The sequence below is a fragment of the Gracilinanus agilis genome, chromosome 2, assembly GCF_016433145.1.
Source record: "Gracilinanus agilis isolate LMUSP501 chromosome 2, AgileGrace, whole genome shotgun sequence".
Lineage (NCBI taxonomy): Eukaryota > Metazoa > Chordata > Mammalia > Didelphimorphia > Didelphidae > Gracilinanus > Gracilinanus agilis.
In genome coordinates, this window is record NC_058131.1 from 89,416,919 (window position 1) to 89,489,007 (window position 72,089).

General features: G+C 37.5%; 1 protein-coding gene across 2 annotated transcripts; it reads right to left on the reverse strand.

Moving 5' to 3' along the window:
* Positions 1–8,353: 8,353 nt before the first annotated feature.
* Positions 8,354–49,230, reverse strand: KCNG3 (potassium voltage-gated channel modifier subfamily G member 3). Of its 2 annotated transcripts, none has more exons than XM_044660641.1 (2): positions 48,593–49,230; positions 8,354–8,999 (listed from the first exon to the last, which is right to left on the reverse strand). In XM_044660641.1, exons 1-2 carry the CDS (start codon positions 49,228–49,230, stop codon positions 8,354–8,356), a joined length of 1,284 nt encoding a protein of 427 aa, XP_044516576.1. The 2 variants fall into 2 exon arrangements, with proteins under 2 accessions (XP_044516576.1, XP_044516575.1); XM_044660640.1 differs by having other exon boundaries at positions 48,560–49,230.
* Positions 49,231–72,089: the final 22,859 nt, after the last annotated feature.

Consider the following 72,089-nt stretch of genomic DNA (forward strand, 5'->3'; position numbering starts at 1 on the left):
AAAGAGATTTTTTAAAAAGGAAAAAGGACCTTTTTATACAAAAATATTTATAGCAGTCCTTTTTGTAGTGGTAAAGAATTGGAAATTAAGAGTGTGTCTATCAACTGGGGAATGGCTGAACAAATTGTGGTATATGATTGTAATGGAATACAGGTATGTTTTAAGAAAGAATGAGCAGGATGGTTTCAGAGAAACCTGGAAAGACCTACAGGAACTGATTCGGAGTGAAGTAAGCAGAATCAGGAAAACACTGTCAACAGTAACAGCAAGATTGTTTGATTATTAATTATTTAATAGCTATTCTCAGCAATATAGTGTTAAAATTGTTATTACATGTAACTGAGAAAATAAAATATCAAGGTTTTTAAAAAGACTTTAAAAGCAATTACTGGTGCAACTGGGTGGCTCAGTAGATAGAGAGCTAGGCTTGGAGATAGGAGATCCTGGGTTCAAATCTCCTGGGCAAACCACTTAACCTTAATTGCCTAACCCTTACCATTCTTCTGTCTTGAAACTGATACTTTTAGTATTGATTGTGACAGGGGAAAAAAGCACATTACAGTATCTATTTTGTTTTTGAAAAAAAAGGAAAATTAAGGGATGATTATTCACATTAAAGAATTATTCATTTAAAAAAAGAATAAAGCATGTGACTCTTTTAAATTATGAGACCCTGGTATATTTGATACATTATTCAATATGGAATCTAAATTTATACAAAACTTTTTATAACTATATCTATTGAATAAAATGAGGAACACCTTAAAAATTATAGCTCATTTGCCCATAAAATTCCTTTCTCTGAAAGACAAGTTAGTTACATACTGTGGCATATACAGGCAAAGAATGATAAATATATAGTAGTATATCATTTACTCTATCTAAATATTCACTGTTAAAGGGAATCATTTTTAAAGTGGGGGAAATGCACACTGTTCTTTAAATTTTAATAACAGAAACTGTAAAATATGGGGAAATGTGTTTTTATTATTTTGAAAATATTCTGTATAAAAGCTTGTAAATTTTAGGAATTATTGTATAAATTACAAAAAGTAATATAGTATCTTTCATAATTCTGTGGGGAAAGCCCATGTTCTCCACTTTTTTCTGTAATATTAGGATAAACGACATATTTTATTCGACTGAACCTCTTTTATGACCACATGAGATGGAAAAAATGTCTTCATCAGTGGAGAAACACCTTGGCAGGATGTTTGGCTACTCCTTCCCAGAGAAACTCCTGTTTTAGGAGGTACCCAGTCTGGCCAGCCAAGAGGGACAATTCAAGCCCTATTTCAGAAGCCCTCAGGGTGTTCCAGCTGCAAGCAACCTACAGCAGGTAAGCAAGAAAGGTGGTTTTTTGAAGGGGAGGAAGGATGTTGAGTGGAAAATATTAGGTGGGGATTTGTTAGCTATTCTTGCAGGAATATCTCTGGCTCCTCCCTTAACAGGGAAGGAAAAACTGTCAACTATGTTTGCCAAGACTGGCTTGCCTGTCCTGATACAGTCCAAGAGGAAGTCCTTGGTACCTAAAAGACTTAGAGACAACAATAATTCAGACAAAATATTACAAAGAACTTAGTGGCTGGCAGAATAGTAAAGTAGCAAAGCAATCAGCCAAAGGAGGGAATGCCAATTTGAACAGTGCCAGCAACTAAAATGTCTAAGCTACCCCACTCTAAGATAGTGAGAGAAATCATAGCCATTGACATAGACCAATGACCTCCAACTACTTTAGGATCTCTAAGCCTTAAAAACTTAGCCATAGAATCATATCCAGAACCCAAACAAAGACAAATAAATAGCCTCTGAAGGAGGATAGGAGACACCAGCCACCTACAAGACAATCATGGGAAAACTCAAAATTTAGGTCTCGATAGGCTCTTCAAAAGGAATGCTACAACACTCTGAGAGTCCTCTAATGTGAAGTGATTGAAAATATCTCTAGGGAGACCCCTCAGAAAGCAGTGCACCTAGTACCTCAACATACCTAGGCTTTGGAACTCCTGCTCTGGGCCAAGCTGCCTTAATTGGTCACTCCCTTTGTAAGTACAAGGGTGGTGAGAAAAGTGGTTATACCATTCAGAGGAGCCACTTCTGCGTTTCAAGGTTCAGGTTCACTCTGAACACTGTGTTGAATAGACACACATCTCACGCTGAAATCTATTACTGTTGTAATACTTCGGAGACTACCAAGTAAATGATGAGTCAAATTTAACTTTTTTTTAAAAACAGAAATCAATTCGAAAATCTTCATATTTTTAGAAAAAGGAAGAACAGGCATGTTGAAGTCTCTTCCTCACAGGCAGCTAGATGGCACAGTAGATAAAGTTGCTAGGAAGATTTGACTTCAATCCAACCTCAGACACTTACTGGCTATGTGGCTAATTTAGCCTATCTGCTTCAGTTTCCTCAATCAAAAAATGTAAATCATACTTGTATTTACCTCCTAAGGTTGTTGTAAGAACCAAATAATATTTGTAAAGCACTTAGTACAGTGCCTGGCACATCTTGCCATTGTTATTTAGTCATTTCAGCTACTTTGGACTCGGGTTTTCTAAGCAAAGACACTGGAGTGATTTGCCATTTCTTTCCCCAGCTCATTTTACTGATCAGGAACTGAGGCAAAAAGGGTGAAGTGACTTGCCTTAGGTCACATTATAAAGTGTCTGAAGCTGGATTTGAACTCAGAAAGATGAGTCTTCCAGATTCAAGGACCAGAACTCTATCCACTGTGCTACCTACTTGTCTGCTTGGCACACAATAGTTGCTTAATGAATGTTTATTTTCTTCCTTCCAACTCTGAGTCTCTGTGATCTTATACTTTGAGTTTCCAAATCTAGTTAAATAAGTCAGGCTTTTTAAAGAGTAACTGAACAAAACATTTACTATTCATACAACAGAAGCATCTTTCTCTCCTTCCTGCTCTGCTTTGCTCCCTAGGGTCACTTTTCCTCATATATTCCTTACATAATCACACCTATTTGTTTACCAAAGCTGAAAAACACAGATAAACCTGAGAAATCTGGGGTAGCCTCACCTTGGCACAGTAACTTAAGCCCAGCAGTTCAATCAAGACCATCCATCAAATACAGTCCAATGCCTTTGGAGTACCAAATGATGTACAAAAATCTATCTAATTAGATAGGTGTTTGACCTTGCTTTGAAGGGCTAATTCACTTCTCTGAATCAACTAATATTGAATTAATGTGGTTTTTTTTGCCTCAGATCTGTCTGTTTCAAATATGGTCCAATGTAAACTGGGGAAAGGGGGCAAGGCCAAAATTAAGATGGGAGGGATCCTGGAAATGATGTCTCATACCCTACGCCAATAAAGCAGTGGAGATATTTGGGAAAAAATAAAAGAGTATGGGGGGGAGGGGAGAGATAAGCAAGTTGAAAAAGAAAAAATGAGAGATCCAGAGACACAAGATAAAAAAAGAAAAAAATAGTGAAAGATAGAAGGAGAAATGAATCTGTTCTATTTGGCTCTACAAATATTTTGTAAATTTGGCTTCTGTTTAATTGCAATTTGATTGCTGGCAAAGGATTAGAACTGACTGACAGATGTGGCTGAATATCCCACAAATGCTCCCTAGAACTTCCAATTGTTGCACAGTATTTATTACATGGAGCTAGAAACCCACATAAACTTCTTAATTGGGAAATTTCTTAATAGGGAGTAAAAGGAAAGAAGAAAGTATTAACTTCCTGTGTTAAAATTAGATGTTCTTAAAATGAATGACTGTATAAAGTTAAATTGTAGGACCTTAAATCCTAAAGAAAATACTTCACAAAAGGTCTCATATTCTGTTGTTACAAAATTTAAAAATGGGCTACTTCAGTGATTCTTGGCTAAAATCCATAGTCTATGTAACTGCAATATTTATGGAGACTAAAAGATCTCTGATAACTTAAGCATGGTTAGGACTAATTGACCATATGTGCTTATGAGACTTTGCCAAAAGATTTGGACATCTAAATTTGCCTCAAAATGAACCTCTGCTTACCTCGGAACATAAATAGTGATATCACCCCTATACTATGTCAATTAGAGATATGAATCCTGAAGCTGAATGAGAATCTTCCCCAACCCCACTTAATTCTAGTACCCTCCCTCTGTTAATTATTTCCTATTTATTCTGCATATAAACCAGCTCTGTATATATTTCTTTGTATGTTGTCTCTTTCACTTGATTCTAAGTTCCTTGAGAGCAAGAATTGTCTTTTACTCCTTTTTGTATCACTAGCACTTAGCATAATGCCAGGAAACAGTAAACACTTAATAAATATTTATTGATCGAGTCATAGGAAAGCCTCTCTTCCTATGTGTTCAATAAAAGCAAATTGACTTCCTTGATTCTCTTCCTGCTTAATCAATCAAAGCATACCTATTCAGTATTCCATGAGGTCCTTACACTCCTTCCTTTTATTGTTTCCTTCATCACCTTGGGAGATAGAAATGTAACAAGATGTTCCTGATGTTTCCATCTATTTGACCCTTTTCAGAACCTTGGAAATAGTGCCCTGGTTTTATTTGCTTGGAGTTTTGTTGCTATTGTTGTTGTTTTCCGTTTGGGGCTTCTGTGCTCCAGCAGACCAATGGTATCTTGAAAGGATACCTGGGTAACAGGCTTGGAATGTTGTTCCCTGGCTGAAACCTGCTACTATGAAATGGAAAGTATTTCTATTTTTGTTGATGCAAAGGAGTTTGTGGATGTAGATTTAAGACTATTAAAGATTCTAGCAAAGTATAGTGTAGTTATAGTAGCATCAGTAAGAATCCTTTTAATGGAGGTTTTACAGAATTTTCACATGTACTTTTAAAACGTTTCTTTAAAATTGGCAGCTAGGTAGCACACTGGACAGAGCACCAGACTTGGAGTCTCAAGGATCTTGGTTCAAATCTGGCCTCAGACAATCCCTAGCTGTGTGATTCTGGGCAAGTCACTTAACCCCAATTGCCTAGCCCTTGCCATTCTTCTGTCTTAGCACTGAAATATTTCTTTGAAAATTATTCCTCTTTCGCAGATGGGTAAATAGTGACCCAAGCTGGTGAGTGGTAGAGAGAGAATTAGGGCCCAGGATTCCTGATACAGAGACACAGGCCAAAAATCTTTCCACTGGGCCATAATGTCTTAATTTAGGATAACATCTTGCTCATCAGTACCTCTAAAGATGCTATAAAGAAGTTTCCATAATGGAAGAAAAATCATGAATAAATCTTTTAAGATCAACTATGAAAGAAGCCTTAATTATTGGATGGAGAAAACCTCATTTAGCAAAAGTATTTCCCCATGAGAGACAACTACCAGTATCTTTACTGGTAGAGTATTTGTGTGGATAGACATTTGGGTGCACATTCTGAAAATATGTGAATAAATTCTCCTTTTAGTCATCATGAACTGCCACATGAATTTTCTAGTGCACTTTGATCTAAACTGGTATTGGGCCAGATGTAAAGTTTTTCTTTACTGAAGGGATGAACAAGAGATTTATTTGGCATTTACTGTCCTGACTGTGCACTCATATATTAGTGTTTTAATCTGTTTATATAGCTTTTTGGGTCAATCAATCTGTATAAGACAATATAAGAAAAGCAGCAAGAACAGTGGGGAAACCCCTGCCCTGGAATCAGGGGGTAGAGGCTCAAATCCTATGTCTGATGCTATCTGGATGACCTTGTGAGAGTAACTTAACCTTCCTAGGGTTCAGTTTTGTCACCTATGAGGGGAGGGAGGGAGGACTAGATGACTTTTGAGGTCATTTCTCTCTTTAGATCTTTTGTCCTATAAGCCACGATATTGTGTCCTTGCCTCTAAGAAGTATGTAACCAAATTGAAGAGATGGCATGCATACACAAAAAGTTTCTAGTGCCAATTAAATTTAGGGTGATCAGATTTCTTTCCCCCTAGTCAATGTGGGACAACTCTAATTAACTTAGTTTCCATGAATCTACATGCAAATTACTAAAGCCTTCATTCTAAGTAAAGACAAAATGAATTCTTTAAAAAAAAAAAAGAACCCTTACATTCTGTCTTAGAATCAATACTCAGTATCAGTTTCAAGGCAGAAAAGCAGTAAAGTCTAGGCAATTGGGGTTAAGTGACTTGTCCAAGGTCACATAGCTAGGAAGTATCAGAAGCCAAATTTGAACACAAGACTTCCCATCTCCAAGCCTGGCTCTTTATCCACTGAATCACCTAGCTGCCCTAATAAAATTATTCTTGCACCTTATTCCATGCAGATTCAAATCAAAAGTAGCAGAAACAAATCAGAATATTTAACTTGGAAGCAGGACAAGTGTGACATACCAGTGAAAATTCTAAAAAGACAAGACTGATGAAATAAAGAGTTTAAAATATATATCATATGATTCATGTAGGGCTAGTCATTCTTTTCTTTTTTTAAGAATGGCTGATACTGCCAAGGACTAGTTTGTCAGGACTTTCCCCTAAATTCAAAGACAGCTTTAGGGACAACCTACAATTAGGGACAGAGAGATAAAATTAGATACTATCCCTTGACTCTGGACCCTACTGGTAACCTTTAATCACCACACCCTTCTATGAAACCTTTATGTCCAAATCATTACTTCAAGTGAGTTATTTTGTCTGCTTTTAAATTTTTAATATTATGTATCACACATTTAAATCAATGATGTCTCCATTACTTTAATTCTTAGTCATTTATAGTCCAAGTTTCTTGATGGGAGTGATGATCATGAAAACAAACCAGTAATTTAGAGCTGTATTGTTATATTTAGGAGCTAAAACTTATTACTAACTTAAGAATATACAGTTTTATTTTCTTGGGGTCTAAAAACTAGTGAACCTAATGAGTATATTTATCAGTATCTTCTAACAGACAGAAGTCAATATGTTTATGTCTATCTGTACAATTAAAAATATCAGATAAAAAAACAGAATCATGCTTTTCAATTGTCTTAGCTGAATCAGTCTTATTACACTGCTAGTTCAATTGATTACACAGAAATCAATCACTAAGACTACTGAAAAAAAGTTCTGATTAGAAATCTGTAAAATTTCAGCAGCACTAAAACATCACCTTCGATAAATCTGGCCTGCAGGTCTACCTTCTAATGCCACTTCATCTGGAATTACACTCAGCCTAGAATTTGAAAAGTTATTTTCTAAAATAGCCCAATAGGGGTGTGTGTCTATGTGTGTATGTGTCTTGATGGAGCTGAAAACACACTAAAAATGTATCATTCCACTTCTACTACCGATCAGACTGTTTCTATTAAATTCAAAATGTTGGAATCAAAGCTTTACCCAGACATCAAAAAACTCAGTATAGTGCTTGAAGATTTCCAAAGTGCTTTCCTCACAACTACCCTATGAAAGAGATGTATCTGTGTCATTCTCCTCATTTTCATAATATAGAAACTAAAGCTTTGAAAAGCCAAGTAATTTAGCAAAGGTCACACAACTAATAAGTACTTAAGGGCAGAAGTAGAACCCAGGTCTTCTAAATCCAACTTTAGCACTTTTTTCACAGGACCAAATGATCTATGAGGACAAAACTTTTGATGCCATCAACATGTTAGGATAAGATCTGATGAGAGGGTTATCCAGGAATCTCTTCCTGCTCTTAAATAACTTATATGGATGAATCTATCAGGAAACAATGAAAAGGAAAAACCCATCTAGACAATAAATGAATATAATATTCAAAGTTCAATAAAGCTATAATATACGAGTATTATAATAAGAACAAAATGTAACTAATAAATTGAGACAGATGATGAAGAGTCAAAAATTATCCCTGTTTGCTTAGAGCCTCATTCAACAGCTTAAAATTTTTAGCCAAATCTCTTTAGTATGCATTAAGCCATTCTTGCATGCAGTATATATTTCTGGGATACTCCTGACAATGATGCAAAAAAACTGTACACCATCAGGAAATAGAAATGCTTCCCCCCTCCCCACTAACCAGAATACTATAAATTCCAAACTTTTCTTCTGTGTACAGGCATTGAAACACATTTGGAAAATAGGACCTTAAGTTTTCAAATATTTAAATAATATGTGCTTTTAAAAATCTGTAGTTATTCAAGGCAAAGAGGATAAAGTCTAAATAACGTCCTGAAATCTTCCTCTCGTCATTCCCAGAGCCACTGTGTCTTTTCTTCCTTAAGTTCCATCCTATATATATTTTTCAATAAACAAAATCTTCTTTTCCTCAGCTGGGCAACATTACATTTACCCGACAAAGGTGATGACGGTCTTCTAGAAATCCTCCAGCAAGAGATTCTTGTGGAAGACTTGATAGTCCCTTTGACCAGCAGAAATGGTACAGCAAGTAGTGGCAGAAGGAAAGCAGCAACAAGTCAATTGAGGAATTCAGTGGAGAGGCTCCTACTATATCGAGCAGATCTAAACTTGAGCTCATGGTAACATTGCACAAAGCTATGATAGATAAAAGTTATGGGCAATGCCAGTAGAACAATTCCACTCACTACACAAACTCCTCCAAGGATTCTTCCAGGCACTGTGATAGGATACATATCACCATAGCCAACTGTAGTCATAGAGATAATCACCCACCAGCAGGCAGCAGGGATGCTGGCATAATCTTTGTTAGATGTTTCCAGGTCCAGCCCATGTTCAAGAAGCTGAGAAAGTGCACTAAAGATTGCCATGGCAACACAAATAAAGACAAGTAACATAACCATTTCTCTATAACAACGTTTGAGAGTCAAACCAAGTGTCTGAAGGCCGATGAAATGACGGGCAAGCTTAATTACCCAAAAAATCCTCATCATTCTAAGGACTCTCAAGGTGACTCCAGCTCTCTGAAGTTGAGAGTTCTCTCCTGTAAAGACTGTCATTAACACAGAGATGTAATAGGGTGTGATTGCCAGTAAATCAATGATGTTCAGGGGTCTCTTGACAAACTCACACTTGTTTTTGGAGATGATGAACCTCACAATGCACTCTGCAGTGAACCAACCTATACAGATGGCTTCAATTATCCTGTCAAGAGAACAAAAAAAGAATTGATCATTTTATTTTTAAGCATTTTAATAGCACTCAGATTTTTTTTAGATAGTACGACATTGACATTAATTCATTTATTTTTCCAGAGAACATGAAGAACAGAGACAGTCTTATCAGATCCACCACAATTTAATAACCGACAAAACAGAGACTACAGATGCAAATTTGTCAAGCTTAAGTCCTTATTTATTTAGAAAATTTAAAGTTTCCACTAAAGTTAATTAGATGCCAATATTTCTGAAAAGCAAGATCTTATTTAATAATAGGTTAACTTAGAGCTGTCAACAATATATAAACAATATAATCCATTAGGTTTTTCTCAAAGACTTTATCTATTTTTGCAAGTAGCTAGAGTGTAAGTTTTTTATAAAGTTATATTTTATATTTATTTTACATATCGAAAAGTAAAAAATTAAAATTTTCTCAAGGTGAAATCACAGATTTTCCTATTATTTATTCCTCATCCAATGCCATCTTGGGCTGCATTTAAAGAGGCACAACTCCCAATAATAGGAAAGTGGTAGACTCCCTATACTCTATTCTGGTCAGACCACATGTGAAGTGTTGAGTGCCTCAAGGTAAGAATGATATAAAAAAGCTGGAGAGCATCTGAGGGCAGCAAACAGGAGAGTGAAGGCCTGTTGTGAAAGGATTCATGTCAAATAACAATTAGTTGAAAGAACTAGGAACATTTAGCCTAGAGAAGACTTAGAGAGGGCATGTCTGAAATGTGGTCATGCAGAAGAGGGATTAGACTTATTCTTTTATGGCACCAGAGGGCATAAACAGCCACAATGGGTGGAAGTTGCAAAGGGATAAATTTAGGCTTAATAGTAAGAAGAACTTCTGAAAATTGGGCCTATCCAAATGTGTTATGAGCTGCCTTTAGGAGGTAGAGGCCTCTGCTTCATTAAGTACAAGGTGGCCACTGAGATCCCTCCTACCTCTAAAAATTCTAGGATTCTATAATCCAGTGATCACTTTAACTCAGATCCTTCACTCAGAAGTCCAATGAGGAAGAGATTTCGAACCAAAGGAAAGTAAAATAATAAAAATCACCAGAAATCTAAGCCAAGTGATCACTTTAAAAATCATTATCAGGGGCAGCTGGGTAGCTCAGTGGATTGAGAGCCAGGCCTACAGATGGGAGGTCCTAGGTTCAAATCTGACCTCAGATACTTCCCAGCTGTGTGACTCTGGGCAAGTCACTTGACCCCCACTGCCCACCCTTACCACTCTTCTGCCTTGGAGCCAATACACAGTATTGATTCTAAGATGGAAGGTAAGGATGTAAAAAAATTTTTTTAATAAAAATAATTATCCAATGGGTTTTTTTGTTTGTTTTTAGGTCTGGGCTGGTAAATGCAGCTAGTTAAAGATGAATTTAAATATGCATAAGGTCCTTATTACCGTCAGACAGAATTCTGTCTCATTCCTTTAGACGGTATACTCCTAGAGCTAGCCAAACATCCTACAAATACATGCCATTTTGTCACAGGCATAACCCATCCTTCCTACTTGGAAAAGACCCTCAAATTTCAGATCTAAATAATAGTAGTTTGGTGGCAAAGACTCTATGGAAGCAATATTAAAGAGCACTATTTTAGGATGACCCTGAAAGAAATGCTGGGTACTACATATCACCTAGTTTCAATTTGCAAACCATGAACCCAAATTCCAGGTTGGGCTCCTCCAATAAGCCCTTTGCCTATGCCATAACGTTGTCTCTGGCCCCAAAAGGAGTATAGAAATCCAGTCAGAATGAAGCTGTTCAGGATGATTCGATCCCCATATTTCCAACTCCAGAGACCTGCCCACAGAGAAGCCTGTGACACTGGAAAGCTCATATAAAAATATTCAAGGCCATGAGAAAGCAAAATAGCAACTCCTTCAGTTCCTGACCAATGAGGGACCAGGGAGTCAGACTCAGCATCTGAGATTGCAGGAGCCACTGTCTGTGGAAAAGACCCTCTCATCACCAAAGAATCTCAGAGTGTCGAGAGCCCCTAGCTATCCTGCACCTTAGTGAAATCCTTAGACAGAAGAACATTTCTCCACTGAATGGTCTGCTTCTTCATGTCATGTACCCCATCACCTTGCAAGTTAGCAGCAGAGAAAAATGTAAAGAGGGCAGCAGCAGCGAAGAAACTGGGGATGGTACGAGCTATGCTTGTTCACCTGCCAAATTCCACCCTCACCAGACTAGGGAGACTATGAATAAAAATGTGACCATTTGGGGCTCTGTGCCCCGTAAGGCTCCTATAATGAGAAATTCATGAAACCTGAAGAATAGCAAGCTGTCTTTTCCCTAACATAAGGTTCTAACAAAAATAACACTGAGTCATTGTTTCTCCATGGTGAATGTAATGGGGGGGGTGGGGTGGGAAGGAGGTGCCACTAAGTCAGGAATCATAGAATCCCATAGCAAGTGTTTCTAAATACGAAGCTTTAGGGCAGTTCTTCGTCCTTGTTCCTGTGTACCTAGTACCGGGCTAAGCTTGTGTACAGGTGCTTAGTGACATGGTTTCATTGGATCTGCAAATTCAATAACATAAAATGTCATACCGCTTCAACAGCTAGAAAATAGAATAGTGGGTAGAGTACTGAACTGAGAGACAGAAGCTTGAGTCTTGGCTGTGTAACCTTATATATATTACTTCCCCTCTCAGAAGGTAAAAGGAGGAGCTTTGAAAAGATGACCACTAATGTCTCTTCCAATTTAAAGATTCTATGAAATGAATTGAATTCAATAGAGATGTTTGTGAAAGAGCAAATGCCAGAACATTATTTTTCTTAATCATTTCTAACAGCAGCCAAAATTGTAATTAGTGTAGAAAGGCCGTGAAAGAAGAAATGCAGATGATGCAAAATTGTTAAATGAAGAGATTTCACAGGGGTGAGATAATGTTAGAAAGAACTCCTTTATTAGGTGCTTCCAATAATAAACCACAAAGTCCAAGGCAGTGATATACCTGCTTTAGAACTGCATGTTACAGGATATCCTATTTGAGTAAAATGGCAGAGTATCACTTTTATGTAGAAATCTGCTAATTCAAAAATGATTAGCTGTATAAATGAGCATTTTATAAACCTCAGACCACTATACAGGCATCCCAAAAGTTTTACTGCAGTTTTCAACTATATTTAAAGCTTAAAACTGTAGTAAGACTTTTAAGATACTCTGCATCCATGTCGATATTTTCTCAATAAGTTCAAACATCATCAAACATGCAAAAATTACATCTGGCTAAAATATCTGATACTGGAACCACTCACAGAATTCAACAACACTCAACCTCTCTTGATAACCCACGATTTCTTGTATGCTTATCTCTACCTAAAAGATTCAAGTATGATATCTACCTATGGAAAATAAACCCCTGATTGATCCTTAGATAAAATAGAAAAAGAAATAAAGAGTTGTCGGGCACATAAATAGATTTTGTTTTTGTTTTTTTTTTCTTAACAACCGAAGACACATAGAAAACTTTTCACAGTTTATAGAAAATTTGACTGATACTAGCTCTGAATTTATCGACTTAAATAAGCTATTGACTAAAAAAAAATGGAAACCTAAAAAGTAAAGATATAGATTTTGCTTCAATTTCTTAGAAAGGGTCATCCATGTAGAGCAATGATCACAACAAGGTGGTCTAAAGATCCACCCAGAAAATATTTGATAACTTTACCAGTCATGGAGACATGGTGATCAAGGTCAAAAGACTACAGTGCCAGAGCCCCATGAGAAGAAAGGGAGTTTAAGAAAGGTGTGTCATGTAGCAAGAGCAAGGGAGAATGAATTGGCAGCTGTTATAAATAAAAATTAATCTTGGAGGTCTATTATTAGATTTATAAGCATTTATTATTAAGGAGAAAGAGAGAAAAATCGGGTTTCAGCCTTTCTAACTTAAGGTAGGATCAGGTCTCCCATTGCAGGGCAGCCTCTGAGGTTCCCTCTGCCCTGCCACTTGCCAGAGGTGGTCAGATAAGCTAAGAGGGCTCAGAGAGAGAGAGAGAGAGAGCTAGCCCAAGAAGAGTTTGTTCAGAGACCTCTCCAGAAGCAAAGATTGCTCCTCCGCTTCTGTAGTTGGCTTTTCAAACCTAAGCTCCTCCCAGCCCTGGATCTTTCCTTGGCCAATGGCTTTCAAATATCATGCCATCTGCCCTACCCTGGCCTCTTGCACCTGGATACCAGAAACCAGCATCAGTCCATCAAACCCACGACTCTGTTTCCTATGTTGAATCACTTGGGTGCACAGGATCAAAACTGGGATGGAGGTCCCCTAAATATTTACCTCACCCACAGCTGAACACTGTGGCAGAATTTATCAAATATTAAAAGGCCCACAGGAAGGTCTCCAGTGCATTGAATAAGTCTGTGAAGGTCTCACAGAAAGAGATAAACAAAAATTGCATGGGACAAGAAGGCATTGATGGACTGGAAGCTACCTGGGTAGAATGAAGACTTAATTCAGCAAGGTCACGAATTTAAAGAATTTGATGTTTGAAAATACTGATATTTCATTTAATAACAATATTAACTATGGTAAGATTCATTTAATATATTCTAATTGCCTAGTGCTGAAGGTTCCTGGCTAATAGTAAGCACTTAATAAGTGCTTTCTTGACTTAACAGGAACTATAATAGGATACATTAGCATTTGCTTTAAGTCATTGCAAAGGTACCACTTATTAAAGACAACTCTTTATTTTCTCCATTCAAGGTAAGTCCAATGTGTTTCATGGCATGGAGAGCAAGAGGTGCCCAGTTTCATTCTGCCCTCTGAGACTGGCCCAGGTCTTTATCAGACAGGGTGGTTACTCCCAGTCCTCATCCCATATTTTTGAAACTCTAGAACCTGCAGAGAATCTAAGATGAGGGTAGTGACTGTGGTAGAGAGGCAGGTATATGGCATCAAAAGTGGTTGAAAATCATGCCAACCAGCAATATAGAACCTTTAAAAGTAGGCAAGAACTCCAAAATAACTATTTTGTTCATGTTAGGTCATGGAGAACCTGATTAAAATGAAAACATTTTCAAGGAGGACCAAAATTTTAAATCCTACCTCTTCTATTTACAGTCTGTGTAAACTTTGGGAAATTACAACTTATTGTTGCAGTAACCCGAGTTTCTTCATCTGTAGAATGCTTCTTCCAGCTCTATGTTCTATGACAAATTTGAAAATGGAGGGATTTAAACAGACTAAAGTTTAATACAAAGGATAAGATAGAAAATTAAACTGAATATATATAAAATGGCACACAGGACTGACCACTTGTGGTCAGAATGGACTATAAAGTAAGTGGAAAAATTAGATTTAGCTTCAGACTCTGCTATTTATTACCTTTGAGACTTTCAGTAAGTTACTTAATCTCTCTCTGAGCCTTGGTTTTTTTCATCTGTAAAATAAGAATGCATAAATCCTGTGATCCTACATGGATCATATTTACTGCTATAGTTAAAAAAGCAAATATAATATTATTTGTAATAAGAAGAGACAGAATGGCATCATGTAAAGGGAACCAGCCTCAAAAGCAGATAGATCTGAGTTCAATTCCCACCTCTGACACCTACTGGCTGGCTGGCCCTGTGCAAATCACTTCACTTCTCAGAATTAATGAGTTAGATGAGAATCTGTCTTGAGATTCCCTGTATGGCCTGAACTTGGGAGTAGGAAAGATTTCATTTTTTCCAGTACTGTGTGTCGTTGTTCAGTTGTATTGGCCTCTTTGTGACCCTATTTGGAGTTTTCTTGGCAAAGATACTAGAGTGGTTTGCCATTTCCTTCTCCAGCTCATTTGACATATGAGGAAATTTTGGCAAACGGTTGAGTGACTTCTCCAGGGTCACATAGCTAGCAAGTGTCTAAGGCCAGATGTGAACTTTGGTCTCTTTGACTCCAAGCCTGGTGCTCTATGTACTATGCCACCTAGCCCTAGCTGCCCCATCCAGTACTGTTTAAAGAGAGAATAAAGAAGGTCCACAATTGTAGGTTTTGTCCTTCTGTACTTAGAAATGTAGTTTATGGGTAACTCTCAGAACATAAGTTAAAGAGAACATGCAGACCTGCAATGGCACAAGGGATTTTCTCACCCACAATTTCCCAAAGCCATTGAAATCATAGGACCCCATTTTGTCCATAATATAAAGGTGTAAAGGTGTAGAATGTGGAAACCATACCGTGATTCTTTTGTCATTCTCAACATCTATTGGACTAGTTTGGGAACTCTAAAATACCTTCAAACATAAATACAATCACTCTTTAAAAACAGAAATAAACACTGAGGCACCTACAATTTTTGATCTTCAGATCAGCGAACTATAAAACAGAATGGAAGGTGCTTAAAAGGAAACAGAAAATATATATTAGAAGAACACTCTGCTTATAAGGTTAATGAATTCAGTGTATTAGAATTGGTGATAAAAGGAGACTAAACTCCCTCCTTTGCTTATTTTAAGCAAACAGATCTAACTTTCTAGTAGGAGTATAAATACTGTTTTTCTTAGAGGCAAGGAAATGGATTGAATGGACAATTAAGGTCATTTTTTGGTTCTAGGAGTCCACAAAATACAAATCATTTAGTCTATCACTTATATTATCTTTAAAATGCAGTAGACATTTAAGATTCAAATTTGTAGCATTTGGCAGAGGCTTTCAGAGCTTCGTGTTCCTTTGAAATACACAGAAATGTACAAACAATATGCAGTTATAAATAATCAAGATATTTATCAGATTATTTACATTTCCCTTCCAAAACAAGTCATATTTTCTTCATTTTGTATTATCTAAAAGTAGTTGAGCTCCTATTCCTTTCAACAGAAAAGCTAAGTAGGTACACATCTGAGTGCAGAGGGACAAAAGAGTGCCCCAGATCCCAACTTTTTTTTATTCTTTCCTTAAACAGTACTGAATTAGAAGAGAGTAGATATAGCCAGTAGTAAGCATGAATCAAAAACAACAGCTATAATATTGGAAAAGGAGGAAAGCTAAATTCTTCTTACCCCTAGCTTTCAGCTTCTAACTATACAGGTAATTTCCAAACAGATTTCTGATCATCATTGCTATGTTTTTATAAACCATATACAGCAATTAGTCTTCTGTTGGAAGTCTTATGCCCCTACATGATTCTATTTCCCTATCTAACAGGATAGAAGCTAATAGATTATTTCTTTAATATATCAGAATGGTTTTCTCCAATTCAAAAAGCCAAAAATTTACTTCTCAACTCTCCTGCTTTTCATAAATAAATTCAGAGAAATGACTGAAATATGTTCCTTAACCAGAAAAAAATAAAATTATATTGTATTCACTTATTTGCGAATAGAGACAAGAGTAGGAGAGGAAAAGGGAGAGAGAGAGGGAGGGGAGAAGAGAGGGAGAGAGAGAGAGAGAGAGAGAGTTAGAACATTTATTAAGCTCTTACTAATTGCAGACACTGTGCTGAGCACAAATTCGAGCAAACAAGATAGACACTACCTTCAAGAAGTTAATGACTAATAGTGTTAAATTAAGGAATAGAGACACCGAAGTACCCCAAACTCTAGGACTAAGAGCAATTTGAAAGTATTAAGTCTGGTTTCTCAATTGAGAGTGAGGGGATTAACTTCCAGTCAATGCCAGATCCTAATTCCCTTAGGGAAAAGCCCCACATGGTCTGGAAAGTTCTTATGGGACTAGGTTTCCTTCTTCAGTTGGAAGTTTATTTTCTTCCCTTTTATACAATTCAAGCATCAAGTCAGGCATTCCCTGAGAACTAAGCAAGTAGTAATCTATGATAAACTTTGTAACATCTTCCTCCTTTGCTGAATATGCCCAACTCTGTATTTCAATATGGCTATAATTTTTACCTATATATGTGGGACTGTACAAGATCCTCATACACACACACACACTTTGTTTTGAGACCTTTTCCTATATGGCACTGGAAAAGCAAGTGAAAAGGGCAATGTCTTCTCAGAGACCCTAAAGACAGTTCTGGATTGGGAACATGTACAACATGTTCAAAATGTACCACTGCCTATTTGCCAAAGGGTTTTAGAGGGGATCAGTGTAATGCTCAGCTTGATCAGCTGATACAATCTCTCCATGTGGAAGATAGTTAGAAACTTATTAAAAAGAGGCAAAAATAGTCCCTGATTTCAAGGAACTTGTCCTAGCATGGGAGACATATAAGTAAATAGTTACAAATGAGATACACACGGAGTAGCTAGAAAGTAACCTTGAAGAGGAAGACTCCTACACCTTGTGAGGGAGGGGGAACCCGTCTCTTGAAAGTGAATAAATGAATGAAATAATTACTAAGTGCTTGTGATACAAATAGAAAAGAAAGACCATTCTTGTTTCAACAAACTCCCATTCTAATGGGGAAAACAACATATACATGATTTCAGTTCCAAGGCAGAAGGAAAGAATCTGATAATACTTAAGTACAGTAACAATATAGAAAGTGATGCTCTTTCTTTATTGTTATTCCACTGATAAAATACTCTCCACTTCTGATATTGGATCATTGCATAATACTCTTCAACCTCTCAAATAGGTATCTCAAACTCAAATGTCTAAAATAGAACTCAAGAGCTTTCTTATCAAACCCTTCCTCATCCCCAAACTTCCCTATTACTATTGATAATACCATCAACTTCCTAGTCATCCAGGTTCAAAACTTGAGTGTCATCCTGTACTATTCACTCCCACTCGATGTCAGCAAGTATTTAAGTACCTATTATTGCCAGGCATTCATCCAGCACTTCCAATTCATCACCAAATGTTGTCATTTGTACTTTCATAACATCTCACATTTGTTCCCTTCTTTTGAATCATAAATCTCCCTAAATTATGGCCCTCATCATCTCTTGCCTATAGTACTACAGTAGCCCTTTTAAAAATTATTGATATATTTTGGTTTTACTTCACATCCCCCACTCCTCATACACAACCACCCCTTATAACAAAGAATTTTTTGAAAGTAGATAGAAGAAAAAAATCAGCAAAGCTGATCAATACGATGAAAAATTATGACAATATATGCAATATTCCACACTGATGTATCCTTACCAATGCAAAGGAGTGATTAAAGGTGTCTTCTCAGATCTTTTCTGCTGGGATAAGCTTGTTCTTGGTAATTTTGCAGCATTCATTTTCTATTGACCTTTGGTTCTTTTTTTCTCTTCCATTCATATCATGCTGTCTTTGTGTGTATTGTTTTCTTTGTACTGCTTACTTAACTTTCTATCAGTTCATGTAAATCTTTCCATGGTCCTATATCTTCACCATTTTTATTGTTGATTACAACCATGGTAATATTTCCATCCATTCAAGTACCACATTGTTTTAGCCATCCTCAAACTGATGGACATCTCCTTTGTTTCTAGTTTTTTACTATCACAAAAAGTGCTGCTATAAATATTTTGGGGTAGTCATAAACTTTTTTTTTTAATCAATTATGTCCTTGGGAGTACATTTTGAGCGGTGGAATCTCTGAGTGAAAGGGTATGGACACTTTATTCGTATAATTTCAAAATGTTTTCTTGAAGAGTATTAATTTTCAGGTCCACCAACAATGCATTAGCGTGCTGGTCTTTCTACAACTTCTCTAATAGTGACTACTCTGGTCTTTGGTCATCCTTGTAAATTTTCTGAGTGTTAGATCAAACCTCAGGATTGCCTTGATTTTATTTCTCTTATTTTTAGTGACTTCAAACATTCTTTTGTGTAGTTGAAATAGCCTTCTTTGTATGTTTCTCTGCCTTAAGTATCTCCCTTCTTAAGTCCATCCTCCATTCAACTAACAAGATGATTTAAAAAAAAAAAAGTGGAACCAAGCCATATACTCTTCCACCTCCCACTCCCAGCTCTAGGGGCTCCCTATCACCTTTAGGCTCAAATGTAAAAATTCTTTGGTATTTAAAGCTCTTCATAATATAATCTCTTCCTACCTTTCCAGCCTTCTTATACTTTATTTCCCTCTTGTCATCATACAGTCCAACTATACTGTCCTACTTGTAATTTATTCCTCAAATAGGACACTTCATCTTCTATTTCCATAAGTTTGCACTGGCTATATCCTCCATGTCTGGCATGCCCTGTTATTTCAGTTCCACTTCTTAAGTTTCCTTGGATTCATTCAGGTGTGGCTCAAGCCCCATCTCTTGCAAGGAGGGATAGAGGATGGAACACTAAACTCCTCCCAAAGCTTTCCTTTACTGAAGGAGGGATTTGAACTTCCAGCTCACTCCTCTTTCTTTCTGCAGTTCTACTTGGTTTCAATTTCACCCACCCATCCCTCCCCATGCCAGCCATTGTCTTTAGCATGTTGTCAACCCCCTTTAGATTTTAAGCTTCTTGAGGACAGAAGTTATTTTTCCCTATTTGTATCCCTAGCTCTTGGCATAGTGGCTGGCATATAGTAAGTACTTAATAAACATCTATTGTATTTAAGCCTTTCTCAGTTCTCTCCCCACACTCTAGCTGCTGATAATGCCTTCCTCCTTCAGATGACCTTCATCTTTTCTGCCCCCCCTCTTTTACAGTATCTAGTTACTTACAAGTTGTCCCCCCAATTAAGGTGTAAACTCCTTGAGGAAAGAACTGCTTTTTGTTTTTCTTTATAGTACTACCCCTTAGTATCATATTTGGCATATAGCACTTAAAAAATGCTTTTTGCCTAACCACAATAATTTAAATTAAGATAATCTTTACAAATCCATACAAAAATCCTCAATAACAATAATAGCAAACATTTATGTAGTACCAGGCACTGTGCTAAATGCCTTTGTTTTTTCATTTGTTATTTCATTGTTATTTCATTTGGCCCTCACAATGATCCTTGGATTTTAAAAGATTGCTCTATTGCAAAAATGGATAATATGGAAATAGGTATTATAACATTTGTATAACCCAGTAGAATTACTTGTTCACTCTGGGAGGGGGGAGAGAAAGAGGGAGGGAAAGAAAATGAATCATGTAAACATGGAAAAATATTTTTAAAAATAAAAAAATAAATTTAAAAAATGATCTTGGAAGATAGGTGCAAAAGAATACTCCGATGGTAAGTGATCATTGTCATGGCCAAACTTGGCCCTAGAGAAGAAGTATCTACTCCACTCAAGCAGGAGATGAGGGGACCATGGGTGTAGTATGGTACATACAATATTGAGCAAAACCAACTGATATAGTGACGGAACTCACTTGGTAGTAGAAGGTAGTATACTTGGAAATTACTGTGATTTTAAAAAATAGAAAATATCAATAGAGCTTATTTTTAACAGCAATGGAGAATGTATATGTACACTGAGATCCTGTTCAAAGAAAATATTTCACAGAATTGACCATAAATAAAGTTCCTTATGTAAAGAATGGCAAAGCCATTTAGAAAGGATACTCAATTACTCAATTGCCAAACAATAACACCAGGGGCTCTGATCATATTATACTCATATAAAATTAGACCTCTGAGGATCTTTAACACAATGATCAGTGGGAAATTAATATTGAATTGGGATTATTTTTTGAGAAATGGTTCTCCCTTTGGCCCCCAAGAACAGTTTGATTTTAAAACTATAAAACAGTCTCTTGTCCTGACTATGAAACTGGGTTGGGTACAACAAGGTTAAAGGAATATCATTAGACTGGCTTTTCTTGAGACTTGATCCTTGATTAGAACTTGATTAGGTAATGAAATCAGTGCACTAAGCAGCCAGTATTTTGAAATGCAGTTGCCATCACATGGTGAAGAGGAAGAGGGTCTCTTGATGCTTTTGATGTCCTGAAGACCCCCTTTTTCTGTGTTTGAGGTCTGAGTTCATTTCCTGTGTGACTGTTCTCCAATCAGGGATGTCCTGAGAAGGGACTGAGTGATGATGGAAGAAGGGATATATGACAGGAAGTCGGCCTTTTTGGCTTACCCAGCCTAGTTACTTAATTACCCCTGATTAAGCCTCTGCTTTTTCTGCCCATTCTAACTGCCTGGTTGCTAATGCTCACATCTCTTCTTTTGGGTCCTGCTTGAGTTTTTGGAGTCTGTTCAAACTATGGAGGGAGTCCATTGGCTGGTTAGAAATCTGGAGGAGCTGATTTAATACATTAACATCTTAGAATTAAAAATACAGCCTTCAGAGAATTTCATTCATTACAGGTCTTATTTTAAATATGATTAAATAGAAGTTTAAAGGAGCTGAGAAATTTATTTGATGAATACAAACCATGTCTTTAAAAAAATGTCCTTTCTTTTCTTTCTCTGCCTATCCTCTCAAATGATCAGTAAAGGAAATAGGAAATTTCAGCATCTTTAATATGAGATTTCCATCACAGCATAGCTCTAATTTAGTTGGTAAATTTTTAGAAAATGAAATCATCTCTACAGAGGGCAGAAACCCCTGATGTAAGTTACCTCCAAGAACACATAAAAGCCTAGGAATTAAGTCCTTCATTAGTTCCATAAATCAAACAGTGAGGTAGTAGTATTCATCACCCAAATAAATATTAATTTCATGAATTTTCCTTGTTTAAACAGCCACAAGGAGCTATACATAAAGCACACCAAGGCTATGAAATAATTACCCAGTGAATTTGATCAATATAGATAGTTAATATGTATCATTCCTTTATTTCCTCAAAAAACAGATTTAAGGGTCTGAATTATTTAAAGAATTGCATTAACTTTCCTCTTGATTTTACATATGTAGCTATAATAAGAGTCTAAGGCTATGCATGTTAACTTATTACATAATAAATGCAATTTATTTGGTCCTGACTTCTCTGGATTACCATAGATCAAATTACCTATAAAAACTGCTCTCTACTTGCCTTTGGCTATTGTGAGAACTCAAATAAGAGTTCAAAGTTTTCCATACTATATATCAAGCATAGTTAACCAGCAAATCTTTGGGAATTTGCTGTTTACAAAATAAAAAATATACATTCTGTGGGAAAGGGACATGAATAGGTAATTTTCAGATAAAGAAATCAAAACTATCAATAAGCACATGAGAAAGTGTTCTAAATCTCTAATAATTAGAGAAATGCAAATCAAAACAACTCTGAGGTATCACCTCACACCTAGCAGATTGACTAAAATGATAGCAGGTGAGAGTAATAAATGTTGGAGAAGATGTGGCAAAATTGGAACATTAATGCATTGCTGGTGGAGTTGTGAACTGATCCAACCATTCTGGATGGCAATTGGGAACTATGCCCAAAGAGCTCGAAAAGACTGCCTGCCCTTCAATCCAACCATATCATTGCTGGGTTTGTACCACAAAGAGATCATAGATAAAAAGACACGTACAAAAATATTTATAACCATGCTCTTTGTGGTGGCAAAAAACTGGAAAACAAGGGTACGCCCTTCAATTGGGGAATGGCTGAACAAATTGTGGTATATGCTAGTGATGGAATACTATTGTGCTCAAAGGAATAATGAACTGGAGGAATTCCATGTGAACTGGAATGACCTCCAGGAATTGATGCAGAGCGAAAGGAGCAGAGCCAGAAGAACATTGTACACAGAGACTGATATACTGTGGCAAAATAGAATATAATGGATTTCTGTACTAGCAGCAATGCAATGACCCAGGACAATTCTGAGGGATTTATGGGAAAGAATGCTACCCATATTCAGAGGAAGAACTGCAGGAGTGGAAACACAGAAGTAAAACAACCACTTGAAGACATGGGTTGATGTGGACATGATTGGGGATGTAGACTCGAAATGACCACACCAATGCAACAACTATCAATACTATGGAAATAAGACTTGATTGATGACACACGTTAAAACCAGTAGAAATGTGCGTCAGCTATAGGGGAGGGGGGGTGAAGGGGAAAGTAAGAACATGAATCATGTAATCATGGAAAATTTTTCTAAAATAAAATATTTAAAATATATATAGAGAGAGAGTCAGGCCTAGAGACAGGAGGTCCTAGGTTCAAACCCGGCCTCAGCCACTTCCCAGCTGTGTGACCCTGGGCAAGTCACTTGACCCCCATTGCCCACCCTTACCAATCTTCCACCTATGAGACAATACACCGAAGTACAAGGGTTTAAAATATATATATATACACTTTCTGAAAGAATGAACTGAAGATGACTAGTGCCAACATTTCACTAAAGCAAATTTCTCCAGTGGAAAAACATCAAGAAAATCAGAAATGAGGCAATCTTAACTCATTGCCAAAAAAGGACCCACTTAAGTCAGAACAGTGTTGACTCCATGTCTAAATGTCAATTTCTATTAGCAGAATATTTCCAAATATTGAGATGTTGGCCATTAGAGGAAAAAAAAAAGCAACCATAAATTGAATCAGTTTTCTATGACACGAAGGTAAATAATCTGCAGAACTAAAAACATAGTTCTAAATTATTTAAAACAAATTTCTCAGAACTGGAGTTCATTTTCTCTTATAAAGAATAATTTCTTTATTATTAATAGTAATTATTAAATTAACTATATAATAATAATAGTTTAGCATTTATATGTCATTTTATGGTTTCAAAGAACATTACAAATTTTTAATAGGTGCTATTATCATTCCCATTATTCAAATGAAAAAACTGAAACAGAGTTTTAAGTGATTTGCCAGGGTCACACAGCTAGTAAATGTCTGAATCCAGATTTGAAATAAGATTTAAACAATTACTACTTGTTCGTGATTCCAGAGTCTCAAGTTTTAAGAAAATTTTCAATTGTAAATAACATAAAATAATATCAACATATAATGTTAATATAAAAGGAGAAGAAATTACCTAGCCCTAGAAAGCTTCCTAAAATTTCACTATCCTGCTAAAATGTGGTAAATATAGAAGAAAAGTTTAAAAAGTGAAACTATAATATTTCTTAAGGTATCAAAGACATGCTAAATCTTCTATTAAAGAGAGCCTGGTTAGGTTTTAAATACAGAGGAGCAAAGTATTGCTTTTAGCCCCTTTGTCAAAAGGTTTGGGTTATCAGGCATTTAGGAATTGAAGAAACCTGGAGCTGGAAAGAAATTTAAAACAGCATAATGAAAAGATTATGAACTTAAAGTCAAGAAAAGCTGGCTACCAATACTGTTTCATCCATTGGCCAGCTATATGATTCTGGGCAATTACTCAACATTTCTGAGTCTCAGTTTCTTAATCTGAAAAATGGAGGTAATAATATCTATATTTTCTACCTTGAGGGTAGTTGTAAAGCAGTGGTTCCCAAACTTTTTTGGCCTACCACCCCCTTTCCAGAAAAAATATTACTTAGCCTCCTGGAAATTAATTTTTTTAATTTTAATAGCAATTAATAGGAACAATAAATGCACCTGTGGCCATCACCACTCCCCTGGATTGCTGGAGCACCCACCAGGGGGCGGTAGCACCCATTTGGAAATCACTGCTGTAAGGATAACACCAGATAACATAGGTAAAGCAATTTTGAACTTGAAGATATGACTGGCCCATTGTCACAAAGAAAATTGGTGGCAGAAGAGAGACAAAAACACATTTCCTAATTTCTACTCCAATGTTCTTTCCATTACATTTTATGCATTAAAATTTATTTCTCTCAAGGGTATTTTTAATTCAAAACATACTACCATGAGTATAATTTTCTATAATGATATGAATGGCCTCAGATATATACCAATGCAAAGATCACAGCTAATAAAGGAACATAGAGACATAAATATTCTGTCAATAGTACCAGTGAGATGAAACTCATTACTGTGATATGGTAATAGAAGGTTAAACCTTGTCCAAAAAGAGTAAATGAGACAATTCTCTAGGATATTTCCATCTATATGTCTCAAGGTCATCTTACCAAATCCAAAACAGAAGTCACTATTTTTTCCTCCAATTACATCTCTCTAAATTTTCTACTTCTGTTGAAGGCATCCATTGCTTTCTATCATTCCACCATACCTGACATTTTATACAATCTCACCAGGATCTCCAATACTTTCATTTCTCAAATACTCTCATCAGTCATCATCCCTATTCCATCTACACTTTCCTTCCTTCCCAATCATGACCTTCCAGTAAACCAGTTCAAGTTATATTATCCTCTCCTTTGCACTCTTGTCTTATCTCTATTTTTTAACCCTTACCTTCCATATTAGAAATAATACCTGTATTGATACCAAGGCAGAAGAGCAGCAAAGGCTAGGCAATGGGGGTTAAATGACTTGCCCAGGGTCACAGAGGTAGGAAATGTCTGAGTCCACATTTGAACCCTGCCCCTAGGCCTGCGTCTCAATCCACTGAGCCACCTAGCTGCTCCCACTTGTCCTTTCCATCAGAAACTTGGCAAATCACAACTCTGCATCATCCTACTATCTACGTCTCTACCTTCTACTTCAGTGTTGCTTAATGAATCTGGAGGAAACTATACAACTGAAGCAAATGGGTCCATTACAAATTGTTGTTATCTAATCTCAATTGGATCCTCACCATAGCAAGGCAATTCTTTTACTTTCAATGCAACTCTTCAGCTTCTTGTCTACTGTGTAGAATACTGCCATAGAGACATTGACTATAAATAATTCTATCCCAGAGTTCTTTAGTTTAGTGACTTGGGCAGGGGGTCAAGGGTGGGGAGCTTGATACTCGTGGGAAGGAGAAGAGGGATTATCTTCCATATTGCAGACGATACAAAGAGCAAGGTCAAAGATTTGTGTCTTTCTTTGGATGCCAGTGTAGCACATTCTCTGAAATGACTATCCAAACTCCCACTATTCCTAACTCTCCCCAGAGCAAGATTTACTACCTTCCCTTAGGATTCTGACTTAACCCTGAGGGATTGAGAGAGTACCTTTCCAAGCTATGTAGCTCATGAGCCCTCAAAAGTGTGTTTCCTTCTGTGATTACAGTTGATAACCATTTATCAGTCAGTCTAAAGTAGTTTTTAAAAAACAGTATTTTCTAATGATGTAGAGTATAAGTAGTTGGTAAAAGACACTCCCCAAAGGTCTATGCCATTCTCTACCACAAGTGCTTATAGAGTCCTGAGGAAAGTGAGTTCAGTCTTAGCAATCACATATGACAAAGGGATAACTCAGTTACTGGAAGTCATTTTGGTAGTGTCTTAAAGATGTCCTCCTTGGCCATGGTGTAGCTTTTCTGGGGGGCTGTTTGAACAGCCTTGAATCTGGACTCCATCTTTACTTTTTTCCATGTCCCACTCCTAATTCACCAAACTTTTCAACATTCTTGTCAGCAGCATTCTCCCCTCAGAGGTTCCTTTATTTGCAGTCCTCTCTGATAATAAGTCAATATCTGCCCAGGACCAGGAATCATTTCATGAAGTGCCCAGACCAATCTATGCTCACTTCTCTCTTAGCTCTACTCCAAATGCTAAACTTTTCTATCTCTTCCATAGAAACCTTCATGCCATACAGACATCCATCTGATTCTCCTTTTCAGCTTCCTTTTATGTGTTATCTTGCTCCATCAGAAAATAAGTTCACTGAGGGTATGGACTACATTTTTTATTTGTATTTGTAGTTATAGTGCTTAGCACAGTACTTTGCACAAAGTATTTTATGAATGCTCTATCTATTCCTCTTGGCTCCAGACACCAGTACATCAGCCAGTTGGACCGGGTACACTGCTAAAATGGGAATGGGAATATGGGAAAAGTCCTCTAAAATTCACAAATCCTCCTTCAGACTAGGGAGAGAGAAAACTGAGACTGAGACTGAAGCCTAAACTCTGATTTTCTCTCTACCCCTTGCCCCCTGATTGATTCCAAAACTTTCCTAGGAATCTGGATAGAATGCTTACTCATTTCTCATCTTGGATCTTGAATTCTAAACTGGTATTCCACATAAGGTTTCCTTAACCAGTTTGAATAAACTTTCTGTCACACCCAGAGAGACATTCAGGCCATGTTCACAAATGTGATGTGCCCTCACATAATAAATGTGGGTGAAGTGACTCTAACCTAATTGCATACATGTTCCTTTTCCTACCTTTCTCTGCCATTGTGTGATGGTAATAAGAGAAACCAATAGCATGAGGAAGACACAAAAAGGAAGAGTGTGAAGGCCATCTTTTATGGCTATTAGCCAAGACTCACCAGTATTTACTCACATTGTTTATTTTCTGACTGCCCCCTTTATATTCTATGTATGTCCATATAGCTGATAAATGCAAAAAAAAAGGTGGAGTAAATGCTGACATACTTGTTTATATAATTAAAGTTGATATATATAATGACGTAGGAATATGTTTTGACTCTTTAAAGGGACAGAAGACATTAATCCTCTTTTCAGTGAGAACTAAAATTCCTGAGGCAAGCTAGACATAGATTCTATTTGGATTTCCCATAGCAAGAGCATTTTAATCATATCCCCTGAGCAAAGGCAAGTTTTGCATAAATAAGAGAACATAAAAGAAGTGTAAGGCTCAGATATTGATGGAATAAATCAATCAAGCTGACTCTCTCTATTCGAAGTAAATGATATCTATTCCTTAACAAGATAGCTACAAGTCTTATTTAACCAATCAATTAAAGACCACAAAGTTTTTGTGAAAAGATTTTTCTATACAAAAAGTGCTGAAAAGGTGAACTAGAATTAAATTTACAGGAAGACCATTCAAATGTGCTAAGGAAACTTTGCCATGCCCTGTGGGTCTTCTATAAAATAGGAAACCAATGCAAAATGAAGTGATAAGAGATTTGGAGTCTAGAAAGATTTTGAGGGTTTGAAAGTAGAGAGGAAGGTGTACAGACATCCAGAACTCAGCCAGAAAAAATCAGTAGCCCAGGGACAACCATCAAAATCTGAAAGAAAAAAAAAAGGACTGATCTGTAGCAGAAAAGGGAGAATAGGAAGGAGGCATATCAAAGCAGAAAATTCAGGATGGCAACCACCCATTGTATCATCCTCCTTAAGACTGAGAAAAGTTCTGGGAAAAGTCTTCTCTTTCTCCAACTTCCTCTTCCAGTGACAGTCTATAAACAAACATGGTAGCACACTATGTTGTTTCTCTGCCCAAACATTTACAATAACCTAAATTTTGCCTCAACCAAAGAGAAGCCAGGGTTAACTAGAGATAGATACAAATGCAAATTAAGAAAAAAGAAACCTCTGCCAAAACATTAAGACTTTTCCTAACTGAAGCTCTAAGAATCAGTGGCTCTTCTAACTTTCTGCCTAATATAAACTCCCACTGGGGCTTGGGGGGGATGCTGGGGGAAAAAGGACATGGGCCTAAGGGGCTATTATATATATTACCCCTCAGGTAAACAAAAGCTTGTGTTTGATAAGCACCCTAAAACTCCAAAGCATCCTCAGCCAATCTCCCTTGAGCAGTCTCATGGGGATATCTCAGGGCTATCTTCCCTGGAGCACCCCATTTCCTACATGAACTACATGTGACCACTTTTACATGTGCAAGTACTCTTTCTTGGGAATTAACTTCTGAAATGTTTTTCTTTCTTTTTCCTGTTACTTTATCTCCTGTAATTGAGATTTAATCTTAATTAGTAATTTTATTCTTTCTTATGATTGGAATTTTTAGTACTGGTTTTGAGCTTTGAAATGATTCCTGCCCCAGCTTTTGTTGAAGCTGGCTGGAGGAAATTGTTCATTCATGTCTCAGTTGCTTAATTTAAATATTTTTGCACTAATTCACTGATTTACCCCATGTTGGTATTTAAATCTCATTTTAATTTTTGGTCTCTTGTTTTGCCTCCAATGGGAGCCATTCTCCACCCCACCTCTCCCAGGAGCATAATCATGAGAAGCCTGGATTTACCAAATGTCAGATACTTTGAAACATGAGCAAGTATCAGAGTGAGGAAAGAAAAGTAGACTGACAGTCTTGATGGATTAGATCTTGGATTTGTACAAGGTCCATAGGCCACACAGCCTCAAGTGACAAAGTAAGTATACTTGTGATAACTAAAGATATAGTACAGTGGAGATGAGATTCCAAGGGAATTTCCAATTTTCAATTTCACTATTCAGCAATGGGGTGAAAAAGCCCTATAACTTTATGATATGAGTGGCTTCTCTGTTACAAAGAGAAGATGAAGGAGAAGAGAAAGGCACCTGAGGAAGCCAAAAAGCTCTGACTGCAACAAGTATTTAGGTGTATGTTTGACATATAAATCTACACTGCACATAGCACCCATTGATGTTCACGCACATCTGCAAAGCCACAAGTGCCAGAATTGAGACAAACACTAACTGTGAGGATGGTAAGGAGTACCTTGGCAAAGCCTCATTCAACTTGAGCTAGCCTAGAATACCAGCTTTTCACATGTGAGCCACAGGCACAAAGCAAATGAGTCACACTATAGGTTTGGTATCCAAGGCAGAAGTCTCTAGGGGAGAGATGAGAGAGAGCTGTAGAAAAAAAATTAGCCTCCTAGTTCAAATCAGGAAAAAGAGAATGGAAGCCATAATGAGCTGATACAAGAACATTTTCAGCAAAACACAATTAGGGAAGCAGACCTATACTTTGATATTATTGTGGCCTTTGCCATATAATTGATTCCTTAGCTTAAGAGAAAAATTAAGAGCTGGTAGGGGAAGGACTGACTTCTAAGTATTAGGAAAAGGAAGTGAGGTGAAAGAAGAGAGTCACTCCATCAATTCCTTATGAAACTATTCCCTTTGTACTCTTAGGACCTGTCACTGAAATTAAAAGGAAGAATGAGGATATGGACTACACTTCTCTACTAGACAAAAGATCCCAAGTAACTCTTACATTCTTTCATATATATATGTGTGTGTGTGTGTGTGTATATATATATATATATATATATAACCAACTACATGTAATATCAAATTTATACACAAATTTTCCAAGTGATATGATTAAACTTATCTCCCTCCCTCCCTTCCTTTCCCTCCTGGTGCTGGCAAACAACTCAATCTGGGTTATACATGTATTATCACGCAAAATCTATATTGTTCACTTTTGTAAGTGTGTAATCTTATAGAACCAAAACCCCAAAACACAAACCCAAATAAACAATTGAAAAATCATATACTTTCATCTACATTCTGATTCCAAGTGATTCCAGTTCTCTCTCTGGAGGTGAACAGCATTCTTTGTCATAAGTTCCTCAGAATTGTCCTAGATTGTTTTATTACTGATAATGGCTAAATCTATCACAGTTGATCATTCCACAATATTGCTGTTACTGTGTACAATGTTTTCCTGATTCTGCTTATTTCACTCAGCATCAGTCCATGAAAGTCTTTCAAGCTCTTTCTGAAATCAGCCTGTCCATCATTTCCTACAGCACAATAGTATTGCATCACCATCACAGACGATAATTTGTTCAGCCGTTCCCCCAATTGATGGACATCCCTTTTAATTATCGCATCCTAATAATAGTAATATAAGACATCTGAACAAAGTATCTTTAGTCTATGAAAGGACCTAGACTTGGAGATCTGTGTTAAAGGTTACCTATACTTGGAATATATCAAGATTAACTTCAAGTTTCCCCAAAAAGTCATCTTTTCTTGAGGTAGCTACATGACACGGTAGATAGTACACTGCAACTGGAATAAGGAAGTCAAATCCAGTATGACATTTATTAGTTGTGTGAACCTGGGCACATTATTTAACTTCTGTATGCCTCAGTTTCATCAACTATAAAACAGGGATAATAATACCACCTATCTCACAAAGTTCTTCTGAGGATCAAATGAGATATTTGTAAAAGGCTTAGCACAGAGACTGGCACACAGTAGGTGCTATAAAGATGCTTATGCCTTTCTCTTCCCAAGAAAGTTATTAATGTTAGCAGGAAGGTTCCATGACTTTGACATATTCATATCTGTCACTTTTTACTCAACTATCTATGCTCACTGGAACCAATTCTACCCTATTCAAAATACTATCAAGAAATTGAAACTAATAAACTGGATCAAATACACATAGATTTGACAATAAATTCAGCCTATGAAAAAGATGACAGGGAACCAGAAACAAGAAATGAACATCATGGGACCCCTGGGTCTTTAAATTTAGAGGTGTGTCCTAAGCTATTTGACTTGGATGAAATCTAAACATCAGAAGACTGAAAGGAGAAGTTGAGGCAGAAGCTCAGGAAAAAAAGATAAGCATGTTTCCACTTCATGAATGGAATACGAAATGTACCCAGGAATAACCTATAAAATCAAACTCAATGATTTCTGACTGTTCTAAGAACAATCAGCCCCACATCATCAACCAGCTCAAGTATAGGAGCAAAGAAGTCATCAGATCACAAGAGAGTCAGATTTGTTCTATTTGTGACTAGACAAACTTATGCTGTTATCAATTAACCAGAAGAAGTCATTTCTTATTACTTATAGGTAAGGGATAATGCTAGGACTTGCCCATTTAAAGTCTGCTTTGCATGTAATCGCAGGCTTATTGATGTACATATCAATTAATGTATGCTTATGTTTGTTTTCTTATTTTACAATTATGTTTATTTGCTTATAAACTTGTTATGTTTGTAGTATAGTAACATCTGTCTCTTAGCGATTCCTGATTTTGCTCATTGTTTATTTATATATATGCTAATTATTATACTCATGTTTGATTTTTACAGGCTTATTGATTTTTGATAGATAACTTTGTGGGATTTTTCCTGTTTATTTTTTTTTAAACCCTTAACTTCTGTGTATCGGCTCCAAGGCAGAAGAATAGTAAGGGTGGGCAATGGGGGTCAAGTGACCTGCCCAGGGTCACACAGCTGGGAAGTGTCTGAGGCCGGATTTGAACCTAGGACCTCCCATCTCTAGGCCTGGCTCTCAATCCACTGAGCTACCCACCTGCCCCCCTTTTTCCTGTTTATTATTGTTTTTATTATATATTATAATATTATATATTGTATATAATTTATAATATTGTATATTATATATTATAATAATATTTAACAATGTTATTGTTAAATAATGTTTATTATTAGTTTTACATGTACTATGGATATATATATTCTCTTAGGACATGAACATAATATGTCTCAAAAATAATTTAAACATTTCAGCACTGAAGCACCCTCCCAGGTAATGCCTATATGAATAATATCTACTGCATGTATTATTAAGGTACATTTGCTTTAAATACTATGGCGATGATTACCTAAGACTTTGGGAAAATTATTATCGTTATTTTAAAGTGTTGATGTGCTTTTACAAATTGTGCTGCACAATCTCAAATGGTACATATACCCTGGCTGATTTTTACAAGGGGCTTTAAAATTTCTGGTCCTAGGGAGGAATGTAAGCCTTTGACTAAGCTACTGAAAGAAATGACACAGAAACTTGAGGCTGATCAAACATGTTCTGTCCCAGTGTTTACTAACATAATGACTTTTAAAAAAATAAGCTTTAGGAATTGAGGAAAAGAAAATCCAGAAGATCTTCCATCTTATACTCCAGGCAAAAGAGAATGAGGGGTAGGAACATATGTATCTGATTTCTGTAGGCCAGCTTCCTTCACCATCTTCATCTGGAACTTTGGTGGGTTTCTGTTGTAATATAGTGTTAAATAAAACTGATGGGATGCTCACTTCCCACTCTGCTTCCTGCTCATTTAAAAGAAAAAAACACAGAAGGAGCGACAGATCTAGGTTTGTCCTTCTTGGCTGCTAATCAAAAACAAATATGCTTACAAAAATTGTTTACTTCCTGACTGTACCTCCTTTTGCATTCTATATATGTCCATGTCTGTTAAATACCAAACTCCTCCCCACAAAAATCAGACTGGCTATATCCTTGTTTGTGTGATTAATGTCAATGTAAATATTAGTCTAGGGAGAGGTTTTGATTTTTTTTAAAGGTAGGAATTCTTTATCCAAGAACATGGAGTATGAGGACATATTTCAGGGAGGCTATGATCTAGGAAAAGAAAAAAGTTACATCTTTATTTTCACTAATTCTAATTGAAAACTTATCATTTCCTTCAATTATGAATTTTGGGAAAATGAAAACCTTATTCTGAGAAGAAAGGTTGCTAGACTTCACATGACAAAGGGGTCCATGAAACAAAATAATATTAAGTACTCCTACTTTAAAGGAACAGGAGGCATTATCATCATTCAGTGAGAGATGAAGTCCCAGGGGATGAATAGACATGGATTGTATTTGGATTTCCAAATCAATCCTCCCACTACCTTACTAGGCTTCCAGACCAGGATGCCTTGGCACCACTCTCAGCCACTAAAGGGGAATCAGAACAGACATTAACTGCTTCCACAATAACCTTCTAGCCTAGATGAAAAGATTAACATGACCAGGCTCTGTTCATAGATGGTAAAGAGATAGGCCAGGATAAATCAACTGGACAAAACATCTGTAACCTCTTCATTAGACTTCTGGATAGGGCACAATTCCTCCTACCTTGTCATTAGGTTTACAGATGCCTTAAGAACAAAAGCACCACCAAGTCTGCCCCAAATTATCCCTTGGAAGTATGTGTTAAGAATCACAGCTTTTTGATTGTCCAACAATTTAATTTGACTGTTAGTACTCTAAAGATCTCATATTGAGAAAAAACTCAAAGATTTGTTGATTAATAGAAGCTTCACATCTAGATCATGAATATTTTCTCTTAAAAATGAAAGAATTCAAAGATTGGAAAGTTGACAAAAAAGAAAAATGACAAATGCTGGAGGGGTTACTGGAAAACAGGTACATTAAAGAATAGCTGGTGGAACTTTGAACTGATCTAGTCATTCTGGAAAACAATTTGATGCTACTCCCCAGATTTATTAAACAGTGCATTCCCTTTAATCCAATAATATCATGATTAGTTTTACAAACCAAAAAGATAAAAGAAGCATGTGTAAAAGCATATTTATAGCAACTCTTCTTGCAGTGGCAAAGAACAGGAAACTTGAGAGAATACCCATCAATTGGGGAAAAGCTGAACAATTAATGTAGGTACCACTGTGCAATAAGTAATTATGAAGGGGATAATTTCACAGAAAACTACGGACTTATTTATATGAACTGATTCTGAATAATGTGATCAGAACCAAGAGAACAACTTAGGCAGCAAAGTAACACAATGGACAGAAACTAGACTTGGAGTCAGGAAGACTTGAATTCAAATTTGACCTTGGATATTTACTAGCTGTGTAACTGAGTATGTCATTTATTTTCTGTTTTCTCATCTGTAAAATGGGGATAACAGTAGTATCTATCTCCCAGAGAAATAAAGATAAAAGGAGATGATATTTTAAGTGCTTTACAAACCTTAAAGCATCATACAAATGGTAACTACTATTTAAAGCACTATAGAAATGCTAGCTACTGTAATTGTATAATAACAATATTACTATAAACAATGAAAGATTTTAGATCTTTGATTAATGCAAAGCCCAATCACAGTTTAAGAGGACTCATGAAGAAACATACTACCTCCTTCCTGATAGAGAATTGAGGGACTCATTCAAAATAAAGACTGACACATTTTTTAGTTTGGGACATAGCCAATCAAAAGAATTAGTTTTACTTGAATAATTTTTTTTTAAATAGGAGTTTTTTTTTCTTTCTCAATGGAAACAGAAGAGGAGGTTTGGGGAGGAAGAAAAGACAAATTTAACTTGAGTGAAACTTAATTCTAAAAATTAAAATAAAATAAAGATTAAAAAAAGAATTGGTAGGCAATGGATATGGTAAGCACCACATTACACTTTAAAAAATGAAACTGACCACATTTTAATAGACAGAAAAAAACATATGAATGTGAAAGTCATTCCTGGTTTAGCTGTCTGGATACAGTTGGAGCATCACATGTTAGGATTTAATATCGAATGTATAATCAACAATAATAGTAATGAGAAAAAGGCATGGCAAACAGTTAAGAAGGTTTGGTGCTGAGTTATTTAAATATGATATATAAAAAATAAAACCATTCTCAAATGGATAAGTGATCAAATGTACAAACAGTTCTCAAAAGTAGAAATGAAAACTTAACAATATGAAAGAATGATTGAAATAAAAAAATAAGAAAACTGCAAATCAAAACAATTATGAGGTTTTCATCTAACATCCAGAAAACTGAAAAAGATGACAAAAGATCAGAAAAGATCTAATGTTGGAGGAGCTATAAAAAAATAGGCATATTATTATTTGTTGGTAGAGTTGTGAATTAATGCAACCATTCTGGAAAGCAATTTGGAATTAATGAAGTTGCTAAAATATCTACTCTTTGACACAGAAATTCACTCCTAGGAATACATCCCATATTGGTGATTGATTAAAAAAAAAAGAACCTGAAAATATATCTAAATTTTTTGGCAGCATTTTTTGGATAGCAAAGAACTATTAGAAAATAGATACCTAAAGACTGGGGAGTAACTAAATACATGGTAATACTTTAATGGAATTTAAAATAATGTAAGAAACATGATGAATACACAGAGTCATGGAAAGGCTTATATGATACAATGTAAAAGGAATAAAGCTGTGCCAAGAAAACAATATATATGATAATTACTATAATGAAAATGGTAGAAAACCCATAAAACAATAAAAATGAACACTGCAAAATTTTGAAGAACAAGCTCAAGCTCAAAGAAAAGATATGAAAGGAAATTTTCCCTCATTCCTTTGCAGAAGTGAGGCAGGCAGTTTACCAGTATGGAACATTGATTACACTGTCAGACTTTTTTTTTTTAGACCCTTACCTTCTGTCTTAGAACCAATACTGTGTGTTGGTTCCAAGACAGAAGAGCAGTAAGGGGTTGTTATCGGGATTAAGTGAGTTACCCAGGATCATATAGCAAAGAAGTGTCTGAAACTAGATTTGAACCTAGGACCTCCCGTCTCTAGGACTGGCTCTCAATCCACTGAGCCACCCAGGTGATCCCAGACTTTTTCAATGCATTAATCAGTTAGGTTCATTTTTCCCCCCTCATCCCTTCTTATTCTACCCCTCCTCCCTATATTTATCATATTATGGAAGAGGATACATATTTTAAAAAACATGAAGAGAATGAAATTAAAAATGTAGGCTTCAACCTTCATTGAGATTCTTTCTCTAAAGGCAGTTCTTTCACTAGAGGCAGATAGCATTTTTCATCATAAGCCCTTTGGGGATTGTTTTGGATAATTGCATTGCTGAAAATAGCTAAGTCATTCACAGTTGATCATTGTTACAATATTGCTATTACTGTGAACCATGTTTCCCTGGTTCTGCTCATTTCACTCTGTATCAGTTCATATAAGTCTTTCCAAGATTTTCTGAAATCCTATTGGTCATCATTTTTTAAAGCATGACTTCTTATTCTTTTTTAAAAAGTTACTTGTTTTAAAGGAGGACTTTCTATGTAGAGGCAAGAAAGGGGATGAAAAGAAAAGTTAGGTGAAGTAAAAACAAAAGATATTACTAAAATTATATTTTTTAAAGTATAAAAATTAGAAATGGCTAAAGAAGTGGCATTAACAACAACCATAATAATTTAATCCAGAAGTTAAAGCAATGTAAATCAATTGCTGTTATAAGGAAACAACAGAGCCCAGAAAGTCAGCAAATATTTAACTTTTTTAAATTTTATTTTTATCATATAAAATGCATTTCCATATTAAACACTGTTGTAAGAGCAAACTCATACATAACAAAAACCCCAAAATAAAACCATAAATACACTGATGTGAAAGATATTATGCTTTGATCTGCATCCATCTGACTACAACAATTCTTTCTCTGGAAGTAGACAGCATTCTTCATCTTAAGTATCTCAAGCCTGTCCCAGATCATTGCATTGCTAATAGTTGCCAAGTAAATATTTGACTTATTAACAAAATGGAAAGAGTTGCCTGCCATAAGGAACACCAAGTTAGAATATAAATTTGTAAAATCTTACAAAGAAAGATAATAGAAGGTTATGAATAGCATCAACTTATAAAGCAGAGAGAAACAGGGAGGGTAAAACTAGTCCAAAGAAAGTCTGGGGCAAAGAACTGGAAACTGAAGAGTTGTCCATCAATTGGGGAATAGCTGGAAAAATTGTGATGTATGGTGATGAATTATAACTGCATCATAAGAAATGATGAGCAAATTAATTAAAATAAAACCTGGAAAGATCTACATGAAATAATGAAAAATAAAATTAGTAGAACCAAGAGAACTTTATGTACAGTTATAGAATTAATACCTGAAGAATAACTTGTGAATATCCACCTCCAGGTAATAAATTGAAAAATAGAAACACAAAAGACATAACCTAAATATAGCTATCTTTTTTTGAGGTGATACCTTCTGTGGTGCAAGAAGATGGAAGGGCTGAGATACCTGGAAATAAATTCTATTTTTTAAAAAAGGAAGTTTGGCAATATATCTAAGTAAGCAAAGTCATCTCAAGTGGATGCAAAACTGAAAACTAAAAGATCAAAACTGAAAACTAAAACAATAAGTTGTTTTATCTATCAATGATTATGGAACCACCAAACCTGATCACTAAACATCACGGTCACCTCAAGTACTTACTGAAGAAGTAGAAAAGACATTTGAAAAAACAAAGATAGTAAAAGTATTAGATCAAACATAGATAGAGAAGATGAAGGTGATATAATTTTGAGGACCTTTAGGGACAGTTTTTAAGTATCTATCTCAATAAGGAGAAAATATCATTGGTCTTTAAAAAATTTTGGACCTTCATGACATCCAAGTAAGGTGATTTAAAACACATCAACAACTACCTATATGTTTAACCTGTCTAATCTAATTCCAAACCATTAGGATTTATTATTGTTAATCCTCAATGAGAGTATTAGGATGGAACAAAAAGGCTTTCACAAATGATATTTAATCATATCTTTACCATCCTGAAATTTACCAAAAGGTGCAGAGAATAAAAAATATCATTGTGTCTATTGTTTTTGAAAAAATATTCCACTCAGTAAAACAAAACTTTGCCTTATAGGTTCTTTTACAACAAGGTGGTGTTATCAGTCCAAACATCAAGATCATTTAAGATTTCTTGGCGGATGTAATAGAAATAACTCTGTTCATTGACTTTCTGATAACAAACATCAGATTTTTAAGCATAAAAAAACAGGATATGTATACTGGCCAAAATCATTTGCAATGTTATGTAGGAGATCCAGTGAAGAGGAATTCTCAATGGATAATGAGGTTCTCCAGATGTCTCTGTTGCAGATGACATTGCATTGACTGCAATGAGTCGCCAGACCCTGAAAAGACACTTCTGGAAAAGATTATCATTCAAAATACTCTGGCTTTTCTATTCATATAGGAAAGAACAAATGAATGGAGAATGGTGATTGCCCAAGTCTCAAAGTCCACCTGAACAGAGATTATTGTGTGTGTATGTATGTATGTATGTATAAATACATATGTATGTGATAGACAAGAGAGATGAATAGTGTGCTATGGGTAGGGAGTTGAAAAGAAGAGAGTGAGCTAAACAACCCAGGAAATTGCAAAACCATAAAAAAATTTGTTTTCCACAATAACTAAGGCTCCAATACAAACATTTTACTGGTTTGCTATATAGATGTAAAACCTGGAGCACCACTGCACCTAAAGAACCAAAAATGAGAATGAAAAGGCACATGATAGGGGTGAACAGACTACAACATAAGAGACCAAGAACTCTGAAGAACAGGAATAAAGGATGTCATCAAAGAACTATAGAATGGAATGGAGGTAGCTAGATGGCTTAGTGGATTGAGAGTCAGGCCCAGAGATGGGAGATCCTGGGTTCGAATATGGCCTCAGACACTTCCTAGCTGTGTGACCCTGGGCAAGTCACTTAACCCCCATTTTCTAGCCCTTACCACTTTTCTGCTTTAGAACCAATACCCAGTATTGATTCTAAAAGGGAAGGGAAGGGTCCAAAAAAATAACTATAGAGCAAGGATGAATAGTCACATATTGAGAGCTAAGGATGAATGGGGATGGCCAGAGGGTTTACAGTGAGTTCATTCATTCAGTCAATAAATATATAAGTGCCTTGTATGTTCTAGGTATAAGAAAAAGAAGATTATGCCCTCAAAGAGTTTATAGTCACATGGAGAGAAACAGCATAAAAAAAAGAAGATGCAAAAAACGTTTTTCCATTAAGTATACCATTATATGCTTTATTAAACTTCCACAGAGGAAACTGTACCTAAAGTATAAAAAAACTGTTTGTGCTACAGAATAATAAATTAAGATTATCTTACATATAAGTTTTCATAAAAGGGGGAGGGGGAAGGAAAGGTACCTGGTGAGGAAAGGAGGATGATGAAAATGGGAGCATGATGAGGCGGTCCAAAAGTAGCATAGCCCTGTAGGAAATGCAAGTCTAAAGGCTCTCTTTAAATGGAGATTTAAGGAGGAGATCTTTGATCTATTCTCCATTCAGAGGTCCCAGAGGTCCCAGGAGCAGAGAGGTGGCTTAGTGAGTGATCTGTGGCATGATGCAGAGTCTATCACCATGGTAATTATGAGAATTGTCTTACCAGGTAGGTAAGGAAGCCCTCATAATTTAAGATGAAAGCTTCCAGTATGTTGGGATAACTACCTGTGACAAACTATTGGGAGGATACAGATAAGCGTTGAATAAGGCAGACGTGGATGGGTTCTAACTGGTATCACTGGTAAGAACTCTTGAATCAATGAGATTTGAATTTTCGAGAGTGTATACTTTGAGTAGTACAGTGGGCCCAAGAACTACAACATTGAGTGAAGTTTTGTAATACTTTCTATTTATACACTGAAAATTTCTCTCCGTTGTTCATAGTCCTAGACTAGCAAAGAGAGCAATCTGGATTCAGATCTTGCCTCTGACACCTAGACTGTGTGGCTAAAGGTAACACTTAACTCTCCTAAGCCTCAGTCTCCTTAGCTGTAAAATAGGAATGATAATACTTCACAAAGTTACTGAGAACCTAAAATGTGATAATGTATGTAAAGAACTTTCTGAACTTTAAGGTCCTTTATGAATGTTATTATTATTCGATTCTGAAACTGTATTGAAAAATCCAAATAAGAGGAAATCTAAGTCATCAGTTGGCCTATACTGTATATAAAAATACTAGAAAGCAATAAGCTTAGCAAACTAAGTCATTTATGGATAAGGTTAAGCAAACTTTTTCTCCTCCAAAGTTTTTTTTGGTCTAAAATATTCAGATAATTATCTCGATTCCATATTTGCTTTGCCTGTACATTTCAAATGTTAACAAGTTCTGACTGTTCATAAGCTAAGAAATTATTCATATATGCATAACTGCTTCAACCCCTATATTTAGTAATAAAAAAACTCAGATGGAAATATGAAATAAAATTTTTATTTTAGGAGTTTGAATGTATCTTGGAAGGTATAAACAGCCAAGTTACTATCAGCCAAGAAAGAGAGGCAAAGCTGCACTTCAGTTAAATCTATATATCTCTCAAGGACCAACTTGGGTTGTTTTTATAATCAGCTATGGGTTTTAACAGTGTAAAAACTGAAAAAAAACCCTATGTAATATCATCAAAATATCACATTTAATCTAAAAGTGATTTGTAATTTCCATGTGTTGTAAAAATTATCATTTACATAATATTAAAATATTTAAGAATAACATTAAAAATGTTTGCTTTCAGAAAAGAAATGAGCACTTTTAGCACTTTGGTTGAGGTAAGGGAACTGACAAATGAGCAATGTTTACAGTGAGTTCTAAAATTGGCAGGAAAAAAAAAGATTTTCCCTATTGGTCATTGAATACAATGCTATTGTAAAACCTGAAAGCATGGTTATATTCTATCACAATCATGGATTGAGTGTATTGGGTGCTGTAGATATGGGTGTGCCAGCAAAATTTCAAAATGAGGTTAAAAGTTACCCTCTGAAACACATTATTAAGAATTAATATAAAACAAATGAGATAAGCCAGCTACCAAAGTAATTCACCCTAGGAAATGGTTTGTAAGCATTCCACTAACAAGATTGGGGCCTTTCCTGTATCTTAGCAAAGGCCTTTGGTGTCTCCCTTAAAAAGGAAACCATTTGGGGGCAGCTGGGTAGCTCAGTGTATTGAGAGCCAGGCCTAGAGACGAGAGGTCCTAGGTTCAAATCTGGCCTCAGACACTTCCCAGCTGTGTGACCCTGGGCAAGTCACTTAACCCCCATTGCCTACCCTTACCACTCTTCTGCCTTGGAGCCAATACACAGTATTGACTCCAAGATGGAAGGTAAGGGTTTAAAAAAAAAAAAAAAGGAAACCATTTAAAATGTAACTAATGTAAAAAAGAGACTATAATTTTACAAATGATAATATATCTACTTTTGATACTTCAGCAATCTCATTGGAGCAAATCATAATCCAGCCACAGCTTTTTATTCTGTGAGATTTTTGTCTATATTCTCCCTTGATTCCATCCCAAGAAGTGAATCTGTGTCATGTACTGTAATGACCAATGTAGTTTTATGAATGTTAAGCAAAACCGAAAACAGATTGGCTGAATAATTTCTGTTGAATCAATCAGGACCATAGATTTAAAATCAGAAAGAACCAGAATCCAACCTCTCGTTTCATTTACAAGAAAAGTGAGACTCGGAGAGGCTTTATTCATAGTCACAAAGAAAATAAGTGTTTGAGGCAAGATTTGAACCCAGGACTTCCTAGATTCAGGTCTAGTCCTCTAACTACTATATCATGCCTGTCCTTAAGGTCACCTTCATCCCTTTACTCAGATTCTGTATTCCCCATGTGATTTTCTGTTAAGACTTTAATTTTCCAAGTAGACTTTCCAACAATGAGAATATTGATGATAACTTCTAGTTAATGGAAGTGCTCCCACTGCTCTGGCAATCATATAGCTCACTGTAAATAAGCAAATTGTTATTCTGGCTTATACAAGCTATCTTATGTAAGTTTTAGTGATATGAATCATTTGCCAAGGTCCCAAGGACCCCCAGGTGAGATGATCAAATCAAGTCCTTGAGGACCAGGCTCTGGACTTGGAGTAGGTGGAGATAGCACCTAAGTACTTCTCTGTTTTAGCTGCCCTCACAGAGAAGTCTCTTTGAGTCCATGCTTTAACCACAAATGTACATATGTTTGTATGTATGTATGTAATAGAGATATAATTTGAGGTTTAGGTATTAACTCAAACAGATTTTGCTATGCTTATGAATACATATTACATAGAAAGTGGTTTACCACTACCCCCTAAATTGAATTCAAAAAATGATAAGGCTTTCAGCCAAAAAAAAAAAAACAAACAAGAATTATGTTAATCAAAATTCAGGCTCAAAGTTTCAACATGAGAACTCTAAGGACCATGTTAATACTGAAAGCAAACAAGCAAGATTTATTAAGTAGAAAAGAATAAAAAATTTAAAGTCATATAACGAACCAAATCTTTTAGAGGATGAAAATTAGTAAAATATGTAGAGGAGAAGAAGGAAAAAAGTAAAAGGGAGAAGAAATTATTGCTTCACCGTTCACCTTTCTTATCCTTCAAAAGTTCACATTCTGTGCTAGGTAGGCATCAGGGATATGAGGGCAGAAATGAAATAGTGACTTCTCTCAAGGAGCTTCTGTTCTCACATATATAAGAAGATATACAAAGAAATCATTCTGGAGGGAAATTTTAGGAGCCAGGACTATTAGGAAAAGAAGTTCTTTTCCACAGGTGTTTGAGCTGAGCTTTGAAGGATGGGGAGAAGGCGCATTTCAGGCATGGGAACTTCCAGTACAAAGGGACTGGAGGGTGGCATTTTGTGTATGAGGAGAAGCAAGAAGGCAAAGATGGTTGGATAATAGGACGTGTTCCCTATCTTATGGTAGGAAATGTAGGATGATTCTTATAGATTATAAATTTAGAGATGATAGGGACCTTAGAGAACAGTGCAATTCAATCTCCTTTTAAAAATGAGGAAACTGAAGTTCAGAGTTGACTTGTCCAAGATCATATAACTAGTATCTGAGTGAGATTTAAACCAATGTCTTCCAGGCCCAGTGCTTTATCCACAATATGTGAATCAGTTAATAAACACTTACTAAGAGAACTAAGTGGTGAAGTAGATAGAGTACTGGGCTCAGAGTCAGAAATACCTGAATTTAAATCCAGTCTCAAACACTAACTAGCTATGTGACCCTAGGAAAGCCTCTTAACCTCTGTTTGCCTCAGTTTCCTTACCTGTAAAATGAATACAATAATAGCATCTACCTCCCAAGCTTGTTGTGAAGATAAATTTAGATAATATTTGTAAAGCACTTGATATAAAGTAGGTGCTACATTTGTTGTTATTGTTCATCGTGTCCAAATGACCCTCCATGATCTTGTGGACCATAGTATGTCAATATTATTCATGAGATCTTCTAGGGTGGTTTATCATTTCCCTCTTCAGTGGATTAAAGCAAACACCTAGCTGCCTCAGGTGCTATATAAATGTTAACTATAATAATTATTATTATTATGATTAGCTCCCAGGGTAATTGAATCAAATGAAATAATATTTATAAAATTTCTGCCACATAGATGTTTAATAAATGCTTGTTTTCTCTGTTCCTCCTTCCTTCCTTCTCTCATTCCTTTTATATCCAATCTGCCATTAAGTCACATGATCAAAGATTTACTGTTACAATATAGATCACCAAATCAAACTCCCTTATTTCAGAATGGAGAAAATGAAACAAAGAGTGTCAAATAGTAGAACTGAATTTTGAGCCCAAGTCCTCTACTCCATATAAAATCCTTTCACTCCTTCTTTAATCCTCTGTACCTCTTCAAGTCACTAACTTCCTTCACATCTCAGCTTAGCCATCAATTCCTACCTGAATAAGTACTTGGGCTCTTTGTCACTTCAAATGACCTTGATTTATTTTGTATTTGCTTATTACTTGCATACTTATATCTTCCTTAAAAAAACATAATTTTTTAAGAGCAGGAGCTGTTTTTATCATTTCTCCTTTTATCTTTAGCATCTAGCATATTTGCTTTGAACTAGGCTTTATTAAATGATTATTTCCTCTCACATACAGCCCCTTCCTTCCCATTCTTCTAACAGCAACCTAGCCCAGGCTTAGAACTCTATAACCTTCTTCCAAGCTCACTCTGGTATTATTTCCTATTAAAATCCTTTCCTTATACCCTTAGTTGTCAGTGTTTTCTCCTTCCTTAAATTATCCTGTATTTACTAATTCCTTAGTAGACTGTAAATATCTTAAGACAAGGACGAAGTATTTCTCTGTATACTCAAACATTTGGCAAAGTGCCTTCTATACTATCTATCTATCTATTTATATATATACATATATATATATATATATAATGAGAGAAGGCTAGAGAGGAAGGATGGGATAACACTATGGAAGTATACTTAGAAGACAAGAGTAAATTTTTTATTTACCTTTTTTAATTGGGAGGCTGAACAGCATAATAGAAGTACTAGATCTGAAGTCAAGAAAAACCTGGATTAACAGCTTGGTTCTAACATTTACTTAACTATGTGACCTTAGACAAGTCCTTTAGCTTCTCTCACACCCAATTTCTTTATCTATTACTTACACTATTTCACAAGAAGCATTTTGAGGAAAGTACTGTTAACCTTAAAACACTTTATAAATGTGAAATTATTTCATCTGTTTGGCATTAGAGAACTACAGAGATTTTGAAGAAGAGACAGGCAAAATTGAAACATTTTTAAAAAGATAAATCTAGTAATGTTGAAGAGACCAAAGGAGTAGAGAGAAAAGAGAGTTGGAGGCAATATAGGAGAGTAATTACTATAGCTCAGCTATTAAATAATAGGAGCCTGAATTGAGGTGGTAGAAATGTTAGGAGGGAAAAAAAAAAAAACCTTAAGAACTAGCAGAGACCAACGAAGTGGCTCAGGAGACAAAAAGCCAGGCTTGGACAAGGATATCCTGGGTTCAAATCTGGCTTCAGATAATTCCTAGCTGTGTGACCCTGGGCAAGTCACTTAACCCCTACCGCTTAGCCCTTACTGCCCTTCTGTCTTATAACCAATACTTAGTATCAATTCTAAGATGGAAGAGAAGTGTTTAAAAAAAACTAGCTAATTTCTATATGAAGTGAAGAATCCCTCCAGAACCAAAGTTATATATGCCTATTTGGTCTTTCAAATCAAGAGTTTTGTTAAGTGGAAATAAATACTATACAACCACACAAATAAAAAGCATCCAGGCACTGAGTAGGTATCCTGGGCATAAACAGGCAAAAGGATAGTCAATGACTTCAAGAAGCTTACAAGGGATAAAACACTTACATAAATTGCAAATAATTCGAAGAGGGAACTAGGGGAATCAGGATAGAAACAGGAGGGCTCCTTTAGAAATGGCTGCTGAGCTAAGCCTTGGAAGTATCGACGTGGAATCTTTCTAGGCTACAAGTTTGGGGGCTTCTAGATTCCATGTTGACAGAAGAAAAGAAGGGTTTGAGAGACAATTGATGAGAGATTGTAACAGTATAATAACTGCAGGACAGTCCATGCAAAGCTACAAAGATGGGAGATGGACTGAGTCAGAAGAACATTTAAGTATCTCAGGCTGGCTGAAAGACAGTATATGACTAGAGTCAGGCTGGGAAGGCTTTGAAATACCAAACTGAGGAGTTTGTATTTATACTAGAAGAAAATAAGGAACCAGTTCATAGAATTGGGGCAATTATCTGGGTAAGTCAAGAAAAAGGTGCTTTTACCTGATATCAGATAGCTAAAAAAAAAAAAGTTTTCACCTAAATGTTATAAAACACTAACCTTTCCTTTCCCCACTTTCAATATACCTTTGTTTCTCTCCTTGACCTCTTCAGTTCCCTTATGACCAAATGCCAATACATCACCTGTCCTTGTCCTCTCAATGCATTCCAAACCAGATCTTCTGACTCTAGTGAATGACATCTATTTCACATACTAGGTAACTCAGCCTCTTTCTGCAAAGATTTTTTTAGGTTTTGTCATTATTCTTTTTTACTTAATGACAATGGCCAGACCCCACAATTTCTTTACCGACATTGGTACAGCAATGTCTTCATTCTCTATGTTATTTTCCTAGTATAGAGCAACCAAACATATTCTTGGAATTCTACTGATACTGTCAAATCATTTCCAAGTCACTCATTTTCACATGAACTGTTTCTTCTTTGTTTCACATATTACACATTTAAAGAATCAAAGGTTTCATGTGTTTGACTATATATATATATATATATATATATATATATGATTTTACTGCAGGCTGAAATATAAGTAGATATTGAATTCTGCCATCTGTGTCCTCTGGCTTTCAAAGATGAGCATTCTTTTGCCTTCTGCTACCCAGAAGCAGGCCTCCACACCATCTCTCCTCCATTTTCAGCATCTTTTTATGTGTCCTCTTCTCTCTCATTAGACTACAAGTTCCCTGAGGGCAAGAACTCTGTGGTTTGCTTTTATGTATTCCCATCATTAAGAATTCCTGGGAAATAGTAAATAAACATTTAGTAATGTTTTTATCTATCTAGGTAATTCTTATATGTAAATTGAAAATAGGAGATACCCAAAATATTCAACTAAATGCCTTTTCTAGTGAATTTCTTCTTAAAGTCTGTATCTTATATTTCAAGTGGGTCAGATCCTTCCTCTGATTAGTAATACTAATATAATAGTAATATAAAGCAGAAATATAAAACCTAGGAATACATTCTAGTCTCCTCCTAAGGTTAGAAATGGGAAAAAGCATAATGATTCCTATTTGTCAAACCCTGATTGCATAATGACACTGGATATAATGTATATTGTACCAAGTCATAAAGGTCTTGCTATCAAGCAGAGCCAGCTCCCCAAAGGTATATAATTGCTTACCTTGTAGGTACTGCCAAACTCCTAAGGTCCAGAAGATAATTTTTGTTTCTTGGACACAAATCACCATATTGGATTTATTACCATTGTGCCCACCCCAATTAGGGTTCTACAGTATGGCCCTAATGCATCACCTTTCCAGAGGACACAATATATAATATCGGTAGTTGTAAATTTCAATAATATATAAAAAGATTTATATATGAAAATAATGCAACCCATTCCTCAAGTGTCATACTAACCCAAATATTCAATAAGTCATAAGTAGTTTTTAAAAAAAGGCACCCCTCTGACACCAGACAATTTTATTAGACTTTATGGCACCTTTCCTCCAAGAAAGAAGAAATAGTTATAAGTAAAATAAATACTCTATAATGTAAGGGCAAATCAATACTTCTCTATCAGAAAAAGGCATGAGACTATGTGCTCTGTATTTAACATGAATAGGTGATGTGGGAAACCTTTAAGCTCTAGCAACCTTAAAGTTAAAGCAGAATATATTTTTGGAGAAATTGTAAAATTTCTGTAAAAATAAAGGTGTAAAACTCGAATGGGACAGTAAGGTGAAGTAACAAAACATTCTGGATTTGAAGATGACCTGGTTTTGAACTCAAACTTGCTACCCTCCAAAACCTAGGACAAGTTACTTTTCTCAAAGTCTGTTTCTTTGGCAAGACAATCCCAGATCCCTATTATCTCTGAAGCTTGTGGTCTTAGAGGTCCCTTTTGGATCCCTCTGCTTCCTACTATGATTCTAAATAAATAAATACATGTTTTCTTTCCTAGATAGTACAACAGTACATTAATTCCTGGCACTAAGGTTGGCCAGTATTAAACTTGTGAAATAAATACCCTGCTTTTCTTTGCTAAGAGGCACTACCTAAACACGGGATTATGGGATCATCATAAAAAGGGCAAGGAAAGCTCTAGGGAAAATGGAAATGTTGCTCTTCGATTACAGTAAATGTGGGTTTTGATAGGATTAAACATTCTTCTTTGCCAGCCTTTTCTTTCCTTTGTGTAACTGCGACTAAAGGCCAGTGTCAATCTTTGATGTCACAGCGTGGACAGTTGCTTTGTTCTCTAAATACTTTGCAGGTGGAGGGGAGAAGGGAGTAGAATAATATTTGAGGAAATGACTAGTGCAACAAACAAAACTGTATCAATAAAACTTTTAAAGGTGGGGGAATAGGATACACATTATTTACAGGGGGTTGGTAATGAGTTAGCCTCTTCTATGATATAAAAATTCAGTTTCAGCCCACAAGCCCAAGGCTTGGCATATAGATTGTTCAGCAGCGAACCACATTTCACCTTAACAAGCCTGCAACCTTTCAAACTGACTAAAATGGGCAAATAATTCAGAATCCCCTAAGCTCAAGACTAAGGTGTTAAATCAGGAAGCTGGGAGTTTAGAAGTCCAATTAGCCTGTTGCTTCCTACTAAGGGGTGGGGGAAGCTTAATTACTGAAAAAGGTGGCTTCTCTCTGTCTCCAATAACAATTTTTTCTGGCGAAGGACCTGGGGAATTTCCCCAAATAGCTGATGATTCCTCTCTCGAACTGAGAAAGAATACTTAATAAAATCTTATTCAGTGTACTTTTCTGCCCTATTCTGTCCTGGCTTAGCCTCTCTTTTATATCTCGGCTTGTCCAGAGCCAGGAATAATAAGGAGGTGCTGATCAGGCTGGAGCCTCTCAGGCAACAACAGAGTCCTGAAGTCAGGCTGGCAGACAGAACAGAGAAACTGGACAGACGAACTGGACGGGACTAGACATTGGGGAGGGGGGAAAGAAGCGGTGCGTCCTACCCGGAAGTCTCCCTCCCAGGGCCGGCGGTGTACCTGCTCTGTTCCTCCAAGCTGTGGTTGTCCACAGCCGCGGCCCGCCAATCTGGCAGGGTGCTGGCACAGAGCACCACCATGGACACGATCACGAATACCACCGACACGGTGGCCAAGATTTGCGCGGCCAGCGAGGATGTGGGCTCCTCGAAGGTCCTGCGCATTCGTTCCAACCAGCGCTTCTTAGCTGCCACTGGCTCGGACCCCCGGGCGGCCCGCGCCTCCTCGCGGCCAGGCGCACCCAGCTCATCAGCTGAGTAGAAGGTGTAAGTGTCCGACATGCGGTCGTCGAGGCGCCGCTGGCAGCAGTACTCGAGGTGTGCGCCCTCCAGGCCCCAGTAGACCATCTCGTTGTAGAAGGAGAGCTCACACATCCGCGGGGCGAAGCGCAGCTTGCCATGACCGCGCACGTAGAGCAAGATGAAGCCAAAGGCCTCCGAATGCCGGTCGAAGAAATATTCGTTGCGCTCACGGTCATAGTCGTCGCACACCTCGAGCACGTCCCGCTCGGAGCGGCAACCGTGAAGCCGGCTCACCCGGCTCAGTGGGAAGTCCTTCAACAGTTCTCGGGACAGTGAGTAGCGGGCGCCGCCCACGTTCAGCACCACCGAAGTCATCCCTCCTCGGCCCAAGGTCATGGCTGGCGGCCCCGGGCCCGGCCCGTCAGCTCAGGGCTCTCCGAGTTCCCCACCAGCCGGGTTCCTCCAGCCCACAATGAGCTGTGCGGCGTAACTCCTTATCTGGGGGTGTACGTGCTATAGGGGACCCCCAGATGGACTGACTGCGCGTTCCAACGGCCGCGGGGCACGGGTGTGAGTTCCTGGATGTCTCTCCAAGGGCCAGCCAGAGGGCTGCAAGGCACGCCTGGCCTCCCCCCAAACCACCCCTAGTTCCACCTACGGCTGACTGGTAGGGGCATGCACTATGGAATTCCCCAGCAAATTGCCGCCTGCAAGAGGGTGAGCAGGGATGGCGTGAGGTTGGGGCTCCTTTGACTTCAGGGAGTCAGAGGTAGTGGACGGTGAAGCGTCTCACTTACACCCAGGATTTTCTTGCCCTTCAGGATCCGTAAAACCTCTTCTGGGTTCTTGCAACCCCCTCGGGGTTGAACCTGCTGGCAGCCTCGATGCCAACGATGCCCCCCTCACTGGCTGAAGAATGTTGTCTCCATGGTCAAAGCTGCGCCCTCCGGGACAGATGAGCCGTCGGCGTAGTCCCTCACAGCTGCAGCCCCAGAGGGGATGAGGGGGCTCAGGCAGAAGAAATGCTGGGTGTCCGGTGGTGGGGGGAAGCGTTCTTCGACGCCCCCAGGGCTGTTCCCTCAGGCAAAGGTTGCAGCCAACAGCAGTCCTGAGGCTGAGGCAGAGTAGAGAGTCGGAGAGGCGGCTCCTCCGAGGGAGCACAGAGGCGGCGGGGGCGGGGCCTCCCTCCTGGCCCTCCCTCCTCTCCCCGCCCCGGGTCCCCTAGCTTCCCCCAGCTCGGCTTCCTCCTCTTCTTCCCCAACCTCCCCTTTCCTCTCGGCCCCTCCCTCCCCTCTCGGCCCCACCTTACTCCAGCCCCTCCTCCCATGCCGGGATTCCCCGAGCTCCAGCTTCCCCACGCCGTCAGCCCACCCTTCCGTGGTAGGTCTCGGAGCTGGTCCCAGAGGCTCCCACGGACTGGTATACCCCCCCCCCTCCTTCTGCTGCTGGATATGAGGACACGGTCGGGGAAACCCTCGGTTGGTGGGGGAGGAGATCGAGAGGCGGGGAAGGGGCAGTGGAGGGATAGCATTGTGCGGGGCAGCTGCGGACGGGGAGAGAGAAAGGAGAATTCTGCTGGTGTCAGGATTGGGAATGGGAAAACTGTTAGACCCGGGAGATGAGGGCTCGAGGGATGGATGAAATGAGCTGAACGCAGAGCTCCCGAGAATGAGACAGGGCACCGGGCCCCCCTGGAGCGCTGGGGGCTGTCGGGGGAAACTACCACTGGCCCATGCTCCCGTCAGAGCTCCAGAAGCGGGCGCGAGAGCAGGGTAACCCGTCTTTGCAGCAGCCGCCAAGACTCCGGATGCCAGGGGATCCTGGGAGGATCTGGGGATGCCCAGATCCCGGCGCGGAATTGGGGAGTGGGCTTCCCGAGGGATGTGGCAGACGGCTTTTGAAGCTCCTTTTCGAGAAAATTATGTTCCTGAGCCAAGTTCTGGTTCTGGAACGTCCCTGATGAATTTCTCAGTGACTAAACCCCAATCGTAGCTTTTCCTGCCGACTTTCTTCTGTTCCCTCCCCCGCTCAGAAGAGACCCACGTAATGTGTGCTGTAGAGAGAGCACACATCAAAGCATCCATCCGTCTGTGTCTACTGCCCGAGCTGCTTCCCTCAGTTTCCTCCCTTTTGCTAAAGAGAAGCCTCCCCTACCACTTCTCCCGCCTCCACAAGCACACTCCTCCGCGGAACCCTAAAAAAACGGAGCGAGTACATTGGAATTGATCCGCTTCAAGACCTTCTCATAATCAACCCTTTCGGAATAAAATAAAAGCCCCAAAGGGCGTAGACTTGGTTGCGGGAAAAAAAGGATTTTTCTTTTCTTTTTTTTTCCCCTGCTCTCCTTCCCCCAACACCAAGCAGGAGAAAGAATACTGCTCCCGAAGTCTGGGGATGTCTTTGCATCCCCTGTCCCTAACTAGTTCTATAAGCCTGAGCTAGTCACTTAATCCCTTGGCCTCTGTTTGCTCATTTGCAAAATGTAATAATAATGGAGTACAATACTTGGCATTCATAAGGTTGTTGGTGAGGAAAATCCTCTGCAAACCTTAAAGTGAGTTATATTATTATACTTCTTCATAATGTCCTGGTTTCCTGAGTGTACATTGATAAATTACAGCTTCCAGAACCCCGAGACCTAAGGAGTGTGCTTGCCGTTAGAAAAGTAAGGAGTCAAGGAATTCTACCAGAGGAGGTGCATCTGGACTTTGGTCTGGGCCCAAGGTGGCTGGGTACCCTTGTCCTGAATTAACTTCCATCTGCTTAGAGGTTAGAGGCTAGAAGATCTTCTAGTGCCTAAACTGCAAAACAAACAAGTAGGGGAAAATAAGTTTATTGATTCGGGTGGCATTATGGATTTTCAATCTCTTGGGACAGAGTACTCAAAGCATTTTTTCCCCTAGGTAGAATTTGGTAGGATTGAAGAACGCCCACTAGGGGTCACAAAGAGTCATTTTACTCTGCTGCTTTTGTCTCCTTGTGGAAAAGAGTTGGGAATTCTCTGTCAGTAAAATTATCATGGGTCATTCCTTTTCTTTTTAAAAATCCTTACCATTTGTCTTAGAATCCATGGTATTGGTTCCAAGGCAGAAGAATGATAAGAGCTACAGAACTGAGGTTAGGTGACTTGCCCAAGGTCACATAGCTAGGAAGTGGCTTGAGATCAAATTTGAACCCAGGACCTCCTGTCTCTGGCTCTCTATCCACTGAGTCAAAGATAGAAAGCCCATTTTCATTCCCACCCTCTAACCCCCCATCTCACAAGATTTAGACAATTTACATTTCCAGCACTTAATGGAATTAAAATCTGGGAAGTAGTTTATTTGCTGAATAGGCAACATAACACTAATCAGGAAAGGCTTCTTGAAGGAAGTTACAAAACTGTCCAGGTTTTGGTGATGGACTTGGCTTGGCAGAGAGGAAAGAAGAGAGTATACCCAATCGCAGAAGCTTCAGGATTGTATGTATGTAGCCAGTCTGAGGCCAGTGAACACTGACTTGGCTGAAGATAAGGGGAGGGGAAGGATTTCAAGGGCCCAGCTAGCTGTATAATTTAGATCTTATCTAAATGGAAGCTTTTCAAGCAAAGGAATAACATGAAAGCAATGTTTTAGGAAGATTATTTTAGGAAGGTATGATGGACTGGAGACAGGAAGACCATTTGCAAGAGAGTAGCAATAATCTAGGCTAGAGTAGTATCCCTTGGGGGGACTAAGGGGAAGCGCTGAGAAACATTAAATTCAAAGAATCAGCAGGGTCCTGGAATGGATTGGTTTATGGGGCATGAAGGACAAAGAAAAGTCCGGGAGCATGAGCCTGGAGACCAGAGTATGGTTCACACTCTCAAGAGCCAATTCCATGAGGAGTTGTTGAAAAATACTTTCAAGAAGCACCATAAGCAACAGAATGTGGATCAGCTGGGAAGATTATTTGCTCTGGCATTTGCTATTTCTGTTTTCAGTTTCTCTCTGTACAAATTCTTTTAGAAACCTTTTCACTTGAATGTATTGATGAAATGAAACAAGCTTCAAATTAAATTTTGAGCTTGGAAAACAAATTAATCTGATGACAATACAATTTTGTATCTCTTAGGTGTACTTTACATTCAGAATGCATAGACTATGTTTAAATCATTTAATTTATTTCAACAGTAATATCCTGATTTCAGCTTAAATCCAGGCATAAGTCAGTGCTACTGACAGAGGCAGCACTCAAATTATTTTGCAAAAAAAAAAATTTAAGTAAAAGAATTTATGATCTGCTAAATAGGAGTTTGGGAGACACCCTCAGAAATCACCTTTTGGATTTCTTTTTTAAAATAAAACATGCTTTTTCATTACTATGATATCATTTCTCAATATATCTCCTATTCTTCTCTTACCCAAGGTGCCTTGTCATAATAAAAATTGAACTGAACCTATAATCTCATTAGCAAAGGGAACTCCTAATGAGAAAACTCTCATCCAATACAAATCAGCAGAGAATTGATTTTAAAAAGGAGATGGGGGACCAGCACATTGATAGCATCTGACAGCAAATGCAATATTATGATATACGTGTGTATATATGTCTGTGTGTACATACGTATATATTTATATAGTTTATTTGGTTTCTGTTTGTTATTCTTTGCATTGCTTTATATTAGTTTTCCCATAATTCTTTGAATTCTTCATATTTGTTATTTCTTATGACAATAATATATGATATCACTTTCAAGTAGCACAATTTGTTTACGCTATACTCCAATGGATAGGGATATACTTTATTTCCAGTTTTTACTGTCACAAAAAGTATTGCGATAACTTTCTTGATATATTTTAAGACTTTTCTTTTGGTCTATTCTCTTTAGGTTTATGCCTCAATGACTGAACAGTCAGTTAAAAGAATATGGACATTTTAACAACCTTCTTTCCTTCCTTCCTTCCTTCCTTCCTTCCTTCCTTCCTTCCTTCCTTCCTTCCTTCCTTCCTTCCTTCCTTCCTTCCTTCCTTCCTTCCTTCCTCTCTCATTCTCTTTTTTTCTCTTTCTCTCTCCTTGCTTATTTAGTTTGTCTCACTATTCTACTTTTCCCTTTTAAACTAGTGCAAATAATTTGTATGATTTAGTGTTAAGGTTAGGATGGTTAAGATTAGTGTTGGAACTCTGAACTCTAATTCTTTCATCTTTTCTCATAATGTTTTCTAGTTGGGGGGGGTTGTTTTTGTTTTTGTTGTAAAGTTTTTTTTTACAGTTGTAGAGTTTTTAATCTTGTTTTGCAGTATGTTTTACTTTTGTTAATTTATATTACAGTCTGAAATTTTTATGGCCCTTCTCCCTCTGAGATTACCTTTTATAACCTCTGTGTACATCTTATATGTACCTGCAAATTTACTTGTGGTCTCCTCTTTAGAATGAGAGTTCCTCAAGTACAAGGACTATATTTACCTTTGTAGCCATAGCTCCTGTGGTAGTATAGTAAACAGTTAATAAATATTTGTCAATTGAAGTCAACTTTGGAGAGTTGTTGAAGCTAATTTTCCCCCTTTCTGATGCCTTCTCTTCAGGCAGGCTCTTATTAATCAACAATATTTTTTTTATCATGTTGGAGTTTTTCATTCTTCATTTTCCTTCTCTATTTTTCTTTGAGATTTTGGAATATGTTCCCTTTCTCTTCGTTCCTTTCCCTTATTTATTTTTTGACATTGTAATCTTTGTGGCAAAAGGTATTGAAGAGGAGGTGGTTGGTTGGTTAGAAGATTATTTGTATCCTCCTGATGTGAAGAGGGAGTAAGTCCCTACCCAGCAAGTCAGATAAATTCCTGTGATGTTCTTGTCGGAAGTTACAGAAAGAGTCACGCAAGATGAACAGTCACTGACTGATTGCAAGATCCTTACTACTGGAGGGAATACCCACCTTGCTAAAAATCACACATGCATTAAAATATGAGCTAGTTTTTTTTTTAATCACTTCTAATTTCACTATCTTACTGGAACTCTGATTCTTCCATTTCCAGAGCAGAGCACAAATCCATGGATGTAAAACATACAGGAAAACAAGAACAAAGAACAACTCAACTGTAAAAATCCTGGAAAATATTATGAGAAAAAAATGACAGAATTAGAGAAATAATCCAAGTCATTAGATTACCTTAAAAAAGAGTTTTGGGGTGTTTTTTTTTCCAGAATATCATTCAAGAAATTTTCTCTTAAGTACCAAGATAAAAAGATAAACTACATACCGATTAATTGAATTTATCTGATGCCCTTAGGGAGAATTTTGCTAAAATATAATTCCCCCAGGCACATTTTTGTAAAATTCCAGTTTCATCTGTTGAGAAGATTTTATAAGCACTTAAGAAAAACATTATTTATCAAGGAACCCCAATTCAAATCACAAAAGATTATGTATGTTACACAAAGTAATCCATTACTCAAGCCCAGAGCTATGGCTTTACACAGACTTCCCACAATGTCATTCTCTTATTCCTTGATTCCCATTCAGATTCCCCTAGGAACCTTCAGATTTTGTTCTTATATAGTTCACCAATGACATGAATTAAAGAGTTTCCACTTCCTATTTTCTTTCCTTCCCCTCAAAGAATATTAGATATAGGACAACCTTTGTTTCATTTCCCAGGAGAATACAAGAGTCCATAAAAATAAAAGCATTTCTCTTTTTCTTAAGAGTGCTATGTGCTGCTATGTGCCCCAGGGATCTATACAGGCTTCTTCCTAACTTATAATACTATCCTAAGCATACGGGTTCTCTTTCTTCTACCCTCTCAATTTCAAAGGGAAATGTTTTTAGAGAATCAACCCATCATGTTCCAATGAGTTACGTATGCTTTTTAAAATTTTAATAAAACTCTTACTTTCTGTCCAAGTAACAACACTAAGACAGAAGGGCAAGGACTAGGCACACAGTTAAGTGACTTGCTCCGAGTCACACAGCTAAGAGGTTATCTGAGATTAGATTTGAACCCAGATCCTCTGGACTCCAAGCCTGGCTTTCAATCTACTACCTAACTGCCTTGCATTACATACACTTTCTATTACAGGCAATTATATTCCTTTAACTTTATGATATTATTGTAAAGGTCTGGACTGATCTCCAAAAGGGCAGTGCATTTGGGGTTCCCATATGATCTATTCCATCCAAATAACTCAGTAGTATCAAAGGGGACAGCCCACGTTTTGCTCCTCTGCACTGTCATATTCCCTTGCTGAAGAACCCTGTGCTCAAACTTTGGCCTAGGAATTCGTGACACTCCTCTAGGAGACAAGCTTTCAAAAACTTGTAGCAATTAAAATTATCCCGAGAGATTTATTTTTCTTAACTTTAAAATAATTTATTAGTTGACCCATAAAGACATCCTAATTGTGGTCAAATGACTAAACCATCATAAAACAAATGAAAACTCCTGGCCCAGGTACTTTTATACATTTTTGGTAGCTCATTATTCAGCCCTTCCTTTGAACATCCCAATACATGTTTAATTAGTAATAGCCAATTAAAAGTTGGTTCATCAGACCCTCAGCCCTCCTCCAAACTGGTAGGTAAAGTTTTGCACTTGTGTAGGAAAAAGTATTATTATAGAATTTTTTCTGTTTGCCAGAGTCTGTGAAAGGACCACATTCCTCAGGGCAAAGAGAATGCAAAAATCTGTAGACTAAATGGAACCTGGCTCAGGAATTTTCCTTAATATAACCTTTATAATTCAGGAGCCTGATATAGTATGTAAAAAATAAATTCTCACAAACTCTTACCAACCCTTCTCAAGTCTAAAAGTTCAACAACTCCAATTATTTGGTCATATGATTTCCAGCTCCATATCTGCCATCCCTTTTCTAAGAGGTCTTATCATTGTCTCTCTACAACTGCCATCTCTCATCCTAAAGGCAGGAAGGAAAGTTCTTTAGGGGGAAGGGTAGCCTCCTTTCTCCCAGTGACTCTGATTAGCTCTTAGGACGTTTTATTTTTTTAAAACCAGCTAAGAAGCCTTTCCTCCTTAATGTTAGTGCCTTCTCTCTGTGATTATCTCTAATTTAAACTGTATATATCTTATTTTTACACAACTGTTTGCATACTGCTTCCCAATAAACTATGAGTTTCTTGAGAATGATATATTTCCTCCCCTTTTTTTGTATCCCCCCAACTTAGCACAATTCCTGTCACATAGTAGGTGCTTAATGAATTCTTGTTGACTTGACTCTCTTTCATCTCTTTATTCAAAGATGCTATTTACATCTATAATAACCTATCCTAATCAGGTACTGCCATGAGTATATTCCATTCTGTCTAGAAGACAGAATATTTTACAGATAATCAAGGTTCCAAGCAATGATCTTACCCTTTTAATTTCTTCTAGTTGTCCAGTCAAAAGAAATTTTTGTCACTCCAAATTCTTCTAGCCAAGGAATAATATTTGAAGACAAAAATTTACCTTTGATTTGCTTCAGTATTTCCATTCATTTTTAAGACAGCTGAATGAAGTAAATATGAATATGTAAATCAGTCCAGGAATAAACTTCCAGCAATTTCCAAGGAAGAATCTACTAGGAAGTTGATATGCAAATCAATAACCAACAACAGGTAATTCCAATTTAACTCTGAATCAATAAAGCTCTAGAGGAGATTCCATGTAAATGTTAAACAGTATTAATAAAAGAATAACGGAGTTTTTAAGCAAAATTTTAGGGTAACTCAAAAGATGGGGAAATGTGGGATGGTCCCACTAAGTATCAAATGGTAAACAAAAATAATGGAGAACCTGAGAGATCTTCAAAAGGCCAGAAGAATCCTTAATTAATTAACTGATAAGTATTTCATAAGCTCCTATCTTATTCCAGATACTCCGCTGAGCCCTGAGAATGCAAATTCAAAGAATGAAACTATCTCATCTCAAAAGGAAGTTTTGCTCTGGTTCCTCCATTGGAATTATTTTATTTTTATTTTATTTTTTATTATTTTAAACCCTTAACTTCTGTGTATTGACTTTATAGGTGGAAGATTGGTAAGGGTAGGCAATGGGGGTCAAGTGACTTGCCCAGGGTCACACAGCTGGGAAGTGTCTGAGGCCGGATTTGAACCTAGGACCTCCTGTCTCTAGGCCTGGCTCTCAATCCACTGAGCTACCCAGCTGCCCTCCTCCATTGGAATTAGGAGGGACTGGGGGGAATATCCAGATAACAAAAACATGGACTTAATTAACAAATGCCTACTAGCACCATTATTTTGATTGGAAACTAATGATCACAAAAGGTTTTGTTAGAAGGAGAGATCAATCAGTGAGTAATTTTTTAAAGCTGTGAAATCATAGAATTTTAGAACTAGAAAGAGTATTAGAGTTCAAATCCTGACAATATTTGTTTTGTTCTTGAGACAGATTAATTTATCTCATCCAGGGTGGGAGTGCAGCAGCCCCTCATTACCAGATCCATTACTGATCTATGTGGAAGCTCTGATGTGCTCCCTTTCCGGCTTGAGCCAATATGCCCCTCCTTAGGTTCCAGCTCTCCTGGGCTCAGGACATTGGAGCTAGATTTAAGAGCATCATGAAGCCAACTTTAGCCTCAGTGCCACTTAATTCCTCAGCTCAAGCAATCCACCAGCCTCAGCTTTCCCAGTTGCAAGGTCCCTGGGCATGAGTCACCATGCCTGGCTAGCCAATACTTTTTATAAACTAAGAAACAGACACAGAGAGGCTGTGGCTTGCCCAGAATCACACAGGTATAATAGTAATAAAAGAACTAGATTGGGGAGCCAGGTTTTCTGAATCCCAGTTCTTTATGCCATATTGTCTCCCATACCTGAATACAAAAGTATTCAAAATGGTTTCTCTAATTTGAGACTCTTTTATTCTCTGCATTCCATATCCCCTATTTAATTACTTTTTCTAAAACACAATTTTTATCAATTAGATGTGGAAAAAGGCCAATAAAATGCAAATAGTAGATTAGTGTGTTTTAGCACAGGATACCATCTCAATTCTCTCTCAAATATTCCTATAGAACAGAACCTTTCCAGCTCCCAGCATACAGGGTAATTTTGGGTAATCTCCACAAGCTCCTCCTGCCAAGCATTCATAACGGGCAGCAGCCACTGGGGACCAAAATTATTCACCTTTGCTCCATTACCAATCCTACTGGCTTTCCACACTGCTTCCTCTTCACTGGCTTGATTAGAAAAGAGTTTGTCTGCCCTACAAAAACTTCCACTCGGGCATTTGTTATTGTTGTTCAGTCATGTTTGACTGTTCTCGTGAACCCAGGTGGGTTGAGTTTTGGGGTTCTTTTGGCAAAGATACTTGAGTGGTTTGCCATTTCCTTCTCTTGCTCATTTTACAGATGAGGAAACTGAGGCAAACAGGATTAATTGATTTGCTCAGGGTCTTACCGCTAGTGAGTTTCTAAGGCCAGATTTTAATTCAGAAAGACAAAGCTTCTCTGACTCCAAGCCCAGCAACTCCACCCTCTGTGTCACTAGTTACCCAAATTAAAAGCACTTGATATACTGCCCGGCACATTGTTATTCAATCCTGTCTGACTCTTTATCTTGTGGACCACAGAACTCCTTTGTGATCCATGAGGTATTTTTGGCCAAGATGTTAGAGTGGTTTATTATTTCATTCTCTAGTGAATTAAGGCAAATAGAAGTTAAATGACTTATCCAGAATCACACAACTAGTAAATGTCTGAAACCAGATTTGAACTCAGGTTTTCCTGACTCTGGGCCCAGCACTCTATCCCCTAAGCCACCTAGCTGACTTGAGGTATATGAGAGACTATTAATTTCCCTTCTTTGGCTCTGAGGGAAAATTCATGCTAATGGAAATAATCTCCCTGCTCTACCTCCCTCACTTTTTCCAAACTTAACTTTCAAAATCCTCATACACAGTGACATCTGTGTCAATCATTACTCTGTAGGAAATCGTCTTCAAGCTTCATGGGATCCTTTGCCCCCAAGTCCTTCTGGGAAATATATTCTATGAGCAAAAATCTGTGTGTGTTGAGAAACAGATACATTAAGTGGGTATGTCTTATGTGGAGGGGGCAGATAAAATGAGATCTCACAATTATGGAAATTCAATAAACTACAGACTTTAAGTCAGGAGACTTGGCTTTTTAACTGGATTTGTGATGCTGCCAAATGACTTGATATCTTAGTGTTCTAAGCACCTAGGACTATAATTTGCTTAGAAGGTACAGAGCTACCTTGGTGTAGGGAATTTCCTATGTCAATTAAATCATAGGTCCAGTATCTCTCCCTGCTTCTGATTTCTCTATGTACTTGCTTTGTAACTCTGAATACATCATCCAACTACTAAGACTTAGTTTCCTCATCTCTGAAATGGGGATAGTAATACTTGTGCTGCCTACCTTAGAGAGTTGTTGTGAGACTCAAATGAGATAATTTATGTAAAATTCTTTATAACTATAAATTGCTACATAAATGTGAGCTATTACCTTGATATTTTGATGGATCTACAATTTTATCCACCTACACACATTCCCTTTCTTGCTTCAGTATTGTTCTCTAATTGTTTCATGTGGGCACTTCTCGTCTCCCTTTGAGTTGGGCACAAATTCTTCTGTGACTTTGCTGCCGGCACCATGTAAGAATGGCATGAGTGGTGTCCTCTTGAAGGCAAGCCCTAATGTCTTATTCCAAAACAGACCATACACACTGCTTGCCCTGCACAGCCTACTATCTGGATTACTCAATAGTTTTCTTTCTACTTTAAAAGTAATTTTTAAATCCGTCCTCTTAAGATTTCTTCTAACTCTAAGTCTATGAAATTCGGTTATTTTGGTAGTTTCTTGGTTGTGTATTTATATTCATTCGATGCTCAAAACCCAGAGATTCAGCAGATAAACAAAAGCTTCTGGCTTACTTAAGATACCTGGCCCATTATTCCCAACTTTTCCTGTAGAAGCTAAAAATGGCATTTGCAAAAGAAATGTGAGACAATCCCAAAGTCTTGGCCAATACTTTCATCTGAAGAATTTCAAATGTGCAAGACCATAGAGGGAACAATAGCAGAATATGTACTATACTGACATCTGGCCTTCTCCTCCTGCCTATGCTTTTTCTTCTTCTTTTTTTTTAAATAATAAAAAGCTCTAGAATACTAATTTCAAGGCCGACAGATCTCTTTCATTACTGAGAGGAGCCATAACTAGGGAGGTGATACCTCCTCCCTCCTCAGGATTATTTATTTCCATTTCTGCTTTTAAAGGAAATTTTCTTTCTCTTTCCCCCACCCCCCACCCCCCAAGTGAAATGCTTTTCTGGAGTTCTCTACTTAGAGTCAGCCACTGGATCAGGTTTGATAATCAAGAAACATTTATACCCTTTAGCTCCCAAGATTGCTCTTGTTGAGTTTTTCCAGAGATATAACTAAGGCAGGATGATTGAAGCTTTGTCCCAAGCACTGACATGGCAGAGAGTATGCTTTTTGCCCACAGCCAGTCCTTTGCCCAGATTAGAAAACATTAGGATACAGAAACACCATATCCCTGACAGAATGGTTCTAGGGAAAGGAACAGTTGGAAATAAAGTGAAATGGAGAAATAGTTCTTCTCTAAACAAGTGGCAGTCTCAAGAGCAGCCTGCGAATGAATTGCAGAGTATGGGCCTCATTCTTCCAAGGGAGAAAAAGGATTTCAGGGTAGTTCTTGATCTTCTGGGAAGGTTGGGAGAATGTGAAATGGGTTCATTCAGGTTGAGGTGCGGCGCTTCTCTAAATATAGCCACTCTCACAAAGAAGACACATTTCAGGAAGGTTAGTTCAGGGTCCTGGTCCTTCTAGGGAGGCTGCTTCAGAGTGCAGAGGTACATCTCCACATCATGTTGAGTCAGGGATATGAGTAAATATAGCCCTAGGAAGTCCCAAGAAAGACAGTAGTCTGGGAAATAGTTCCTTGAAACCCAGTCCACTAGTTTTCCTGTTCCCAAAATGCATTTTCCTCAGGTGCCAAAATTCCTAGTTAGAGCTATAGCTCTTCCTGAACCCAACTCCCTGTTTTTCCTCAACATTGTTTGACATCTTCTTTCTGCTCTCCTCACCCTGATCCTCTTCCTTACCCCAAGTCCCAAACATCCAATACCACATGGCTCTAGTTGAGCCAATAACTTGGAGAGCTGCCCATGAACACCTGGGACTAGGTTATTGGGGATTTTTTTTTAGTACTTAAAATGATCCATGATTCTATCAGGATGGGCTGTCTGATGATGTAGAGGCTTTCCCCCCATAACCATTACCTGTTGACCAACTTTTTTGGTAATAAACTTTTCTATGTTTATTAAGTTTTGTTCTCCAACAGTAGGCAAGGAGAGTCTTTTGCCAAAACTGTCATCAAAGCTTTTCATCTTTGTTGGACATAAGAAGTCATGTTGCCAGTATACAATAAGGTAACTAGCTAACAATTACATAGTATTTTGAGACTTAAAAGTACTTTTCATTGCAGAAGAAAAACATATGATTGATCACATGATTCGATGGGGATATGATTTGGGATGTAGACTTTAAATGATCACTCTATTGCAAATAATAATAATCGGAAAATAGATTTTGAACAATGATGCATGTATAACCCAGTGGAATTACTCATCAGCTCTGGGAGGGGGGAAGGAAGAGGGGAGGGAAAGAACATGAATCATGTAACCATGGGAAAATATTCTTAATTAATTAATTAAATGAAAAGTGAAAAATGTACTTTTCATAAATTATCTAATTTTATCCCCAAAACAATTGTGGAAAATGGTCTCCCATTTTACAGATGAGAAAAGTGAGACTGAGTGTGGTCTTCCTGACTCCAAGTCCTATGCTCCTTGCACTATAGAACCTAGCTCCTCACCTTTGAGGGTACCCAAGGACATCTCAATGTCATGACGAATTATTGGCATGGAACTTCAACAGAGACACTCCTCTTTCCAGAAGGCTTCCAAATTTGAAGTTGCTAGAGGATTAACACCAAAGATAGCACTACTCTCCTTCTTTTCTTAGAGGATCTGAGTTCTGTACTTCTTAGCTACATGGTTCCCTTCTTCTGGGGTTATCTTGTTGAAATTATGTTTATTTTGATGAAGGTAGGTGGTTCAGTGGATAGAGGCCTGGAGATGGGAAGACTGGGGTTCAAATGTGGCTTCAGACATGTCTTAGTTGTGTGACCTTGGGCAAGTCACTTAATCCCAATTGCCTACACTTTACCACTTTTCTGTCTTGGAACTAATACTTAATGTCAATTCTAAGACAGAAGGTAAAGGTTTAAAAAAAAAAGTGTATCTCCTCTCAGCCTCTGCCACTGCTCAAAGGTAAATAAATTAGGATGTAGAACTTCTCACCACTCTATCACTATCCCTCAATAGGGCTTCCTCAGCTTCATACAGCTTAACAAGCACACATACTCACCAACAAACCTTAACATGTGATTCTCCATTGGTTTCTAGTCTATTGTATCCTTTATACCATCCTGTGCAACATTCCCTGGGAACAACAGCTTAGACTAGTACGAGGTTTAAAATAAATTTCCCTTCCACCAAGACATGCCACTTTGCATGCATGCCTGTGGGAAGTACTGTGCTGGATGGTCTGTGTGAGGCTGGAAATGACTGATTCTGGGAACCCCGATTTCCTTTCTCGAAAAAAAATCATTTGAATATTATGAAGTGGTTTGCATTCTGAGAGAATAAAAGATCTCAGCATAGCCTCCCCTTAATTCTCAATTACTCTTACCAGTGGGTATAAACCTTCCTGAATAAAATCAGATTTTTAAGTTCTAAAGAAATCAAATTTATGGATCAAATTTACTAACTCCAGAGGCAAAGGAAAACCCTAATTATCGCTTACCTTGTTCATTGAGAGGGTTTTTAGGATTCTGTTTTAAACAAGCTCCAATCATGTTGGTAGTCATCTCATCTACTTATGTATATGTGTGAACATCAGGAGATTGTATGAAAGAGCAAAGTAGCTATGGGGCTGAAAGTAGAGGTTGGGTTAGAAGTAGAAGGCTTTACCCAGAGGGCTTAGTGTCTCCAAGAAACAACTGCCCTGGTGGTAGACAGACATCCTTCCATCCAAACCAATCAAACTGGGAATTCCAAGAAGAAGCAAAAATTCTTTCATCATGTGAACTCTTCCTTGGGATCGCAGGACCTGGGCAATTTAGGACAGGAAGACTTAATAATTTGAGTGGAGAGAAAGATCCTACTCTTCCAATTTTTGTATCAAATCCCAAAGTATACACAGAGCTGCACAGTAGGGGTTCTTAACCTTTTTGTGTGTCATAGACCTCTTGAGAAATCTTGTGAAGCCTATGGACTCCTTCTCAGAATCATGTTTTTAAAAGGATGAAGTTCTACTTTAAAAGATTGCTCTATGGTAAAAATGAATAATGTAGAAACAGGTATCAAATGATAACATTTATACAACCCAGTAGAATTACTTGTCGTCTCTGGGAGGCAGGAGGGAAAGACAATGAATCATATAAAAACACGGAAAAATATTTTTTAGATAAAATAAAAATTTTAAATAAAAAAATAAAAACATGAAGTAAAATGCATAGGAAAATTGCAAAAGAAACTAGTCATACAGAGATACAGGTAGCCCTTCCACATTGTGACTCTCCCTATCATGGGTCAGGATAAGAAATTAAGTGGCAATTTGGAGGGAGTTTTGCAGAAGCCACAAATAACATACAAGACCTGCAGGTAACAGAGGAAAAGTTCAGAAACTCAGAAATGCATAAAATATGTGTATAATATGCAAAATCAACATATTTTACTCTTAATAACATAAATATATATATTTCCTCTTTTAAAGTTAAAATAAATAAAAACTTAAAGGTTGTGAAAAGAACATGAAAGCCAGCAGATGACATACAAAGGCTAAAAATGTAGAAGTATCTTAATATTGACCTACATAAACCCTATAGCCCAATACTTAACTCGAATTTTACAATAAGGTATTGTAAAAACCCCATAATAGAAAAGGAAAAAATTTAGACTTTTCTTTTGGTGTGAAGGAAAGCAAAAAATATTAGGTGGATTTTTTAGGTTGCTGGAGAAGTGGATGGGATACTTGTAAAAACATTAAAAAAAAAAATTAAAAAAAAAAAACAATAACAACAACCCAGTTTATGGACCACAGGTTAAGAACTTTTGCTCTAGAAGCCGCTCAGTAGAACTCAAAGAAATTCCAAAGCAAACATATTCACTTTGTTCACTATGTTCCTTTTACTTTAAGAGGAAGGTACTGCCTTCACTAATGTCATTGCTGGTCTGTCATTTTAGTTATATCTGACTCTTCATGATGCCATTTGGTATTTTCTTGGTAAAGGTACTAAAGTGGTTTCTCATTTCTTTCTCCAGCTCATTTTACAGATGACGAAACTGAGGCAAACAAGGTTATATGACTTGCCCAGGGTCATTCATATAGCTAGTGTCTAAGGCTTGATTTGAACAAATAGTTAAGGAATTAGCATCTTTCTAAGAAGTACAAATATTTTAAAAAGAAAGCCAGTTGTGCTTATCTTGCTGTCCTTTGAACACAATACTTCTCACCTCATTATTATTATTTATGCTTCAGGATAGTTAAAAGATATATTGTTTATGTTCCTTTCAAGGAAAAATGGACCCAGATAGTACTCTATTGAGTTATATCCTTCTGGCAAACAAAATCTTTTCATCTAAGCAAACTATTCATTGTGTGTTACCCAGTGACCAAGCAGCCCCCAGACTCTGTACTCATAAAACTAGGTTCATTTTTAGGGTATTGTCTCCCAAATTGTACCACTTTATCCCATTTTGCCCCATCTAGAACCTTCTCTGGGAATCTCACAGTAGCTCTCTAATGCCACTCATGTCTAAGTTTGCAAAGCTCCCATGCAAGCATTCAAGGTAACAAACCACAGAGAGTATAGGACAGCATTTATTTAATATTATAGAAAATTGAAAAGTTACATAGAGGACTCATAGTATACCAGAAAAAAATGGTGCATTTTCCCTCTGTCTCCAGTAAGCCCCATCTTCCTCAAGGGACCTTATAGTCCCCAGAATTCATAGCATACCCTTGTGATATGAATTCTATTTACAGTGAAACAAACTTAAGATTGGAGAAAGGTAGAGCCTGAAATTCTGGTGAATTCACTTTTATCCCAGGCATGCTTATAGGTCTACAATATTATGGTACTACCATAAAGGCTTAGACTTGCCACCAGAAAGAAAATGAAGTTGGAATCACTAGAAAGGTAATCTTCTTTCCACTGAAACTGCAACATCCAAATGACTGAGGGTTATAATAGAGAGCAAAGTCAAGTTGTTATTATTGTTTTTAATGTGTCCTGTTACTACTTAGTTCCTTAATGATCCTTTAATTTCAGGGTCCACATTATGTGATCCTTTTCTCCTACAGGAGGATGGAGTTGTCTAATAACTCCCCCTTCTCTTGATGAAAAGTTGGATTCTAGTAATTACTTCTTTTTAGAGCCTTAGACAGGGTTCTGCCTAAGTATTCTTATCACTTTCTCTAGTTGCCTGTAGCTCAGAATTCTCAAACTTGGAGTTACTAGAGAGTTAACACCAAAACTGGCACTGTTTCCCATCTCTCACTCTTCTAGGGCTAAGTAGTTGAACATTTGCACCCCTCCAGTGTGCCTCTACCATTGCCCTAAGTATCTGTACTCAAATACTCAGAATTAAGTAAGTTGGGGTGCAGAATTCCTTAGCACTCCATCACTATCTCAGCTACTGCTATCTCAGGTTGAGAAGGTGCCATCCCTGGGGCTAAGAGAAGAAGATGATCTCTTTAGAGGTAATACTAATTTGTTGGTACCTCTCAGAATCAAAGTCCACTCTGTGGTTTGTGGCCTCTCATCTATCATCGGATCTCTTTGAAAAGGGAAAATTGGAACAACCCTGCAATGAAAGTTCCCTTCTATAGGCCTGGAACAAAAGAGTAGCTCTCATGTCTCCAAACCCAAGCAAATCGTCTCTCAATGGATATGCTCCACACCTTCCATGAGGAAATACAACCAATGTCACAAACAAATGCTTATCACCCTGTAACTTCATCAAACTGGAACCCTCATATGTGAAAGAAACTGAACAGTTTGGGATAAAGACTTAAAAATTAAATTGGGTCTGAGATTCATTACTAAATCAATCTTTCATTTCTCCCTTTTGCATTCCTTTGTTTTACTTCTATGACCTCAAGGGGCAAAAGTATCACAGTCTTTCCCTCTAGTCCAAAGGCATTCCCTAAATCTTTCAATCCCATCAACCCTTTGACTCCATCTCTCTGGCTCTCTGCTTCACTGCTGCTTGTACCTTCCATCGTTATGGTTAATATTATCTCAGTCATTCACTTTTCCTTCCTCGGGAAAATAGCTATAGCTCTTACGTAAGGCATATATGCCTATGTATGATGCATATGTCCTCATGAATTATCTAAATGTACATATGTAGCTCAGAAGTGGCATGAAGAGATAACTCTGGCTTTTATCCCCCTTTCTCCAGGGAAGATGAGATTTGTTTCCTCTCTCACCTATATCTAAGAGAGGTACTAGCCTAGAATCATTCACTGCTAAGTGGTTTTGTGAATAGACTTGGTCTTGGAGACATCAACTCAGAAGTTCAAATTTAGTCTCAAATCATTACTAATTTCTATGACTCTCGGAAAGTCATCTAATCCCTATCTGCCTCAATTTCCTCATCTGTAAAATAGGAATAATAACAGCACCTACCTCCCAGGACTGTTGTGAGAATCAAATGAAATAATATTTGTAAAGTGCTTAGGACAGTGATACTTAATAAATGTTGATTGGTTGATTATTAGCTATGTGACCCTGGGTGAGTTATTTAATCACTGTTGGCCTTGGTTTCCTTGTAAATAAAATGGGGAGAATAATAGTTCCCACATACCAAAGTTATGGTTATGATGAGGTAAAATGAGGTAATATTTATAAAGCTCTATATAAATAAATATAAATATCTCTACCAGAGGACTTGAAAATCATACAGAAAAAATTTTTTTCTTGTCATTTATTTTTGCTTGTATTTATATTCTTTCCTATTGGAGTTTTGTGTGTAATACTTTGTAAACATATTTTAAAATATAGTCAAATAGGGGGGCAGCTGGGTAGCTCAGTGGATTGAGAGTCAGGCCTAGAGACGGGAGGTCCTAGGTTCAAATCTGGCCTCAGACACTTCCCAGCCGTGTGACCCTGGGCAAGTCACTTGACCCCCATTGCCTACCCTTACCACTCTTCTGCTTTGGAGCCAATACACAGTAGTGACTCCAAGACGGAAGGTAAGGGTTTAAAATATATACATATATAGTCAAATATTAAGATAAAAATCATTGTTATATTATCTGCCCCCATCAAATATCTCTTGTCTAGGGGACATGTCTGGTTCAGAAAGAAAGTCTTTTCTCAGTCACTCTTTTAAAAGAAGTTATTAGGGGGCAGCTGGGTAGCTCAGTGGATTGAGAGCCAGGTCTAGAGATGGGAGGTCCTAGGTTCAAATCTGGCCTCTGACACTTCCCAGCTGTGTGACTCTGGGCAAGTCACTTAAACCCCATTGCCCTTCCTTTATCACTCTTCTGCCTTGGAGCTAATATATAGTATTGACTCCTAGACATAAAGCAAGGGTTTAAAAAAAATAAAAGAAGTTATTATTATTTTGGTTATATTTAAAATACCCAATTAACTCCCTTTCTCCCCTTCTCCCATTAGAGAAGGCATCATTTGACAATATAAATATGTAAAACTATGTCCTACTTATTTCTATTTATCAGTTCTTTCTCTGGAGGTAGACATACACAAGTTATTTTTCAAACAATATTTCTGTTGCTGTATATAGTGTTCTCCTGTTCTGCTCATAATTTCATGTAGGTCTTCCCATGATTTTCCAAAATTAACCTTTCATTATTTCTCATGGTGAAATAGTATTCTATCACACTCAGTGACTCTTTTAAGGTGAATGGGTAACCTTTAGTTTACTACCAGCTTAGCTTCTTCTTACCAAATATTGCTTATACTGTGAAGGCCATCAGAAGTATCAAGTAAATCCATTTATCCAAGTGAACAGCAAATGGACAATGGAGAAGTTATATAGTATAAAATATGCCTAAAAGGTATGAGAATGAATGAGCTCTTCTTCCCAGGAGCAAGATGAAACCTCAGTTCAAACCAAGAGAGAGTTTCACTCAAGGAGGCCCACTTCATAGTCTTTAAGAAGGCAGGTTAGAAATTTGGAATGTTTTAGGCTTCCCTTTCACATCTGCATGGGGCAACAAAGTGGCTTAGTTGATAAAGCTCTACTCCGGGAGTCAGGAAGATTCATCTTCCTGAGTTCAAATCTGGCCTCAGACATTTACTAGTTGTGTGATCCTGGGCAAGTCATTTAACCTTATTTGCTTCTATTACCTCATCTGTAAAATGAGCTGGAGAAGGAAATAGCATCTAGCATCTTTGCCAAGAAAACACCTAATGGGGCTCAACTGAACAACAAATGCAGATTCTCTCTCAGCTATCTGTCCGATAGTCTCTCAAAGCATTGAGGTCTCTCAAGAAGCTATGACACCAATTCCTTCTTTAAGCAGATTCCCCAGAATAGACCCCAGCTTTCTCTCCACCAATCCTGAATCATTATTCCTTGTATATTTCTGCAGCAAGCAAAATTCCCTCAGGCTTGTTGGAAGCTTGATTGTGTTTATGATGAAATATTCAGGGCTAACATATGAACAGGCTACTTATTTCAAGCACAAAAGGACCCATCAGCTGAGTATATCTCCTGATATTCTCATCACAATTTATGAGCCCATCTTAACTCAAGTTAAAATGCTAGAATTCCCTCTACCTCCTCCCTTCTCAGGAAGTTGGAAGAAAGAATTAGGAAGCACATTCCTCATAAGGTTGATACTTTAATCTGAGTCTTTTTTTTTTTAACCCTTAACTTCTGTGTATTGACTCATAGGTGGAAGAGTGGTAAGGGTAGGCAATGGGGGTCAAGTGACTTGCCCAGGGTCACACAGCTGGGAAGTGTCTGAGGCCGGATTTGAACCTAGGACCTCCCGTCTCTATGCCTGGCTCTCAATCCACTGAGCTACCCAGCTGCCCCCTGAGTCTTTTTAATTTGATATTTTATTTTCCCCCAATTACATGTAAAGATAATTTTTAACATTTTTAAAAAATTGTGAGTCCTGAATTCTCTCCCTTCCTTCCTCCCCTCCCTGCTTGTTGGGATAGTAACAATCTGATATAAAGTTTACATGTGCCATCACATAAGATATTTTTCAGGTTAGACCTTTTATGGAAGAAAAGGAAGAAAAAAATGAAAATATAGTATGTTTGGCCAAATTCAGACCCTATCAGTTCTTCCTTTGGGGGCCTTTGTCATCATGAGTCCTTTGGGATTTTCTTGAATCATTGTATTGCTGAGAATAGCTAAGTCTTTCACAGTTGATCATTTTCAATATTGCTATTCCTGTGTGTAATGTTCAATTGGTTCTGTTCACTTCACTCTGCATCAATTTTTGTAAATCTTTCCAAGTTTTTCTTAGATCATCTTCCTTGTCATTTCTTATAGCACAATATTATTCCATTACAACATATCTCAACTTGTTCCATGTTCCCCCAATTGATGGACATCCCCTCTCTTTCCAATCCTTTACCACCATAAAAAGAGCTGCTATAAATATTTTCCTTTTTTCTTTTTTCTTTTTTTTAAATCTCTTTGGGATTGAGACCTACTAGTGGCACTGCTGGGTCAAACAGTATGTACAATCTTATAGTCCTTTAGGCATGGTTCCAAATTACTCTCCAGAATCATTTGAGTCTTTTTGAGGCTAGAAATAAAAACTCACAACCCTTTCAATTTGGCTTTCCAGTTCCTGTTATCCCCACTCAGTGACTAGAACTAGAAAAGTCCTCTACACTCTGAAAATTCTTTAAAACAACCACTGAAACCCCTGAGGGGGAGTAGCAAAGCTGACACCACCACCACAAAGGCAAAAATACTTATCCTTGGTATATATATAAAGTACTCTATATGCTTTAAAGGGTTCCATAAATATAAGCTGTTATAATCCTAGGTCTTAAATGAAGTACCATTCCCACGCCTTGGTGTGGCAAGGAGATCAGTTCTAGGTACACAAAGACTATTTCAGAACACAAGTCCTAAGCCTGTGTTGGTGAACCCATGGCACGTGTGCCCCCACGTGCCAGAGGGAACTGCTAATTCCCCCTCTCCACAGCTCCCAAGGACATTTTTCACATGTTCTGCCCCTGCCCAGTGGCCAAATGCAAACACTTCCTCCCTCCCCTATGTGAGGTAATGCAGGGGGTCCACAGGGGGCTTGAGGGTGAAGTTTGGGCACAGTCTCTAAAAAGGATTTACACCTGTCACCTGAGAACCAGCCTAACTCAGTTTTGAAAAGGTTATCACCAGGATAGTTAATGGATTGCTCGGCCACAACAAATCTGTATAGAATAGATAATGAAGCTTACTGCCCATTTCTCAGGAGAGATGGCAAATACTCAGGCCAAATGTTGTCTACATCCAGTTAGTTGATTTGTTTAATTGTTTTCTTGGGAGGGATCAATTAGAGTGGTGAAAAGCCAGAAATAATTGTGATACAAAAGCAAAGGGCATCAATAAAAAGTTTCTTTTGTTTCTTTAGTTTTTAAATAGCATTCATTTGTAAGGTTTTACCTCTTGGAGTCCTTTGGCCATCTGGGGAAGCCGGTGAGCTAAGTCTCAGAATAAGGTTTGCTGGCTACATTTGCAATCGAAAGAAATACTAAGTTTCATTTTGAGGTTAGTGAAAATAAAGATGTATATATTTTTCCCATTCAAGTTCACACCCCTCTCTGAAATCTATTCTTGGAGCCCTTGGGTTCTAACAAGGTTAAGGAACCTTGCTTTTAGAGGGATAATTATCTTTATCAGTGAAAGCATATCCCATCAACAAAACTACAGATTCTTATGCTACTGCTACTATTATTACAAAGCCCTTTTCTGGCAACAGTAAAGCACATAGTAGGATAATCTTCTTTTTAACAAATTAGGAAACAAAAGCCTAAAATGTTAAGTGACTGGCCAAAGTCACAAAACTATTAAGTAACAAAATCATTACCTGGACCTTCTGACTTTAAACCTAGTACTCTTTCTGTTCTTTTCCCGAAGGGTTTAATGAAATAGGTCCAAGTAAAAAGTACATCTAGGAGGCAGCTGGATAGCTCAGTGGATTGAGAGCCAGGCCTAGAGATGG

What these genes read in the sequence shown, in the direction of transcription:
- KCNG3 (XM_044660640.1), bottom strand. Translation starts at nt 49,230, where the DNA reads ATGACCTTGGGCCGAGGAGGGATGACTTCGGTGGTGCTGAACGTGGGC. An exon ending in CCTGGGAGGGAGACTTCCGG is followed by an intron (nt 9,000 to 48,559) that starts GTAGGACGCACC and finishes TTCTCTTGACAG; the next exon opens with GATAATTGAAGCCATCTGTA.